Source organism: Gracilinanus agilis, chromosome 2 (assembly GCF_016433145.1).
Source record: "Gracilinanus agilis isolate LMUSP501 chromosome 2, AgileGrace, whole genome shotgun sequence".
NCBI lineage: Eukaryota > Metazoa > Chordata > Mammalia > Didelphimorphia > Didelphidae > Gracilinanus > Gracilinanus agilis.
In genome coordinates, this window is record NC_058131.1 from 349,267,481 (window position 1) to 349,339,569 (window position 72,089).

At 42.8% G+C, this 72,089-nt stretch overlaps 1 protein-coding gene across 1 annotated transcript; it reads right to left on the reverse strand.

Moving 5' to 3' along the window:
* Positions 1–5,568: 5,568 nt before the first annotated feature.
* Positions 5,569–43,081, reverse strand: CBFA2T2 (CBFA2/RUNX1 partner transcriptional co-repressor 2). Its single transcript, XM_044661603.1, has 10 exons — positions 42,952–43,081; positions 38,307–38,548; positions 35,012–35,101; positions 25,999–26,177; positions 22,624–22,883; positions 21,946–22,031; positions 17,522–17,717; positions 14,900–14,968; positions 10,290–10,480; positions 5,569–5,859 (listed from the first exon to the last, which is right to left on the reverse strand). Exons 1-10 carry the CDS (start codon positions 43,064–43,066, stop codon positions 5,569–5,571), a joined length of 1,719 nt encoding a protein of 572 aa, XP_044517538.1. The 5' UTR covers positions 43,067–43,081.
* Positions 43,082–72,089: the final 29,008 nt, after the last annotated feature.

Sequence of the window (72,089 nt, forward strand, 5' to 3'; positions counted from 1 at the left end):
GCCCGAGCGCTCTGCTCTCCTCCAGCTCTGCTGCCTGTGAGCACCTTACCCCCTGTGTGTTCCTATTAGCTGCTGGGCAGAGGGGCAGGGATGTGAAAAAATGTCATCAGGCACAATGGAGAGAGGAAGGGGGAGCAGCTCTGCTGGAGTTCTGCCTTTCTAGAAACTGGGGTGGGGGAGGATAGGGAGGGAAGGTGGCCAAGTGCCCATAGAGAAAACTGTGTGCCATCTTTGGCACCCATGCCATAGATTTGCTATTAGTGTCCTAGATGCAAATTTGGATTAATATACTTCCCAGGCTGTGTGACCCTGGGCAAGTCATTGACCCCCATTGCCTAGCCCTTATTGCTCTTCTGCCTTGGAACCAATAGTATTGATTCTAAGGCTGAAGGTAAGGGTTAAAAAAAATGAAAGCTTGTAGCCTACACTGAGACTTTGGGGACACCTGTATTATGGTGACCTGCATTGTAGCTTGCTGTACCCACCTCACTCGACTATAAGCTCCAGAAAGTCAGGGACCGGACCATGTACTACCTAAAAACTTCGTGGCGAGTATCGTGTTCTTCTCAACAGTGGTAACAACTGTGGCGATCATATGGTGCTTTAAAAATTATGGGACTTTGATCTCATTTGAGACTCATAACAACCCCACGAGGCAGAAGATATCTTCATTTTGAAAAAGTTATCCCCATCTTATAGAGGAGGAAACAGGTTCAGAGAGAGATGAAGTCACCAAGCCATGGACATAAGGCTATTAAAGCATAGAAGAGGGATCTGAATGGAGGCCTGACTCCAGGTTCATGCCAGGCCCTTTTGTGTGTGGGATGAGAGCCGGTCAAGAGAAAAAAAAAGTTGCTGCCCTGTTTCTGGGCTGCGGGGGGAGGGAAGAGTTTCTGTATGAGGCTGTTTGTACCTCTGCCATGTGCCAGAGCCTGGCACCGTGTCCTTGGCATCTCCCTCTGGAGAATGACACACTGCTCTGGCCCTCCAGGGTTCTCCTCAGGCCAGACTGGAGAGGGAGGGCTTTAGAGGGGTGAGGGGTGGATGGCTGGTGCCAATGAGCTTCTCCCGCTTCCCTTCACAAAGCCGCTTGAAGCCAGAAAAGGAATATAGCCTTTTTATTGACTACTCGAAGTAGAACAAACTAAATAACATATTTAACAATTTTGGTTCCTTTATACAAGACATTAAATAAGTTATGCATGGAATTAAGTAACAACAAAATTTTTGCTATTTAGGTTAAATGGCAAAAAAGATAGAAAACAATCCACTGTCCTCTCCTCAGCCTTGTGGTTTCAGCTCAATTACCCCCTTTTTCAAACCACCCCGGGGGCTGTTAGTGCACCCCTTATTTACATTCTTGTCATGCCTAAGACATGGAATCACTTTTGTTGCTTCCCCAGAAACGTGGAATGCCAACATGTAGACACTCCCCTGTCTGTCCTGGGGCCCTCTTTGTTCTTGGAGCCCGAGGGCACCCCTTTGCAGACAACACCACTTTCTGCCTTTTCTCGGCCACCGCCAATACCAATGCTGCCTTACCCTTTCCTTCTTTCCCACAGCTGGGATGAATTTTCACCCATAGAGAGGGACAGTCAGACAACAAACACACACAAGCACACCTATTTGGTTTCAGAAATACATTGCAATGCAACAGGGCACATGGGGCAAATGTGGGTCTAGCAATGGCCTCCTGGAGCAACCGGAGTGCCATCTACAGGGAACACACTAGCACCTGTTCAACCTCCCTGACTCCTCCCACCGTAGCAGTTTCATCATCTTTGGAAATGGGCATTAGGGTTAAAGTCTTTGTTTTCACTCAATCACAGCCAGAAGAGACCTAAGAGGTTATCCCCTCCCGGGGCAGGAACCCCATCCTCCACTGTCCCCAACGGATGGTCGTCTAGCCTACTCGAACACTTCCAGTGACTGAAAGCTCACTACCCAAAACAGGGCAACATGTTCCATTCTTGGACAGCTACTCATTCTTTTCTCAGTGACCCCAAATTCTTTCCCTGCCTCTAACCTCCACCTCTCCTTCCTCATTCAGGCCTCTGGGGCCAAACAGAACAAGTCTTGACTTCTCTTCTTCCTGCTAGCTCTTCAGCTGCATGAAGGCATCAATCATTTTCTTTTTCCCCAGGATAAACATCCCTCATTCTTTCAAAAGAATTCAATTTCAGGTCCTCTCACCATCTGATTTGCTTAGTTCTTGACACCATCTACCTTGAAACGTGGCCCACAAAAGGAACAATATTCCCAATAGGGTCTGAATGAGGATGGAAGAGAGCAGGGCTGATCTCGCCCTCGCCCTCATTCTACACACTGAACCTCTGAACATGGAGCTCAAGATTGTGTTGGCTGCTTTGGCCAGCCATAACACACTGCTGGTTCATCCTAAAGCTTCCGGGACTTTACTACCTGACCAGCTGTTGGTTTGGACATCCCCAATTTGGTATTTATGTAATGGATTTCCTGAACCTAAACAGCCAACATTTTTCACTGGTCCTGGGTTAAATTTCAACTATTAGCCTGTCTATTGAAAAATCTTTGTATTGGACTTTGTTACCCCCCTCCACCCCCCGCCCCCCCATTGGCCACCTCTCCCCTTTTCCTGGGTTTCGAGGCTGAGAAACAAGGCCTTCACCAAAGCCACTGATCAAAAAGGCAATGAGGACAGAGCCTTGTGGCCATCACTAGGGTACCCTTCCTTCTCCACTTGATATAATCCATTAATTTCTGCTCTTTGGGTCCAACTGTTCAACCAATTCTGAGCTCTCTTTGTCATTATTTCCTAGCCCCTACTTCTCCATCATGTCCCCAGGGATACCCTGTGATGGTTTTGCCGAAATCCAGATGAAGCCATGTTGGCATTGAGAGGGACAAAACTCTCTTCTAGATGGGAAGGGGCACTTGCTATGGACTAAGCTGCCCTGGATTCACCATAAAATGCAGAGATTGAGAGGGGAAGTAATTTCGTTACTCTACGATGTACGTTTTGCCTCATTATCCTTTCTCTAATAAGTATATCTTGTTTTACCCAATCTAACCTGCCCTTTGAATTCACAGGTGTCAAATCTCTAGTGACTCCTTGAAGGGAGTGAACGGTGATTTTGTTTTCTAAATCTGGTTCCACACTTGCTTGGCTTCCTTAAAGCGAGGTCTACCTGATTCAATGGCGCTTCAGATGGGCACCATTTTTTCACCTCTCCTCTCCTGTCAATTCCTCTTTGGGGTTTAAGTATCACTTGCCTCTTCTCTGCAGAGATGTCAGTCCAGGCTTGGGCTTCTGGCTGCGATGTGGAGTAAATCTTTGGAACCTTTCGGTAAATCTTTTGGATAAGAGACCCTTCTGATCTACTGGCTGCCTCCCACGGCTTGTGCTGATCCTGTCCAGCAGACAAGATGCGCACGGCCGTGGGCCCTCTTGGGTTCCTATAACACTGCTCACACGTCCCAAAGTGTGGGTCTGAACATGGGCGAGAATGTTGGTGGAAGTTCCACCAAGCCCACCAAGGATCAAGGCTTCGTAAATGGCGAGAGGCTCGTCGAACCAAGGATGTTTCCCTAGGGAGCTCGGTGCTTCCCTGCTGCCCTCCAAACTTCAACAAGGCAGCCTCTTAGCATTGTGCTTCTCTCTATTTTCCATGAGATTTTCCTCAAACCTCCCAGGGCTGGAGGAGCTCAGAAGAAATGTCATTTCATTTCTTACAACAACAGGGCAGCTGCAGGGGGAAGGGAGGAAGGAGGGAGGGAACGCTTTGAAATAACAGCATGTAAACCCCTCCTTGAGGGCCAGTACTATGTTTTCATTTAAGTCCGTGTAGGCTTATGCTCTAGCACGGTGCCTGGCACCTAGGAGACAACTAGTAAATACTCACTGGATTGAATTGACTATTCAATAAAGCACCATGTATATAGCTTGTGGATGGTTTACAAGACAGATGATGGATGTTTTAGTATCTGAAAGCACAGAAGCTGAAGAAATCTTTCTGACATGGCACATGCTTCCTTTATAGAAACAAAAAACGACAACGACAAAACAAAACCCAAAAAAAAAAACCCAAACCTTGGGCCTCACACGACTGGTTGGGCAGGTCCCAAAGCTACCCTGTAAAAGGCTGCAAGCAGCCAGCCCAGCCCGGTTCTTTCACATCCTGAACGAGGTGACACAACAGCTGGAGTCACAGGGACGTCAGGAAGAAACCGAGGGGCTTGGACAAGTATAACCTGGGACGCACCGTTAATATTCCAGTCTACGGAGCCCTGAGCACTGGGCTCGGCAATTTTTAAACTTGATAGTCAAGAGTTTGGCCAACAAGCCCAGAGAGAGGAGACCAACAATAAATTCAATGTCTCTCTCTCTCTCTTTCTTTCATGTTCACTCTTAAAGAGAAAAAAAACCCTCCCGCCATTTTCTATAGCAATAGAAATGGGATTCTCCTCCATGAGGTGGATCAGACGTTCTCTGCATCGGTCAAGACAAATGCAAGAACGATCAAAACACATTCTCCTCATGGTCCCAAACTGCACTGCGGCAGCTTATCAAGAGGGAGGCTCCTGCTCACAGTGGGCAGGGATGACTGTTAAGTCCATTCATAGAAATCACAATTAATGCATTTAGTGACACATTCAGATCCTCCCCCTCTCCCTCCAGGGTCTCAAGTGACCCTACATTGGGGCTCTGGGAGCCTGCGAGAAGGGGAGGGTGCAAGGAGTTGGTGGCTTTTCTCCTTGTAAAAGGTCTCGTCAGGCTAGGATTCCTGGATTCCAGCCGGACCAGGTGGCTCAGTGAGCGAAGTAGCTTCTGGGGTTGAATCCTTCCCCAGTTGTTCAAAATGGGCACCTTGGTGCCTGCCAGGGCCTAGGCATTTGGGCAAGAACGCCGTGCTCTAGACTGGCAGTATATAGCAGGTTTTATCATTGAATGTTTGTAAAGTAAAGGCTGTCAAGTTCACTGGTCAGGGACCCCAGCGAGGGGCTTCCTGTTGAGCTACAGGCCGGGGCAGCCGGCCTGTGAGGCTCCTTCCAGATCGGCACTGTTGTGGTCCGCTGACCTAATATTTACAGGCTTAAAGGGGAAAGCAATCTGGGGAGCTCAAGGGGTCAGGTAAGGCGGAGAAGGGGTCTAAACCGTAAAAAGCATGGAACAGAGGCGTTCAGGAGCAAGGCAAGGAAAGGGGAAGTTGGAGCCAAAGGCTGCTTGAGCTAGCGATTTGCAATGAAGAAGGCGATGCGATGATTACCACCTCCATGCATGGCGGCGGGATAGCCTGGCATGGGAGGAAAGTGAGTGTAAGCCGTAGGAAAGCCAAGGTTGGCCAGCAAGACTTAGGAAAAGCCCCCAGTCATCGCTGGAGATGCTGCTGGTCATCTTGTCCCCTGGGGAACACGACAGATAATGAAAGTAGCTGTCCCTGTTCCCCGCCGTCTGCATGGATGAGATGGTGTGTGCCAATGGTTTGCAGGTGCATGTATCAACGGAAACTTCCGCCTTCTCAAGGGACCACAAGGGGTTGGCTGTGGTGGTAAGGAAATGACCACAAAGGAGCCGGCGACCGGCTCTGCTCAAAGGCCATTGGTGTCAATGGCCGACATCGAGGCAGGGGTCGAGGACCGCGAGGTGGCCCCCGAGGTCTTGTCCAGGGCTGGGCTCAGCCCTCCCTCGGCGGCCTTGGCCATGGACATTCGGCCGGTGGGGGGAAGGAGCGGTTTGCTCTGGCAGTGGGGGTGGGGCCCCTGGCCGCAGATGCGGTGGTGGCGCTCCCAGTCCTTGTGCTGGCAGAAGGAGCCGCAGTAGCGGGCGGCGTTGCAGCCGCTGCACGTCTCGCTGGCTTTGCGCCCGCAGTTCCAGCAGCTCTGAAAGACACAAGCTTGTTTCTGTCAGTCGAGGTGGGCAGACCAAGGAAATACGGCCTGCCTCTGCCCCCCTTCTCTCCTCTCCTCTTTTCCTCCCTCCTTCTACCTTCTGTCTTAGAATTGATAAAAGTATCCGTTTCCAAGGCAGAAGAGCGGTAAGGGCTACGCGATGGGAGTGAAGCGACTTTCCTAGGGTCACCCAGCTAGGAAGCCTTCGTCCGAGGCCAGATTGGAACCCAGGACCTCCCTTCTCTAGGTCTGGTTCTCTAGCCACTAAGTCACCTCGCTGCCCCAATATGGCCTTTCACAAGGCCAAAGGCTAAGACAAAGAAGGCATCTTGTTCTCCTAAAGAAAAAAGAGACCAGAGGGCTGCCCCACTTCTGCATGACCTTGCCGGGGCTGCAGTCAGTGAAAAAACACCAACATGCTGACTGTTGTTATAAGGAAGAGTTAAGTTAGAAATGATAGTTTGCAGAGGATGGAGGCATGAGACCAACAAGGAAAGAATTCTGGAATGTTGGAAAAGAGGGCTGAGTGGAAAAACTCAGAAGCAGTGAGTCTCTCTGGGGTTTGTGGATGACAAGCATCTTAGGCCAGTGATGGGCAACCTTCTGAGCTTGGTGTGTCAAATGATTTGCCAAAAATCCGAGCTAACTCGGGTGGTGAGTCACTTCGAAAAAAAAACACCATGATTTCGTGATATTCGTAGTTTAACAAAAACGTATAATTGTAATATGTAACTGTAGTTAATAAACCAAAATAGGTAAATTAATATAGGTAGAATTGTCATCTATAGGGCACAGAGTGTCTACACTACCCCACAGCAAATGTTTCATGAGGCCTCGGCATGTGGCCCCAAACTTCTCTGTATTCACTGAAAATGGCTATGCGTGTCAGTGGTTTGCCATCACCGATCTAGGAGGCTTTTGTTGTCAGCCTATCTTGTGGATTACCTTTATCCTTCTTTCTCATTAATTCCTGTGTTTCCTGAGAAGATCCTTGAACTGAAGCCAGCCTGACTCAACATCTTGTCAACAACAGCTGTCAGTGAGTGGGAGATCTGAGTCCATTCGGACTTGGGATCTTTCCCCAGGCCCTGCCAAGCTTACCACAGACCAGTACCTTAATACCAACTAAGGGGGCGGGGTTAGTGCAGCTTAGCAAGAGCAGGGACTGGGGATTTTCTAGAAAGTCAGGAGAGGATTAGTGTAGACCCACAACTCTGAGAAGACTCTCCTTGAGGAGACATTAGATCCTTGGGACTTTTAGTTAGAGAAAATTAGCCTTAGGGTTCTCCAAATCCCTTTTAACCTTTCCCTTTTAAATTAAATATTTAATTTTAATTTAAATTAAAATATTAAAATAAAATTTGATTCCTGCTTCTCACACATCCTGGCGAGGTGATGACCAGCCAAGTCATCCTCTTGGTATCCCCAGTTACCTTCCAAGGCTCTAAGATAGACATAAGCCACGAACAGGAAGTTTTCAGAAAGACCTATGTGAACCGATGCAGAATGAAATGAGCAGAACCAGGACATCGTTATACACAGTAACTGCAATATTGTGGAATGATCAACTGTGAAAGACTGAGCTACTCTCAGCAATGCAATGATCCAGGACAATTCTGAGGGACTTGGGACAAAGAATGCTAGCCATCTCCAGAGAAAGCACTGTCGGGTTGGAATGCAGATGAGTAAAGCATATTATTTTTTCCTTTAGTCTGATTGGATGTATGTTGTGGGATTTTGGTTTTATAAAATCATTCACTTATGAACATGAACAATGTGGAAATTAAAAAAAAAAAAGACGGACATAAGCCACCCATCTTCCTCCCTGGAAGAGGCCTTCCACAGCAGGAGCTCCCCACCCATGTCTAGACCCTGTGATGGAAGAGAAAAAACTTTCTGAAGACCCAGTGAAGAGACGCACGGTCTGTCTCCCCTTCGGCCCCCACAGCGCTCCTCTGCAAGTTTCTGTGAGGGACGTCTGGGACTGTCACACATGCTCCAAGCCTAGCCTCAAAGCCAACAAAGCAGATGAAGCTGTTCTCACGCTCCCCGTTCTGCGTCCACTGAACTCCCCTCCCCAGCTCCCTGGGCCTGGCCCCCCCTGAGAAGCGCCTCAGCTGGTGAACCTGCCAACAAGACGGCTGGCGGGGAATAACCCGGGGCACGGAGCCAAAGTCAGGGCTCCACAGGGCGATGCTGGCGAAGTTTGCTAAGGGAGGGAGGACGCTGTTTCCAAGCAGAGCCAGCAGGCCTGCTCGTGAGTGCACGAGCCCAGGAGCAGCAGGGAGGAGTGCTCAGGCACCGTCTCCGAGAGTCGCCGGTGCCTTCCAAAGGGCAGGGCTTGGGGCTGATGGAGAGGCCTGAAGGCTGTGAAATCTGGTCACACTTTACTCCTGGGCGGCTGAGGAGGGCAGGGCCACCCCACGTTCTATCCCCTGGCCAGCTTGCACCCCATGGGGTCTCAGGTCCAGGGCGGATAGATTTGGACTTCAAAAGGCTTTTGAGCCAGCAGGTCCAAGGCCCTGCACATCTCCTCCATCCAGCTAAGGGAGGCCTGAGAATGGAGCCCTGGCCCTTTAGCCTAAACTGTTATGACTACTATCATCATCATTGTTTATTATTCATAGTAATAACATAGCTAGCATTTGTATAGGGATTTATGGTCTGCAGAGTGTTTTACATGCACTATCTCATTTGATCCTTATAATAATCCTAAGAGGAAGATGTTATTATTATTATTCCCATTTTACAATGAGGAAACTGAGTCTTAGACAGGCTAAGTGACTTGCCTGGCTGGCATCACCCACCTAGTAAGTATATGGGGGAGGATTTGAACTCGGGTGTACCCAATGCCAAGTCCATCATTTCATCAACAATGCCAATTAATTTTAGCTTGTCTTTTGAAAACATTAAAAAAAATCAATCATAAAATAAAAAAATCTACATCATAAATAGTTAGGAACATGGATTTTACAGTCAGCCAGGGCCTTAGGCATTATCTAATCCTATCCCTTACACTTTACAAAGGAAAAAACTGAGGCCCAGCACATTGAAGTGGCACTTCTCTAAAGTTGTCCAGGGAATGGAGTGGAAGAGCTGGGATTGGAATCCAGGCTTACTGACTCCCTATTCAGTCTACCTTTTTTCTTTTTTTTAAACCTTTACCATCTGGTCTTAGAATGTATTGATTCTAAGGCAAAAAAGTGGTAAGAGCTAGGCAGTAGGGGTTAAGTGACTTGTCCAGGGTCACACAGCTAGGAAGTGTCTGAGGTCAGATTTGAACCTAGGACCTCCCGTCTCTAGGCCTGGCTCTCCACCTACTGAACCACCTAGCTGCTCCTCTCAGTGCACTTTGTGTTACTTGATTAAAAACCCCTACTGCCTAGCTCGTACCACTTTTTTGCCTTAGACTCAATACATTCTAAGACCAGGTGGTAAAGGTCCCCCGACACTGCCACGAGGACATCCCGGATCCCGCCAGAAGCCCAGCCTGGCCAGGCCAGCTTTGCACACTGCCTGCCCCTTCTAGGAACACGACATTCCCATAGAACTTTGCTGGGCTGTCTTTCTCCATCAGAGGTGAGCAGAGACTGTCTTGCTTTTTCTATTTTTACATTCAGTGTTAGGCACCCAGATACTGACATATCCTCATTCATCTACTCCCATCCTCTGAACTTAGCACGTGCATGGCACACAGGAGGGCTTTCAAAAATTCATTTGCTCATTCATAGACAATTACACACTTTGATTCATCTCCCATTTAATATGCTTTCCTAGCATATTTTCTTTTCCTTTTTTTTTTAAACTCTTACTTTCTGTCTTAGAATTGATACTAAGAATTGGTTTTAAGGAGAAGAGTGGTAAGGGCTAGGCAATTGGGGATAAGAGACTTGCCCAGGGTCACTCAGCTAGAGGTGTCTTGAGGCCAGATTTGAACCCAGGCCCTTCCAACTCCAGGTCTGGAGTTCTATGTATTGAGCCACCTAGCTGCCCCTATGAGCATATTTTCTAAATTTTAACCTGGTCCTGTAATGGGAGAGGTGACCATCACTGCCATCCTTGCATGCCTAACCCCTGCCCCACTGCTGTATCAGGGCAGGCATGAACCCCAGCACCGGACAAGGTTCCTTGCTTGAGGACAGTTCTCTGCCTACCATGCCACGGAGCATCCCTTATTTGAAAACGGCCTGTCCTCTCTAAATGGATGCCAGCATCCCCACAGATTCCCTTCCTTCTGTTTTGCCAAGGAGATCTACTTTAACACCAGTTTCTTTGACTATTACAAATTTAAGCTAAAAATTTGCTATTTAAAAACAAAATTCTGGGTGAGGAAAAAAAAAAGATATAATATCAACATCTACACCCCAGGCTCCAATTGGAACCCTCTTACGCCCTTGCCCGCTAGCCCAGAAAGTTCTTACCTCAGAGGACTCCTCCTGCTCATTTATAACCATGAAGGCATCTTCAGTGGCCTGGCGCTTGGCATCTGCGATGGTCTGCTCCATGCGAGCTCTTTCTGAGGCGATCATCTCAAAGGCCTTCTGCTCAGCCTCTGCCACGGCCTTCTGCACTTCCGACATGGCCTGGCGCTTCACTTCATTCACAGCTTCTTCTAGGGGAACACGACAGGATCATTAACTGGCCGGGGAACCCCACAAAGGCACGTTCACCCCATGGCATGACAAGATGGAGCACAAGCAAAGGGCCTCAGGGATTTTGGTGTTTTATTTTTCTAATTTTAAATTTTAGGTTTTTTTCCCTGGGTTATATATGTATTATCACATATTTCCATATTATTTCTTTTTTTTGTAAGTAAATAATTTTATAAAACCAAAACCCCAAATCCTATACCCATATAAACAAGTGATAAATTGTATGTTTTCTTTCGCGTTTCTGCTCCACCAATTCTTTCACTGGAGGTTCGGTGTTTTAACATGGGTGGTCAGTCCCACTTTGGACAGATGTCGTATTTTATACTTATATTTAAAATGAGAGCAGGTCATCCTAGGAATTCATAGGATGGAATAAGATATTTGTAATGTGCTTATTAGTGCAAGGCTATCCACACAAGATGCTTAAGAAAGACTTATTCCTGGGGGCCACTAGGTGGCTCAGTGGATAGAGAGCCAGGTCTGGAGACAAGAGGTCCTGGATTCAAATCTGGGTTCAGACACCTCCTAGCTGTGTGACTCTGGGCAAGTCACTTAACCCCCACTGTCTAGCCCTTACCGCTCTTCTGCCTTGGAACCAATACATGGTATATTGATTCTAAGTCAGAAAGGAAGGGTTAAAAAAAAAAAGAAATACTTATTATTTGTAGAGCACTTAAAGGAAAAGGGCAAAATTACAGGCAATGTATGGAGATATTGAGGAGAAGCTAGAAAACCTTGGTTTTCCCAACTGAAGACATCCACCAAGGACTCCTACACTAACCATCGTAGGCCCTAGCTAGGGGAGGATTAACCTGGCCTCTGCTGAGACAGCATGCTCTGCCCAAGGACACCTCCGTCTGAGGACTTGCTTTGGGATAAGTAGAAAAAGTAATGTTTTTGTTCCAAAGTCTACTCCCTCTGTGTGTGTGTGTGTGTGTGTGTGTGTGAGATGTAGGATGAACGTAGGTTCTTACTTTTTTAATAATTTTTTTAATTAAAAAAAATTATGTGTGACCCTGGGCAAGTCACTTGACCCCCATTGCCCACCCTTACCACTCTTCCACCTATGAGACAATACACTGAAGTTAAGGGTTTAAAAAAAAAAATTAAAACCCTTACCTTCTATCTTAAATCAATACTATGTATTGGTTCCAAGGCAGAAGAGCAGTCAGCTGGGAAGTGTCTGAGACCACATTTGAACTCAGGACCTCCCATCTTGAGGCCTGGCTCTCAATCCACTGAGCTACCCGGCTGCCCCCAAGTTCTTATATTTTACTCATCATTCAAGGCCACATTCCTTCTTCCCTTCTCCCATTCCTGCTGGGCTCCTCCTTTTTTAGAATTTTACCCTACTCAGTCCTTCACAGCTTAGCATTGCATTTTAATTCTTCTTTCAGATGTGTTAGTGTAAGCTCTCTGAGTAGAGGGAGGGAAGGAGGGACCCAAACTGCAGAGGGAACCAGACCCAGCCAAGGAGACACAGAAAATCCACATACAGACTCTTCCCTAGTGGGGCGGATCTCAAACAGAAACGGAGCCACTCCAGCACACATAAAGACTCTTGCCAAGCCTATGACTGACTTAGAGAACTACAAGTTAACACGATCTGTGTTCTATCGTGTTTTTTATTTATTTGGTCAAGAGTTTCTCAGGGACATTTGCTGGAGGGTGTCCTGGCTGCAGAGTTTGACGCTCTGAGTGGGAAGCAGAAAGGAACACGAGGGGGCCGGCCACAGCGGCCAGCTAGCTCTGAGCTTGGGCTGTACAGCCTGGCTTAGGCTGCCCTTTATTCACGCTCTGTGCTCGGAGATCGCTGAGCTTTGAGGGAAACACAGGCTTTACGCAAGCCTCAAACGTCTCCCCAGAAACCATTTCGGAAGCGCCAGGGGCACTCTCCGGCCTGTGGGTTTGGCCGCGGTTCGTGTCCCTTAAGACGAGGAAGACAAATACGCTGTGGCCATCATCAGCCACGGCTGGTTCCAGGAAGAAGATATTCATGCAAACGCCAGGGCTGAAGGGAGCCAGCTCGGGGCTTTCCAAGGCCAGCCCAGTGCCCGACACGTATCGGGTATCTAATAAATGTGGCTTGGTTGCTAGGGGATGCTGGGAGGTGCTCTGAAGGAAAGCGGACAGAGAGAGGAGCTTAAATGCCACCTGACACAGCAGAAAAAGGCCTGGAGCCAGGCAGAAGGTCTCTGTGATGAGCTGAGGGAGGACCTGACTGGCAGACAGAGTTCTAGACTTGGAGTCAGGAAGACCCAAATTCAAATCCTGCCTGGGCTCACTTGTACACTCCCCTGTAAAGCGAAGGGGCTGGACTGGACAGGCTCTAGGCTCTTCTGCCACTCTATGATGCTCTGAATGTCTATCCATCAGGCAATCCCAAAGTTATTGTCTACTAGGGACAGAGAGCTTGGAATTTGGCAAGTGAAAGAATTGGAGAAACAATGATAAAGTGCACGGTGCTGGGTAGGACACAATTTTTTTTTTTAAACCCTTAGCTTCTGTGTATTGGCTCCTTGGTGGAAGAGTGGTAAGGGTGGGCAATGGGGGTCAAGTGACTTGCCCAGGGTCACACAGCTGGGAAGTGTCTGAGACCAGATTTGAACCCAGGACCTTCTGTCTCTAGGCCTGACTCTCAATTCACTGAGCTACCCGACTGCCTCTGGTAGGACATAATTTCAGAAGACAGGAGGGATGGACTCAAACAGCTGGGAGCTGAACGTGGCCTTGAACAATGGGCAAGTAATGGACTGTTTCTATGGCCATCTCCCTGGTACAATTCAGATTACTGCCAGAATAATTCTTTTTGTGTTTGGATCTGGCCGCATCATTTCTCCAATCAGAAATCTTGAGTGGCTCCCTATACGCTCCTGAGTAAAGTTCAAAGCCTGCTGCCTGGTTTTCAAGGCCCCAAAATCTGTCCCAGCCCACTTTCCAGCCTCTCTCACACAAGCTACTGCCCTGCATGCTACCTATGTGTGCCCCCTAAATACACCCTGTCCCACTTCCCACCCTCTGCGTCATGTCCACATCTGTTCTCTGTGCGGCTAGAATTGCCTCCTGCTTCTTTTTCCTCTGTTAAACTCCTTATAAAACTGCTTCCTCCAGGAAGACCTCCCTAAACCTCCTGGTTAAGAACAAGCTTCCTCTAAAGATCTCATATAGACTCCTGCTTTGTATGCCTGTCCATACAGGACTGATCAAATAACATTGTACATATCAGTTCTCTTTATTTGTGCCTTTAATCTTATTTTCTGGGCCATGAGCATGAACAGGGACATGGCTTATCTAAACTTTGTATATCCCAGGGCATGGAGGAGAGAGAATGTTTGTGATTATACATGCTCAAATACACACACACACACACACACACACACACACACATAATATATATACACATAGGTGTTTAGTGGATGTTTGTTGGGTAAATGAATGTAATGCAGTATGGTTGGGAGACAGAACTTTGGGCAGAGAAAAGCAGATTATGAGCAAAGGCAGAAAGACAAGAATGAGCAGGCTTTGTGTGTGTATGTTTGAATGAATGAGAATTAAGAGATCACGATCCTGTCTAGAGAGGAGGTAAATAGGGAGCCAATCTAGGTTCTTGAGCAGGGCAGTAATGTGATAAAAGGGTTGTTTTAGAGGGATTAATAAGGCTGAATGAAGTAGTCAGAAATAGGAGGCTAAGACAGAAGTTTTGTGAAGATGTTTTCAGGGTATATTAGAGCTCTGTAAATAAGAGAAAGAAGATAAAGAATCAGGTGTCAGGGTTTTTATGGAAGGATATGGTTGGGGTTATGGGTTATGGCTGGTGACCAAGATAGCAGATGAATAGAAGACAGAAACAGAGGGAGCGATATGGGTCACTAAAGATGGAAAGGTGGAGGGGCCTACGAAACTGGACTCTGCTAGAAGGAGGAGGCTCAGGAAACTTTTCTTTGTAGTCCGTTTGGCCAAAGGGAATGAACTGAGTTACTCCCAGGAGGCTGTGGTTAGGGAGAGGTGATGGGGCCGTGTCAGGAAAAGATAATCAGGGTTTAGGAATGACAAGGTAAAGCAGGAGGAGGCTGGGATGGGAGAAAAAGGAAAAAAAGAAGAGGTAGCACTTGGTCAGTGGAAAGAACCCTGGCTACTATCCCTCTGCTGCTGACTTGAGGAATGACCTTGGGGCAAGTTCCTTCCCCTCTCTGGGTCTGTTTCCCCTCTATGATTGGCCAACCAAAAACCAGGATCAAAGAATACAGAATAAAACCCACAGGACAGCAGATGGCCAAGACTGGTCTACATTTGCAGACAAGGTCAAATGCTTTCTTCCAAGTAGAATCACTCAAGTTGCAGGGAATTGCTATAATGCCCAGGCAGACACACACGCTTACCAGCTTTCTTCCAGATATCTTCAGTGACATAGCCTGCGCCTGACCTGTTGTTGAACTCACGCTGGGAATCTGCAGAGAGAGGGGGAAATAGAGTGGCATCATCAGAGGGGCCCAAATCCCACCCCATGCACTGAGACTCAGTCTTCTCTTATCTGTTCTCTCTTGGAAGGGGATGTTGGAAACAAAGACAAGAGAAATGGAAGAGAGAGAGAGAAAAAGAGGGAGAGAGAAACAAAGAGAGCAAGGGAGAGGGAGGCAGAGAGAAAGGGAGAAAGAGAATATCTAAATGCTTAGAGATTCAAGTCACATTTTAAGAAATAGGTTACTACTATAAATCTAAAATAATAAAGCTTTCCAAATGGATGAAAGAATTAGGTAAGTGACAAGAAAACACATTTTTTACTAAGGCAGCATAATAGAGTAGTGGAAAGAGGTCTGGATGTGGAACGGGGAATATCTGGGTTTCACTCCCACCTTGGGTTATTTTCTAGCTAAGTGACCATAGTGGCACTTTCAAGCCATCTCATGGATTTTCCTAGACGAGATAAGAAAGAACCACCAACCCCACCAGGGGCTTTCCTGAATGCTCCCAGTACGATATGCTCCAAAGCACCAGGACCCATGCAAAGATGATGGCTACAGAGGTCATGACATTCATTGTGGTCAGTCAGGCTATCATGGATTTGTGCTTAAATAACCAAGGAGAGAACAGCTGGGCTGAGTAAGTTGTAGGCACTTAAGTGTTTGGTGAATTAAACTGAACTGGCTCATTCTTTAAAAAAAAAAAAAAAAAAAAAAAAAAAGAGTCTATGAGGATTTATTTTGACTGAAACTGGCTCAAGTAAGGAGGAACTAAGGAATTATTTCCAGAATTCTTGCAAAACTGTGTATTGCTGGTTTGCCAGACATGTATGACAAGAGTTTAGAAATCAAGTGTTAACCGAAAACCTGTAGGTGTTCCCTATAGGAGCAGAAGTGATGCTATCTCTGCAAGGTATAGTAGAAAGAACTCTAGCTTTGGGGGTGCAGCTGGGTGGTTCAGTGGATTGAGAGCCAGGCCTAGAGAGGGGAAGTCTTGGGTTCAAATTTAGCCTCAGATACTTCTTAGCTTATGAGTCACTTAACTTCCATTGCCTACCCCTTATTGCTCTTTTGTCTTAGAATCAATGCATAGTATTAATTCTGATGGAAGGTAAAGGGTATATTAAAAAGAAAAGACAAATATATTCACAGCCCCGGATGAAGGAAGAAAAGGGGGGGCTGGTACCTTTAGCTTCTAAAGGGGGCCCATAAACCAGATAGACCAGCTTCCCCCAGATCTCTCTTCCTTCTACAAGTCTGTGAGCACTTGTCAGAAAGGAATAAAAAAGTCTAACAAGGGTAAGGTATTTCCTTTTTTTTTTTTTTTTTAATCATTACTTTCTATCTTAGTATCAGTTCTAAGACAGAAGAATGACAAAGTCTAGGCAACCAGGTTTAAGTGACTTGCCCAGGGTGACACAGCTAGGAAGTATCTGAAGCCAGATTCAAGGTGCTTCCTAAACCTGAGGTTCAGGGCCAGCCTTCATAACTGGAGACAAATATTAAAGGAGACTACAGAAAGCAGGCAAAGGCCCATGGGTCCGGGGACTGGAGGGAAAACCACTGAGGTGGCTGAGATCTTTTTCTCTTTGCTGTTATTCTTAGAGCAGTGACCCCAACCACAAGCACTTTCTCAGAACAGTGGGTTCTAGGTAATATTAAATTGAAATGATTTCTCCCTCAGCCCTGGGAAAGCCATCAAAGTCATTCTGTTGTTTCTAAGGTTGGTTCTTAAAACATCATTTGAACTGGATGCCCACAGAAACAGGTACACGTCATCTCCACCTTATAAATACTGCACCTTCCCAAAGTGGGTGGATAAGTCCCTCTCTTTTATGGTGATGAGGAAGGAAGAGAAGTGCAAGGGATGAAGGGGGGGGGGCAGTCTGAATATATTTTCCCTGATTGAGAAAAATGTTATAAAATGATGAGTAGAAAATCTCTTCAGGCTTTCTTTTGAAGCCCATTCAACTCTGGAAGTAGCTGAACAAAAAAACTAAGAACACTAGTCTTGAGTTTGGAGGTCTGGGCAGGGACCATAAGATAAAGAAGAAAGTCAGAGGTTAGGTGGCTCAATGAAGGGAGAGTCAGGCCTAAAGATTGGAGGTCCTAGGTTCAAAATTGGCCTCAGACACTTTCTAGCTGTGTGACCCTGGGCAAGTCACTTAATCCCCATTGACTAACCTTTACCACTCTTCTGCCTTGGAACTGATAGACAGTAGTGATTCTAAGATGGAAGGTGAGGGTTAAAAAAAAAAAAAGCTCAAATTTGCAATTAGGTAAGCCTTTACAGTTTTCTCTAAGGATAATTGGAAGCATATTCCAGGGTCTAAGCACCAAAAAATAGAGAAATATTTTACAGATCACTTACCCAAATTCTCTACAAAACAAAATAAAACAAACAACCAAAAAACCCAACACAAAAACAAACAATCCACCACCAAAACAAAACAAACAAAAAAACCACCAAAAGAACCTTCCCAGCCCTGTTAAGTGGGAGCCACAGAAGGATATGAATGTGTATCTGGTTACTTTACTTACCATTGCTGAGCGAGTCCGAGCTTCCTGGGCTGTGCTGCCTGGGGATCAGATCACCACCAGGTTTCCTGGTCTCTGTGTTCTCATTGCATCGCCTCTTCCAAAAGTTGAGCTCTTCCCGATCGGCTTCCTGGCAGCGGCGCAGGACAGCCATGGAACGGCGGGTTTTCTCCACCATCTCCATGATGCAATTCAGAGCCTGGGAATAAGAGCATACCAAACCCAGGATAAATGGGTGGTAATTAAAAGAAGGAAGAAACTAGAATTAAGGAGGATTGGGAAAGACTTCTTGAAGAAGGTGGAATTTTGGTCTAGACTCAAGACTCCTTCAAAGGGAGCTAGTGGAGAGGTGAGGAGGAAGAGCATTCCAGGCACTAAGGGCAGCTAGGCAAAGTGTCCAGCGAGGAGAGTCTGACCTGGGTGGTCAGTGTCAGACGAAAGAAGGAGGTTGGTTGTGAAGGTAAAACTGACAGGACTTGGCAACAGATGGAAATTGGGAGGGCTACGAGGTGTGTGTGTGAGAGACAGTATAGGTAGGAGGTGAACCAGAAGAGAGTAATGTCAATAAAACCTAGAGGAGATAGTGTATTAAGGAGAAGAGGATAACTGAGTGTCAAAGGGCTGCAGAATGGTCAAGAAGGCTGAGAAGAGAGAAAAAGCCACTAGACTTGGCAATGAAGAGACCATTAGTAACTTTGGAGCCAGCATTTTACAGTTGAATGATTATGTTGGAAGCTGGACTGTAGAGTCAAGAAGACAGTGAGGAAAGTTAGTGGGGAAGCACTCATTGTAGACACATTTTAAGGAGGTCAGCAAAAAATAAATTAAAAAAAAAAAAAGGCTAGCCAGATATGGGGTGATAGATAGAGGGATCAGAGAGGCATTTTGTAGAGATAAGTAGCCAGGAAACAGAAAGAGATTGAAAATAAGAGAGTTGAGGATTAGAGGGGTAAAGATGGGAAGGAATTAGCATTGTCGAGAAGGACCACCTTTCTTATTTTTCTAAAACATTTTAATTTATGATTCATTTTTAGCATTCTTTTCTTTTTAAATTTTGAGTTCCAAATTCTCTCCCTTCCTCTGATATCCACTGAGAAGGCAAGCAGTATGATATGATATCAATTATACATGAGAATTCACTTTTCTTTGTTTTTATCATTTTTTTCTTTTTTTTTTATCATTACATGAAATAATAAAAGTATTATTACTAGTAAAAAATTATACATGTGAAATCATGCAAAACCTATTTCCATATTTTTAAGAAAAACTAAAAAAAATAAAGAAAGTGAGAAAATTATACTTCAATTAGCACTCAGACTCATCAGTTATCTCTCTGGAGATGAAGAACATCTTTCCTCACGGGTCCTTTGGAATTGTCTTAGATCATTATGTTGATCAGAGCAGCCAAGTCTTTCATAGTCTATCATCAATTACTCTTCACATTGAGATAGGGTGAAGGAGATCATGGCAGAAGAGCATTTGGGTGATGTGAGATGAGGAGGAGAGAAGAGGGAACTCTGGGTGTATGGCTTTAATTTTCCAATAAAGTACGAGGCAAGATTTTTACAGCTGAGAGGTGAATGGCAGTTGAAAAGGTTTGGAAGAGCTGCTTCGTTGAGTGGGACAGTGAGCTAATTAGGGAGGTGTAAAAGGATTGCCTAGCAGTGGTGAGGGCCCACTTGAGGTTACGTAACATAAATTTGTAGAGGATGAAGTCAGCATGGTTTCATGATTTTCTCCAGCTTCATTTAGCAGCAAGTGTGTAGAAGGGTTGGGCAGCAGATGGTGGGAGTGATACAGAGCTAAGGTTTGGCAGGGGAAAACTGGCAACACGTTAAGGGGCAAGGGGGACAAAAGAAAAGAAGATGGTGTAGAGTTGAACTGGTTCACTAAGGGGTCAAGAAGGGGAAGGGAAAAGAGTGTAGCCAGTGCAGGAGTGAGGGCTTGGGCGAGAACTGAAGGGGCAAGGGGTTGAAAGCCATAGTGTAGATAAAGAAAAGTTTGGGAGTGGGCACTCTTCAGAGTGGGTCCCCACAAAGGAAAAACATTAGGGGCGGCTGGGTGGCTCAGTGGATATTGCCAGGTGTGGAGATGGGAGGTCCTGTGTTCAAATCTGTCCTCAGACACTTCCCAGCTGTGTGACCCTGGTCAAGTCACTCAACCCTCATTGCCTAGTCCTTACTGCACTTCTGCTTTGGAACCGAGACATAGGATTCATTCTAAGATAGAAGGTAAGGATTTAAAAAAAAAAAAGAGATAAACATTAGAGGAATCAGGATTATCAATGAAACCCACCCCAAACTCCTTTAATCTTTCTGAATTAAAACTGGGTTCAAATCCAACCTTTGTCAGATCACTTGAGTGGGAGAGTAGACCTGGGCTTGTAGCAGGGAGGCTTAGGTCCAAATCTGGCCTCAGACATTTACTAGCTGTGTGACCTGTGGCAAGTCACTTAACTTCTGTCTGCCTCAATTTCCTCAACTGTGAAATGGGGCCAATAAAAGAACCTGCTTCCCAGGGTTGTTGTGAGGATCAAATGACATCTGATTTGTAAAGTGCTTAGCCCAGTGTCTGATACATAGTAGGCACTTAATTAATAAAGCCATCCATCCATCCATCCATCCATCCATCCATCCATCCATCCATCTTTCTTTCTTTCTTTCTTTCTTTCTTTCTTTCTTTCTTTCTTTCTTTCTTTCTTTCTTTCTTTCTTTCTTTCTTTCTTTCTTTCTTTCTTTCCTTCCTTCCTTCCTTCCTTCCTTCCTTCNGTCAGAACAACTTGAGCTCAAGTCTTGCCTCTGGCATAATGGATGTGTGACCCTGGAAAAATTACTTAACCTTTCTTTCTTTCTTTCTTTCTTTCTTTCTTTCTTTCTTTCTTTCTTTCTTTCTTTCTTTCTTTCGTGTATAACTTCCTTCCTTCCTTCCTTCCTTCCTTCCTTCCTTCTCCCAAGGGCCTCCGTTTCTTTATCTGTAAAATGAGGGGGTTAGCCTAGATAAGCTCTAAATCTATGATTCAATGTCCTCAATATATGCTTCAACAATGTATAAGCTTGGGTTTTTATTCTTCCAGATGAATTTTGTTATTATTTTTTCCTAGTTCTATAAAATAGTTTTTTGGTAGTTTGCTTGGTATGGCACTGAATAAGTAAATTGATTTAGATGTGATTGTCATTTTTATAATATTAGTTCATTCTACCCATGAGTAATTCATGTTTTTCCAGTTTTTTAAATCTAATTTTAAGCAGAACCAGGAGAACATTGTACACAGAGACTGATACACTGTGGTACAATTGAACATAACGGACTTCTCTACTAGCAGCAATGCAAGAATCCAGAGCAAGGTTGAGGGACTTAACTAGCCACATTCAGAGGAAGAACTGTGGGAGGAGAAACACAGAGGAAAAGCAACTGCTTGAACACATGGGCTTATGGGGATATTATTGGGGATGAAGACACTAAACAAGAACTCTAGTCCAACTATCAATAATATGGAATTAGGTCTTGATCAATGATACATATAAAACCCAGTGGAATTGTGCATTGGCTAAGAGGGGTTAGGGGGTTTGGGGGAGAGGGAAAGAACATGAAACATGTAACTATGGGAAAAGATTCAAAATAAAAATAAAAAAATAAATCTAATTTTATTTGTGGGAATGAGTTTGGGTTTTTAAAAGGATAAGATTAATTAAAAAATTTCTACTTTTGAATTTTTTTCCATTCCTTTTAACCCAATTGCCACTAACTCACTGTGTGATACAGGGTAGGTTCTTTCCCTTCAATGGCCTTCATTTTACCACCTGTGATACAAAGGGGCTGGAATGGATGATCTCCCAGGTCTTTTCTGGTCCTAGTGCTCCTTGATTCTAATTTTTCTGCCCCATGTCTTTGTGAATTCAAATCCCTGCCTTCTAAGGTGAGATAAGGGAACTATGGTGACTCACTGCATTAACTCCCAATTTCTCCATCTTTACCCTCTGCTTCACTATGTACCTGTATATTCCATTTAGCTGATGCTAAAACAGGAAAGCAGGGAGTGGTCCAAAAGCTCTGTGTTGCTGGATAGAGCCTCTAGGCCAGTGATGGCAAACCTTTTAGAGAATGTGTGCTGTGCCGTGACCCCCCCACCCCCAGTCCAAGTGCTGTTACCCGCTTCTGCCCACTACCTCCACTTTACCCCAGACAGGGCAAGGAGTAAGCACTTCTATTGATTGGGCTGTTGGGCAAAGGGGTGGGGAGGTGTGGTGAGGGAGGGGAGCAGCTCTACCTGAGACCCCTGCCTTTCTAGTAACCAACTATGGGAGGAGACAGCATGGATGCCCAGAGAAAGGTCTCTCTGCGTGCCGCCTCTGGCATGTGTGCCTTAGGTCCGCCACCACCAACCCTAGCACTCTGGGAAATGAGATATCTTTGTCCTGGATTCTTACATGATCAAGATGTTTCCATTCATCAGCCCATTCTCTCTCTGTCAAACGGTGGTCCACCAGTTCCTCCTGGTATCCTCCATTTAGAGCTGTGCAGAATGAGAGGTTTTCTGTCATTAGGAGGAAAATGCTGGGAAAGGCCTTCAGTTTTTAAAAAATATATTTAAAAAAACAACTCTTAGAGTAACAACTTTAAGACAAAAGGGCAAGGGCTAGGCAAAAGGGATTAAGTGACTCGCCCAGGGTCACACAGTTGGGAAATGTCTAAGGCAAGTTGAACTCAGGTCTTCTTGACTTTAGGCCCATCATTCTATCTGCTGAGCCACTTAATTTCCTCCTGGGGGTTCGGAAGACCAGAGTTCATGTCTTGCTTCTGATATCTACCGTGTGACCGCGGACAAATGACAGTTCCTCAGGGTCACTCGGAGTTAGGGCTAAATTCTAGATGGGCGCCTGATTTTCACTTCTCATGCAGATGAAATCACAAGCCTGCCCTCCCCCCGGCTCCCCTCCTTCTATTCCTCATTCTACTCCTTGGCGATCTCTCTGGAGGATGGCCAATGACAGAGCCTTCCTGTACGAGTCACTGCTTAGAATGGCCTTGGGTGGGAAGTGGGACGGGCTCAGGCCCCCGACTGCTCGAAGGAGGGCTCTAGAGAGGGAAAGGAACGCGTGGCTTACCCAGCCCTTGTCGGTGCTCTCGCACTTCCCGAGGTTCCGGCGGCTTGGGAGCGGCGGCGGCCTCTCTGCTGTACAGTTGGGAAGTGGTGAAATCTTCCAAGGTATAATGCTGGAGAGGGGGCGGGGTGGGATGGAACTGAGCAGGGGTAATGATGGGCATGGAGAGAGCAGGGCTGTGGCGGGGAGCAGGGCTGATGGTGCATACTCTCTTGGCGGGAGGCTCGGGGAGAACCGGCTCTCTCTCAAAGCTGTCTTCTCTTCTGGGGAAAAACCAGACAAGGCTGCTGACTGTGCAAAAATAAGAGGCCATCCCACCCCACTTCCATGAAGAATGACTCAGGCTGGGGGCAGCTGGAGGGCCCAGGGCATTGAGAGCCAGGTCTAGAGACGGGAGGTCCTGGATTCGAATGTGGCCTCAGACACTTCTAGCTGCGTGACCCTGGGCAAGTCACTTAACCCCCATTGCCTAGCTTACTGCTCTTCTGCCTTGGAACCAATACATAGTATTGATTCTAAAATGGAAGGTAAATTAAAAAAAAAATGACTCTCATTGGGACACACTTTCCACCTTTTCAAAGGGTAGAGAGTGGAGCAACCAAACTCCTCCAAAAGCTCTCTTTTATAGAAGACTCATCACCTTCCTCCATGCCACAGAACAACATGCCCTCGTGGCAGAGAAACCTGCTGCGCCACCCCCCAACCTAAACCACCGCCACTCTCCGCTTCCTTTGGGGTATATCTTCCCCCACTAGTTTGCAAGCCCTTTGAGGACAGGCACTGTCTCTTTTTCTTATTTGTATCCTCAGTTTAGCACCGGGCCCAGGGGGTAGAAGGAACTTAATAAATGTTTATTGAATTGAATTATGAAGGCATCAAGCCCAAATCTTACCTGTAACAGGGAATGATTTTATCAGTTAAGTAAACATATCTAAAGCCAAGCAGAAACAAAGCTAGAGAAATGTCAATAACCAAACAACACCACATAAATAACCTAGGCAAATGGTACAGAAGATACAATACTGGATTTGGAGTTGGGAAAACTCAAGTTAAAATCCCGTCTCAGGTACTTAATAGCTCTGTGACTAAGCAAGTCATTCTTTGTCTTAGTTTCCCCCATCTGAAAACTGGGGATAATAAGCGACAAAGGCTGTTAACAAGACCAAATGAGACAATTTATGTAAAAATGCTTTGCGAAATCTTAGAATGCTATATAAGTACTAATACCCTTTGACTCAGTGACTGGGAGGAGGGAGAGCGTATTCCTTTAAGTTAAAGATAAAAGGGAAGGACCCAAGGACATAAAAATATTTGTAACGGCTCCTTTTGTTCTGGCAAAGAACTTGACATTGAGGGGTGATGCCCTACTGTAGGGCAAATGGCTGAACAAATAATGTATATGAATGGAACTTAACATATATGCCAGTGATGGTGAACTTTAGAGACCAAGTGCCCACACACGACCTTTACGCCGCATATGAGACCCCTGCCTTACCCTAGACAGGGGAGGGAGGAAGTGCTCCCCTTGGGCTGCTGGGCAGGGGGGTGCCATGAGAGAAATGTCCTCAGGTGCATGTGGAGAGGGGGAAGGGAGCAGCCCCCTCTGGCAAGGGTGCCATTGGTTTGCCAACATGGATCTATGCTTTCAAAGATAGGCAATTTCACTGAAAACTCAGAAAAGCTCTATGAACTGATGAGAGAACGGAATGTTAAGGAAATAATAATTATTAATAATAACAACAACATTGCTAAAAACCAAGAAGGAAAATGCCACAACTCTGATAATTACAAGGACCATCCACTGTTCCAGAGGAGTGACACAGAAGATCTAGGTAACCTGTCTCCTAACCAAAAGGGGATGGATTGTCAATATTTAACAAAAATTACATTTGGAAACATAGACAAGGTAGGAATTGATTTGGCTTGCTTATGCTTTTGTTTCCAACTTTTGTTGTTTTCTTTCTCAAAAAAAATTTTTTTGTGGGGATATTTGCCATTTGGATAGAAACTAGGAATAGGATTGTCCTTCCCTCCTCCCACACACACAAAAAGAGAATGGAAGGAAATAGTTGGATAGTTTTAATATTCACACAATAGAATAGGAGGAAGGCCAGAAAGAGGATAAATTTGAAAATGCCATGTTGAATTTTGTAATATCTCAAAAAGAAAATCAAGCAATAAATAATAGAAATGATTTTACTTGGAATCCTAAATATATATATGTACATATATATATATATATGAATAATCTCATTTCCTAGGCTTTGAATTTTAAAATAAATCAAATGTTGATAGTTTTTGGAAAAAGAAGTTCTGTATAAATAAAATTAGAAAATCACTGCCAATTTAAAACTTTGGCCTTAAACTCTGAGCCTCAGGCAACTCTCTAACATTCTAAGTTATCGGTGGATGAACTGTGGGTGATGGAGGCAGTTTCCACAGGCTTTAACATTTTGGTGGGATTACCACACGCCATAACAATGCTTTCAAAGGTCATGAGTGTTAATTTTTTTTAATCCTTTCTTTCTGTCTTAGTATCAATTCTAAGACAGAAGTACAAAGGCTAGGCAAATGTGGTTAAGTGACTCACCCAGGTTAGGTCTAGGCAAACAGGGTTAAATGACTCCACACTGAATGGCTGAGGCCAGATTTGAACCCTGCTCCTCCTAATTCTTGGCCTGGCTTTCAATATGTCACTTTGCTGCCTCAAGCACTGACTCTATGAATACTTCAAAGAATTCTTGAACAAAGAGAGGAGGAAGGTGTTGAAAGTGGCAACTGAGTACTTGGGTTCAAATCTTGTCTACACCACTATGTGAGTCACAGAACTTCTGCAGGCCTATTTCCTCATTTGCAGAATTAAGGGTGGACAAGATGACCTTTTGCAGTCCCTTCCAGCTGGCTATCAAAATGCTACTTCCCCAACTATTATCTTTGAAATGTAAGTTTCGGAAACTTCAGATCACAACCTCTAGACTTATAATCTTAGAGAGCTGCTTGATGCTCAGTCAATAAATATTTACTCGGTGGCTACTATTGTCAGCCACTGTGCTAAATAAGTACAGGAAGTTACAAAGAAAGGTAAAGAGTCTCTGCCCTTAATAAATTCATAGTCTAATAGGGGAGGCAACAAACAAACAGTATTTAAGGTAAATTAGAGATAATTAACAAAGAGAAAGCGCTGGAATTAAGGGGAATCAGGGAAGGTATCCTGTAGAAGGGGAGATTTTAGTGGGGGCTTGAAGGAAGCCAGGAAGCAGAGATTGAGGAGGGAGAGCAATCCAGGCGTGGGGCGAAGAGAATCTGCTGAAAATAAAATAGGAGATAAAGGAGGAGAAAAGAGAAAAGAGAGTCTGGGAAACCCTGGATCACATTTACCTGTCAGGGCTGTGCCTCTTGCCATTTCCGTGGACCTCCATGAGTAACTCTGCAGAGTCAACTGGGGAGGTGTTAGTGTTCAGCAGAAGGTGTTCGTGCTGGGCCAGGTACTGGGAAGGCGTCTGCTTGGCTGCCCGAGCACAATGCAGTAGTTCTCTCTGTAACAGGGGCAGATTGGCCTGAAACAGAAGAAACAAGGAGATGATGGTTCCCCGAGACTGTGCCACTGGCTTCCTGGCACCTGTGGCTTCCTCTTGGAAATGAAGGAAAAGACCTCTTTCTTCCCTTCAGATCTTTAACTCCTCATATGACAGAGAAAATGTCTTGCTACCAGCTCAAAGCATCATCACATCCATCATTTTACTTTTAAGCCACTCCTGGGAAACAAGGGTAATTGGAGGGTGGAGGGAGCTAGAATAGCCTCAGGGTGGCCCAGATGTCTTGGGAAGATGGGTTCCTAACTCAGCAAGGGCCTCCAAGCATGAGAAAGGTTAGTTTTGGTGCTAACCACTGAACCCCCTGTTTTTCCTAATGAAGGTGATCATCTGTAAAGTTAGCAGCTTTCTTCTCTTTTTGGTGGGATGCTCTATTTTAATCAGAATTTGAAAATGTAATCTTTTAACATTAAAATAATGGAAAGACGTGATCAAGCACTTAAAAAAAGACCAAAGCCATGTGATACTAAAAGAGACAGTTTCTTCATCCCCTGGCACTGACCTCTGTGTTTCTTATACATTGAGGGAAATACTAGGATCTTTGATTTGTTAGAAAATGCTAGCTTTAAGCCCTTGGGAATCAGGAATCTTGGTGGGCAGCAAGAACTGAGATCTGATGGGAATCAGGTATCTGCTTCTTGAGTAATTAAAACTGCTGACCTTGGGGGCTGCTGGGTGGCTCAGTGGATTGAGAGCCAGGCCTAGAGACAGGAGATCCTAGGTTCAAATTTGACCTCAGACACTTCCCAGCTGTGTGACCCTGGGCAAGTCACTTGACCCCCATTGCCTACTCTTACCACTCTTCTGCCCTGGAGCCAATATACAGTATTGACTCCAAAACAGAAGGTAAGGGTTTTTATTTAAAAAAAAATTGTTGACCTTTATCATCTAGAGCTTTATGGTTGCCAAAGCCCTTTAAAAATTATCTCATTAGATCCTCACAATAATTCTAGGCAAGTGACATTATTATCCTTTTTTTAGTCATGTCCTAGTCTTTGTGATCTTGTAGGGGATTTTCTTCTTTTTAAATCCTTACCTTTTGTCTTAGAATCAATACCATGTATTGGTTCCAAGGCAGAAGAGCAGTAAGGGCTAGGCATGGGGGTTAAGTGACATGTATAGGGTCACAGAGCTAGAAGTGTCTGAAGCCAGATTGGAACCCAGGACCTCCTGTCTCTAGGCCTGACTCTCTACCTGCCCCTCTATTTGGGATTTTCTTGGCAAATATTCTGGAGTGGTTTGCCATTTCCTTCTCTGGCTTATTTTATATAATGAAACAGAGGCAAATAGAGTTAAATGACTTGTCCAGGGTCAAACAGTGAATGTCTGAGGTCAGATTTGAATTTGAATTTGAATTCAGGAAAAGAAGTCTTCCTGCCTCCAAGTCCTGTATTCTATCCACTGTACCAGCAGCCTCTCTCCCTATTATACCTTTTATCTAAGAGGAAACAGAGACTGTGGAAAGTTCCCTAAGTGACAAGCCCACAGTAATACAACTAGGTAGGCAAAAAGGGGCATTTTCCGACCTGTCTCTCTTAAATCCAAGCTCAGCACTGTGACACCAGCACAGCAGAGGCTGAGCCAGGGAAGAAGTAATGGTAGTGATTCTAACCTGAGAAGAAACCATTTCTCGGGCACTGGCCCTTCTACCTTGATTCCTCCAAAAGCAAACTCACACTGTCAAGATGAGAGATGGTAGCTCTCCCGTTTGAGAGTTAGGAGGAACTTAGAGATCATCTGGTCTGATTCCTTCCCTCTTCTTTCCCCACCAAAGTCAAAAGGGAGGAAGTGACTTACCCAGGGCCACACAATAAGTTTTAGAGCTGAGTTTAGAACCCAGATACCCTAGCTCCCAGTCTGGTGATCTTTCTCCTATTATTTATAACCGCTGGAGCTTTTTAAAACAAAAGCATTTAAGGGAATATATTATAGGATGCTAGTATTTCTCTCTGGGGACTTTCTCTGGTCAGGAGCTAGGCTTATGGCTAGCTGAGACTACAGAGCCTAATAACATCCAACAAAGGGCTTTGCTAGGAGCTAAGAACTCAGTCCAAACAATTATTCTTAAGGAGTTCAGGTCCTTTATAACACATGAAAGCTATCTTAAAGTCAACAAGCATTCATTAAGTGCTTACAATGTGCCAGGCACTGTATTAAGCACTAAGAATGCAAATAAGAGCAGAAAGAGTTCCTGCTGCCCTCAAAGAGCTTATATTCTAATGGGAGAAGAGCACTCCAAAAAGAAAGGTGGGTGAATGACTGGAAAGAGTCTTTTTCTGGCTGTGAAGGATGTAGGAGGAACTAATCAATCAAAGGAAGGGACCACCAGGGGGAAGGGCACTTCTAGAGTGTGGAGGCTGCTAGGGCATGCCAAAAGTGGAGCCCAGAGAGGAATGAAGCCCCAGCCGGCCCGGGAACTTTCCTGAAGATGGTGGCTCTGTCCTGCTGTCCATGTGCATTTCCCCATGAGCCAAGGAGTAGCATAGAAGAGAATTAGAGCACTGCAGTGTTAGAGGGGGACAGGACATGTGCCCAGAGGTACGCTCCCTGCCTACTTTGCACCTCAGAAAAGTCGGCATACCCTGAAATCTGGAGGTGAGTAAAGCGACAGCATGAGCCTTTGGGCCCCGATTCCCGTGTGCTGCTCACTGCCTGATGGAGGCTGTGCTGCCCCCCACAGTGTGCAGCATATGGGGGAGGAAAGACAGGAAGCCAGTTCTCACACTTGACTATGGAGACCTTCAGTTTTTAAATGTCAAAACCCTATAGCGATGACACGTGATTTCAGATTTCCCACTCTCCACGCTGGATAGCTTTCAATTCTGCAAACGAAGCTATTCCGGGTGGCTAGCGCAGCCCCTTGTCTGATACGGCTCATTTCCCCAAACTCTGCATGGGCAGGTTGAGAAAGATGGGAAATGCGCCTACACAGCAGGACCACTATTGCTAGGGATGAAATGGAGTAGGATTCTAGTCCTGACCTGCCAGCCCTCCGCCAGAACCCCCTCTTCAGGTTCCTTATCTAAAAGATAACACAATAATAATAGACATAATAATATATAAAATGTGTCCCTCCCGTGAACAAGCCTCTCACAGGAAGGGCTGCAATCTACTTCACTGGAGAGAACATCCAAATAGAGGAGAGCAAGGATATAGTTGAGGACTTAAATGTCTGAGAGGTAAAACACGCTCCCTTTCCCTTTTCTCTCAAGCTTCGAGCGCTCCAAGTTCTGGCATTCTGGGATTCGGTCCACCTTTGCCATGCTTTCATTACTGTACAACAGGACCCAAGGAGTTTTGATTACTCAGAGTTAAATGACTGGGATCAACTCAGAGGGAGTCCCTAGTGGTGACTGTGAGTGTCTGTCCTTGGCCCTGTTCCATTCAGCATTTTTATCAATGGCTTGGGGGGAAGCACAGATGGCTTATCCTGTGTGTGGAGATGATGGATGACAGAACCAAGATTCGAGTGACCTCAGCGGCTGGAGTGATGGAGAGGAAAACAGTGAGACGAAAGCAGAACAGCGAATTTCAATGTGATGTCCTGCACTGACAACACCACACGCGTGAATATAGGATGGGGGGGGGGAACCCGAGGTTTGAGAACAGCTTGAGATGGGGGGATGGAGTGGGGAGGGGAGGAAGAGGAGCGAAACACAGTCTGCAGAGAAACAGAAAAACTGAGGCGGAAGCTAAAAAATTCTTTCTGACTTCTCAAATGAGGGTAATTTCCAGAGTAAAAGATGGGAATGGTCCTGCCAAGCTTCTGCTGAACTTAATTTAGGAGGAACACTCATAAGCTAGAGAATATCTAGGAAGGTCAGAGAGGAAAGGGGAATGGAAACCATATTCTTCTGTGAGGGAATGCTAGTGGTTGAAGGAACTGGGAATGTTCAGCCTGGAGAACAGTGAGAGAATGAAAGAGAGAGACAAGGGACAAAGAATGTGAGAGTAAGAAAGACAGAGAGAGAGTATGTGTGTAAAGAAAACAGTCAAGTGAAACCATCTGACATGATTACCATACTGTTTGTCATTTTTTTAGTTCTTTATCTTCTTCCTTAGAATTAATTTAATTTCATTATATTAATGTATCGGTTCCAAGGCAGAAGAGCAGTAAGGGCTAAGCATTTGGGGTTTTTAAATGACTTGCCTAAGATCACATAGCTAGACAGTCTCTGAGGCCATATTTGAACCCAGGATCTATCTCTAGGCTTGATTCTTCATTGATCCACCTATGATAACCATACTAGATAATGCACACAACGTTCTACACCCCAGGCTGCCACTTCCTTCCCGAGAAGAGGTGGGGAAGTATTTCATCATCTGTTCTCTGGAATCTAGGTTGGTCTTTGCCTGAATCCTGATGTGTACTGTATCATTCAAATGGGCCATTTTTACACTGAAAAACAAGTAGACACCATCTGTTTTTGCCACAGAAAAACAGAACTGGGATCAGCAGGCAGAAATACAAAGAATATGAATTCCAGCTTGATAGCATAATGGAATGGTGGAAAAAGCACTGAACTGGAGTTAGAAGTTCTAGTTTTGGCCTCTAGCTCTGTTAATATTTGTTTAGGTTACTTTGGGCAAGACATTAACTAAGTTCTTCTCTCATTTCTAAAATGTCAGTTGAAACATTAGGAGATATAGTTTTCTAAAGGAGTTATTAGAGTGGGGAAAAAAAAAAAACATTTGGAAGGAAGAAACCAAGGAGTCTAATGAGATTAGATTTACAGAGTAAGAAAGAAATGGGTGTCCCAAACTTTCTGGCTTGAGGGTCAGAAAGGACAGGGGGGCCACTAACAGGAAGTGGGTGGAGGAGGAGTGTGGGTAAGTCTCAGACATCTAATTTGCACCTTGTCCTCCTGATTAGAAAGAGAAGTCCTAGAAGTATTGGTAATGATGGCACCCTAGTTAAAGTTTCAAAAGGAAAAGCTTGGTGGCACAGTAGATAGAGTACTGGACCTGCAGTCAGGAAGACCTTGATTCAAATCTGGCCTCAGATATTTCCTAGCACTGTGACCATGGGCAAGTCACTGAACCTCTGTTTGCCTTAGTTTCCTTAACTGTAATATGGGGATAATAATAGCACCAACCTGTTGGGCTTTTGAAGATCAGAGATACCTGTAAAGTGTCTGGCACATCCTAAACGTTAAATAAATGTTAGCTATTATCATCACCTATAAAATGGGATAAGAGTAATTAACATTTACCTTCCAGGGATGTGGTGAGAACAAGAGATTTTATGTACTTAGCACAATGCCTGGATCATAGTAGATTATATAAATGCTTATTCTTTTTCCCCTTCCCCTTTCTTCCAAATTTGACTAAATTTGTTTCTGAAGACTATTTCTAGCTAGCACTCTAATAACCTGAATTTAAAACATTAACTTGCGCATGAAAAGCAGTTTGCTGTTGTTTAAAAAACCCTCATCTAAGGGGGTAGAGGAGAGGTGGTGTGTGTTTTAATGCATGTCTAAACTCAGACTGAGTCTGAAAAAAAGAATCATTGGCAGCTGGGGAGGGGGGGGGGAGTAGCACAGTGGATGGAGTGGCAGGTCCGGAGTTTGGAGGACCTGGGTTCAACTGTGGGTTCGGACACTTCCTAGCTGTGTGACTCTAGACTAATCACTTAATCCAAATTGCTTAGTCCTAACTGCTCTTCTGCCTTAGTATCAGTTCTAAGATGTTAAAAAAAGAAAAGAAAAGAACCAAAGCTGAATTTCATCCTAAAAAGAAATGATCAATTTTTTTTTTTTGAGAAGTCGGGGTAGTCAAGACTGGCACAAACTCATTGGTGTGGAAAGGCCCTTCTGAAGCAGTTGGGCGATCTGTTTGTTTTTTGTTTTTGTTTTTTTTTTTTTTTTTTACACCCTTGTACTTCGGTGTATTGTCTCATAGGTGGAAGATTGGTAAGGGTGGGCTATGGGGGTCAAGTGACTTGCCCAGGGTCACACAGCTGGGAAGTGGCTGAGGCCGGGTTTGAACCTAGGACCTCCTGTCTCTAGGCCTGGCTCTCACTCCACTGAGCTACCCAGCTGCCCCTGGGCGATCTGTTTGTAATCCAGCCTGAAAGAGCAGCCGAGCTTGGTGAGAGGTGAAGAGATGGCTCAGATTGGGCACTTGAGGTCCGTCTTCCTTCCTTGGGGCCACTCTCAGTCCTGCTACCTCTCTGCTGTGCCATGGGCTCAGGAGAGGGCCAGAATGAACACGTGTAGCCAGCTCTGCACGAAGGGTTAATACCCCAGCACCCTCATTAGTGTCTGGAATTGAAAGAAACTGACAGCAGCCCCAATGCCAAAAAGCTGCCACCATGTCCGTACCTCCTGCTGTGTGCCCAAACAGCAGAATGGAGGAGGGAGGAGGGCCTGACCAGGCAGAGCAGTTACAGAGACAGGCTCACTGTTCTAGGGACAAGAACAGCAGGCATTGGGGATTAACAATTTTTTTTTTTTTTGAAAGAGCTAGCCTGATCTTTGCATTTTGTCAGGGGAGTAGGGGAGGGCTCTGTCTGTATTCAACTTTGATGGATAAAAACCTACTGTAATTATTTCTTAGGATAATAAGTCTGTGAATATTTTTGTGATTCTGGAGTCTCTTGGAACATCTCTTTCTAGGAAATCACAAGATCCAGACAGAATAACTACAGTTGTTTGGGGTGGGGATGACAACGGCAATAAAGTAATCCATACCCGATAATTTTTTTTTAAATCTTACCCTCCCCTTCTTTGGAATTGGTACTAAGTATTGGTTTCAAGGCAGGAAAACACTAAGGATGAGGCAGTTGGGGTCAAGTGACTTGCTCAGGGTCACACAGCTAGGATTGCACACCATACTTGAACTCACGATCTTCCATCTCAAGACCTTATTCTCATTCCATTGATCCAACTAGCTGCCCAAAATTTTACGGTTAATCAATTAAAACTACCACTCCCTTAGGAGCCAGGCCCTTCTCACTTGAAATACTGTCTCCCTCAGTGAGCTAAATTGAAAAGTGAGTACTTTTAAATTCTTCCTATACCTTACTATTTCCCACTTTTTTTAGCTAGGAGGAAAAAGTCTTCTGAAATGGTACATTAAGTAGCAAAGACAATCAACATTTCACTTAACCAGAAGTCACAGACCAAATAATCTCATTTATCTACTAGATTTCCACCCCCTCATTCCTATAAGAGTTGGGGGGGGGGGGGAAGCCCTTTAAGTAATTAAAAATAACATAAAATCCATGTACTTTACCCCACAGGAGCTCTAACTCACCCCTAGATACTTGGGCTCAGAACCTACCTTGCTCATAATTCTAACAAGCTTTGGTGATCTTAATAGCTCACCCAGATCAGATCAGAACCAGAAAAATCAAGGGTTAGGCCAAGGGTGAGTTGCTGCAGGTAGGTATATTTATAGGAGCAAGAAGCAACCAATCATTGTGAAGGAGGAGTAGGAGAAACTACAAAATATAATAAACTCCTTTAGCCCAGCAGTGAAGGCCACATTGGTGTACGGCATCCACCCGAGGCCTTCAAAGCCAAAGCTGAGATCTGACAGTCGCCTTCCCTTCCGAAAGCTGGCCACTGCCAATGTCTCCTTCCTCACCCTCCATCCCCAGCTGCTCCTGGGGCGGGTCCCTCAAGCACTTTGGAAAGAACAAAAGGGAAGGGGAACAGATGGCATCTCCCAAATCATTCAAGTAAACGTGGTTGTTGCAGCCACAAGAGATCAGGAGGGGCTCACCTCTTTTTTTCCTTCTGGAAGTGGGAATCTCAGCAGAGACCTCCTAAGAGCCCAGAGGAAGGAGCTGGGGGCAGCTGGTCTATGTGCCTGAGCCAACTTGGAATTCCCAATGGAGGTGGAGGGCTAAAGATGAGGTCCAAGTCAAAGTATCACATCTAAAATCTGGAGCTGGGTCATGTCCTGGCTCATTTAGAGCAAAGGTCCCCTTCTCCTTGTTCCTAGCATCGCCTGGGGCAGGGCTATCAGGACTTTGCTTACATCCTTCACTTGCTTTCCCTTTGGAAATAGCCACCATTATTAGATCCTGGGTGGCCTGCCTGCTAACTTCCACCAAGGTGTTACCTGAGAGTTTTAATCATTCCTTCCTCAGATCTTTGCATCTTGCAGAAAAGGGGGTGTGGGAAGGAGGAGGGGAGCTGTGCCAACATCCTTTCTTCTCTATCCCTCTGGCTACCAGGCCTCCCCCCACAAAGGAAAGGGGCACATGTTCCTATGGACCCTGAGTGAACTTGGGCTGAAGGCTTTCCTATGTCTGATCTGGAAGCAGTTGCTACCCCCTAATGTGGTACAGTGGGGAAGAGAGCATCAGACTGGGTCAGAGGATGGGGATTCAAATCCTGGTGGCTTGGATACAAATAACCTGGGGCAAGCCACTTCATCTTTCAATGCCCATTTTCCTCCACTATAAAAAGAAGGGGTTCTGTGATATAACCTTGGAAGTCACTCTCATCCTATAATCTGGGGTGGAATTATACAGTGTGGCCCTCAGTTTGTGTTTAAATGAGGGGGTTGGACCAGGTGACCTCCAAGGTCCCAGAAAGCTCTAAATTGATGGTTTGAAAAGAAGAGTGGCTTCTCCCTCCTCCTCCCTGCAAGGGTGATTAAGAAATCTGAGGCTGGTCTGTCACCTTCCAAAGGCCTGCTGGGCCCTGCTCTGGGAGGATGAACAACTTTTAAAAACTGAGACCTTTGAAGTTGGAAATCAATGCATAGGGGCTGGAGGTGGGCCGCTTGGAGGATCACAAAGCACTGGCCTTGGTTCCTGGGGTATCCAGGGTTTGTCTGATTACCTTCAAGAACGGAATCACAAAGGGACGAAGAGGAAAGTTGGTGGCCTCTTGCAGCTTACAATGGAATTCTTCAATGGTCACCGTGGAGTTCTGAAAAGAGGAAGGAAAGAGTTGGAAGGGGACACTCAGAACCCCCCACCCCCAAACCAAACAAGCTCCTTTTGTCCATTCTCCTTTGTCCACTGCTGCTGGGCCACATCGCAGGATTCTAAGACCACGCAGCTGCCTCAAAGGTCCTGTCAGACAGTGCTGCCCCTTGACACTTTAGGAGGCAAGAATTCCATGCCTGAACAGAGACTTGTCACTGCAGGATCATCTCTACTGCCAGAGGGGATGAGCGGATACCAGAGTCGCTGACAACTCACCACCCTCCACCCCCGCCCCTTGCCCCAGAGGCAGTCCCCAAACAAGGCCACCGGGACACTTGGGTGGCCAGTGCTAAGCAGTATTCTCACGGTGGATTTCAAAATGGGCTTTTCCCAGACACTCAGAGGAAAAGAGAGGGGGTGAAGAGGAGGAGGAGGAGGAGGAGGAGGAGGAAGAGGAGGAGGAAGAGGAGGAGGAGGAGGAAGAGGAGAGGAGGCAAAGGGAAAAACATAGCAAAGCATTCCTTCTCATACCACAGGTTTGAATGAAACACTCGGAAGGCCAATCTTATTTCCTTCATTTCTCGAGCATACAATTCAGCCCAAAGGATAGAGAAGCAAGAGAAACATATTGTCTCCTCCCTTTTTTTCTGAATGTCAGGCAAAAGGTTTGACTTCAAAGCTTTCCAATAACAAAGTGGGGAAAGGCCTATCCATTTCAGTAGGGTTACATCTTCCTATTTTCCTTGCTTTCCCTTGGGAAAGGGAATGCTCTCCCCAAATCTAACTTCACTCTTTAGATAACTGGTTGATTGCAGAAGGCACTCAAGTTGCAGGGAGAATCAGAGATAAACATTTGTTTAAATTCAAGATGGACAGGGAAGGTGAGTAAAATCAGTGGCTGCTGATCCCAAATGTGAGTCTTTTGCTACTGGAAAACGGAAGAGAAAAGATTGTTCATTCACTTACTTCAGCAGCATGAAGGAAAAGGATTAATTAAGAGTACTGAGAATCAAGAAAACTCCTGGCTCTGAGCTTGCTAGCTTGAAGGACCTTGGGCAAGTTTCCTCATTTGTAAAATGAAGGGATTAGACTAGATGGCCTTTAAGATCCCATCCAGCCTAAATTTAGGATTCTATGATCCTAAGCCATAGTATGTGCCTCCCAGGACAGGGCAAGTACTTGGCCAATTGTAAATCATAAAAAAATCTGTCCAGCTGAGCAACATCTGGATATGCTAAGTGAGAGAGATGCCCGATTCATTAGCCTGAAGTCTGAGGTTCAAGCCTCTTCCTAGGTTATCTGAGAAACTTTAGGTAAAAAGGATAATATCACACTCACATAATACTTAAAACTTTCCAAGGAGCTTTAAGCACATTAGCTCATCACATTCTTCTTCACTCAGGATTTCTCATTGCTATCTTCTAAGCCTCCAATGTACTCTTTCCTCACTCCTGCCTCTGAGAACTCCAAGTTTCCATCAATACTTTACCCTTCGTACTACAGTCTAATCCCCTTTTCGCTTGCTAGCGTCTTCATCCCCCTCAAATTATCTTTTCTCTATTTGGCCAATGCAAAACATGACAAAATACACATATACACGTATGTGAATGTTCTGTCTCCCCCGATGGAATGTAAACTTCTGGAAGGTGTGACACTGGGCATTTTTTTGGTAAAGCATCATTTTTACTACTCTTTTGCCTTGGAACCTATACACAGCATTGATTCTAAGATGGAAGGTAATTTAAAAAAATTTATTTTTTAAATAAAAATGCTTATTGATTGAAATCAGTTGGTTTTCATATAACCCCAAGGCAGGAAATGAAAGTATCATCATCCTCATTTTATAGATGAGGAAAAAGAGGTTCAGAGAGATTAAGTGACTCTCCCCTCACTAGCAGCTGTCATCACACAGCTAGGAAATGTCAGAGGATGGATTGGAGCTCTCCCTCTGCTGTTCTTTCTGCAGTATTGTGCTGCATCTCTAAGAATCCATTTGAAAAGGAAGAGATTTTTTTTTTCCCCCTGGTGCTCTGGATAGAGGTGTGTAGTCTCCCATCTCAGAGACTTAGAACCATACTTTGCAAGCATTTATGAGGAAAATGTTTAAGTGGGGAGGGCTAGCACCAAAAGGATGTGTGACATCAAAGCCCTTCTCCCACCAGGGTCAGCACTAGCACCTCATCAGCTTTTGTGGAACAGTCGATGACTTATGAATGCTGGGAAACCAGTACTGACTCATCTGAAAGCAATAGCAGCAAAATGGAGGGCTAACTGATCAGTGGATACTAGGAACTCCATTGTGCTCTGAAAGGACCCAAATATGAACGTGGCAGCTACAGAAATAATGTGTGCCGGGTAGCTAAGTAAGCACTGTGGATAGGGCGGCAGGCCTGGAGTTGAGAAGACCTCGCCTCAAATCCAGCCAAAGTACTTCCTAGCTGTGTTACCCTTGGCAGGTCACTTAACTCCAACTGCCTAGTCTTTACCACTCTTCTACCTTAGAACTGATATTTAATATCAATTCCAAGATGGAAGGTAAGGGTTAAAAAAAAAAAACCCAAAAAACTGTGTGCTCGCTGATTCTGAGGGAATTGCCTCCTGAGGGGTGCTGAGTGGTAGGAGCCCCTTGGAGCTGTTCACTGATACTAAGAAGCTTGTAATTTGGAAAATTAGTGTTTTGAAAATTAAACCTGCTGCTCCGTTTTCTCCTCTCTTGTTTGGAAACAATGTCATAGGCATATGACCTAGGAAATAAAAACCTTGGCCTGATTCTGCCGAATGTCAGTCTATTGGGACACAGTAAAGGAGGCAGAAGAAAAGAGCCCTCAGCAGGTTCATCAAAACTGAAAGAATGCCTGACAAGAAAAATACAATTTGAGGAAAGAGCCTAGTAATTCTTTGATTAGCACTCTCACCATGAATTCAATCCAAACCAGCAAGCATTTAATAATGTACCATCAGTCAGTCATCATGTGAGTTCTGGGGATAGGAAGAGGAAACTGAATAGTCCTTGCCCTCAAGGAGTTTACATTCCATACGAGTGTTAGAGAATGGGGCACACACGTACTAAGAGAACCCAATGACCCCCGTCTATTGGCACTCTCAAGTTTCTGTCATTCTGGGGCAGAAAAAAAGGGAGTTTCAGACAAAGGGATGGAGAGGCAGGCACCGTGGCTGCTGAGGATGGGGATGATTGTTAGACTTACAACCAAAGCCAGGACGAGGGTCCGAACTTTCTCTCCAATCTCAGGGGAAATGTCGTTACCAAATTGCTGGAGGGTCGTTAGAAAGCGTTTCAGTTTACTGAGCTGTCGGGCCCCGCAAGTGGCAGGAAGCTGCTGGTTGGTGAGCGTCGAGGACGAGGATGGTGCTGGACCATTGCTGAACCTCTGTGGTGGGGATGGGGCACCATTCAAGGTGGGCGGCGAATGGTTAAGCCCATTGGATACTGAACAGGGACAAAAACAGAGAACCTTCCATAAGGGACTGGCCCACAGGATTCGAGAACTCCAAGGCCAATCAGGCTACTAACACCTTCTGCCTTTGAGGCCCGGGATGCTGCTGCTCCAAAGAGCCGACCCCTCGGATGAGGAGAGTCAAGATTCCTCCCCCGGCCCCTGCTCCAAATCTTGGCAGACTTGAAGGATGGACCCATTCTAAGGAAATGTGAGATTTAATAGAGATAAACGCGAAACCCTACATTCAAAGCCAAGAAATTAACCTCCAAAGATGTGGGAGGCTTGCCTAGATAAGAGTTCATGTGAAAAAGATATTAATTTAACGAATCAACAAAGTGACACAGCAGAATCAACAACAACAAAAGAAGGAGAGAGAGAGAGAGAGAGAGAGAGAGAGAGAGAGAGAGTGTGTGTGTGTGTGTGTGTGTGTGTGTGTGTGTGTGTGTACATATACACATCATCTATAATACTGTGAAGGCAAGAAGATCCAGGTTTAAGCTCTGCCTCTGACAAATACTGGCTGTAGGCACCTCACCCAAACACCGTCTCAGGGTTCTAGGAGACTCTCTAAGACTCTAAGTTGAAAAGAAGGCACTGATGTACCCTTGGGAGAGGGAGTCTCCTCTCTGGACAGTTTCCTGTATCAATGAAAAGTCCAGTCTCTATGTCAGTCTGTTTCTAATACTGGGAAACTAGATGTTTGGATATAATTAATTTGCTTCTTACTAATTAAAATTTCAAATCCTGATACCCTTCCCTTATACTACAAGGGGATTCTACATGCCTTTCAGGATAATTTTCCAGTTGAACATACCGCAAAATCAGTTTGATGCTGGAAATGGTCTGAGAGGGAGGCTGGGCCATTGAGAGAGGCAGCCTAAGTCTTTCACTAAAGCAAATGACATCCTCTATGTCGAGAATGCCTTCCCTCCTTTCCCAACCCTTTCCTTTTGTTAACATTCTATTCATCCTTCAAGGCCTTGCTCAAATGCCAACTTCTTCAAGTAGCCTTCTATTATCCCCAACGTCTTTCCACTCTTGTCCCCGAGTTAATAATCTCTCCTCTGCCTTTTTGTTGTTTGGTTGTTTTTGATTCTTCCTGACCCAGTGGACCATAACGCACCAGCACTGTCCATGAGGTTTTCATGGCAAAGATCCTGGAGTGGCTTGTCATTTCCTTCTCTAGTGGATTCAGGCAAATTGAGGTTAAATGACTTGCCCAGGGTCACACACATGGCTAGTGCCTGAGGTCAAATTTTAATTCAGACCATTCTGACTGCATGGTGCTCTAGCCACTGAGCCACCTAGCTATTTCTCTCCCCTCCAACAAGCTCTTATTCCATCTTATTCATAGCTTTCATGTTTAGGTTTTATTATAGTGAAAAGAATAATGGATTTGAAACCAGAGAACACGGGATCAAATCTAGCTGTGTGACTCTGGCATCTCATTTACTCCTCTGGCCTCGTTTCTTCTCCAATAAAATGGGAATTGGTCTAGAGAGCCTCCAAATTGCTTTTCAGCTCCAAATCTGTGATCCTATGTCTGTTGTCCAGGGGTAAGGCTATGGCTCATCAACCAGTAGGTTGTAGGGGGATGATTATTTTGGCCACGACCACTCTCAAAGATCACCTAGTGAGGGACTGACAAGAAGAGCTGAGGTGGACATTGTTTGTTGAATGAAAATGGCCAATGGAAATGAAGCCCAGGCTCATCTAGAAAAGATGTAAGATTTGCAACAAGTGTATTCTATCTAGTTGAATTGAATATTTTTAAATAAAAATTTTAAATGGACATCTTTACATTGAAATGTCTTATCTTATGTAACAAAAATAAAATATTCATGGAAAGAAGAAAGGAAATGAAGCCCTCACTTCTCTCTCCCTTTCTATGTTCTGTTTTTACTGCCTATGTTTCCACTGAAAGGTTGGCTGTCTTTGGAACCCTGCTCTCCACTCAAGGAATCCCATAAACACCCTCCCACCACCATCACCACATCACTGCCCCCTCTTCCCAACTCACTGCTCGTCTTCCCACAGGCCTTAGCTTTAAAGGATGTCTCTTTGGCAGCCAACTTAATAAAAGCTTATTATGGTCCAGTCTTTTCCCAAATAAAACATACCCACCCCCAAGTGGCCAAACATGGAGATAAAAATGGAAGATATTTATGCAGGCATCTGCAGTCTGGCCTGGCCTCTGAAGTCTAAATACCAGGAAATGTTTATCAGGTAATTAAGGTCTGCTTCATTTCAAGATATACAGCCCTGTTTAGACCAGAAGCCACAAGTCAGTGACTGGTTTTGCTCAGCACTCTCCAGTGGCCTCATCCACCTGGGGCCAAAATCAATGGCTATCTGACTTCAAGGGATCAGTATCTGTCAAAGAAAATGGGCCCTCGGGCTAAATGCTGGCACTGAAAACCTCTGGAGCTCTTCCTCACTAATCTTTGCCTCCAAGAGAGCCAACTTGGTGTTCAGTGTGGATGGAACTCTGGATCTGAAGGCCAGCCTGTACATCTTTGGGTCACTCATTTTACCTCTGTTTGCCTCAGTTTCTTCTGTACCACTAACCATAGCTAACATTTAGATATACCAGGCACTGTGCTAAATGTTTTATAATTATTATCTAATTAGAAGTCCATAATAACCCTGTGAGAGAGGTGCTATGATGATGCCCATTAACAAATGAGGAAATTGAGATAAAAGGAGGTTAAGTGACTTGTCCAGGGTCACATAGCAAGTAAGTGTCAGAGGCCCGATTTAAATTCAGATCTTCCTGACTCCAGGACTCGTGCTCTTACCCACTTTGCAACTTAGAGGATTAATTATCCACCCAAGATCCTTCTGGCTCTAAATCTATGATCCTGAGACATTTCTGCCAAGAGAACATGAGTTAGTGGGTTGATGTCCATGTAATTAGCACAGGGTTGCCTTCCTGTTAAAAGCTCTTAGAGTAGGCCCTCCTATTACCAGTGTAGTCCTAGTTATTCTCTGCCAGCAAAGTCCTTTCTGGAATTCCTGCTTAGAGGCCCAGAAATTATAGTAAACCAACCTGGAGTGACATGTAGTATTTTCCCTCTAATACTGGTGACTTTTTTTTCCCCACCCGAAGACACAAAAGTAGCACTCAATAGAATTTAAATGTGATATTTGAGGGATAGAGCTACTGGGTAAGGGAGACTGGAGGGCAGAACAGGGAAGCAAAGGAGGGCAACATCAACGGCATGGAACAGTGTGTGAGGAACTCCCCCAGATGCTACTTTTGGATTTTGGTCATCAGGCAAGCATTCTGTACAAGGAATGGAAATTCCTGGGCTAAAGTAGATGCGTCACCAGTCACTCAATAATCCCCCCCCCCCCCCGCCACCCAACCCTTATCTTCTGTCTTAGAATCAATACAAAATATTGGTTCAAAAGTAGATGGGCAATAAAGGCTAGGTTGGGGCTAAGTGACTTGCCCAGGGTCACATAGCTAAGGAATGTTCGAGGATAGGTTTGAACCCAGAATTTCCCATCTCCAAGCCTGGCTCTCTATTTACTGAACCCCTTAATTACACAACCTATAATTATTTATTAAGCATTGAAGATGTCCCAGGCATTGTGTATTCAGGCTTTCCCATTCCACAAAGAGACGCTTTTTCATATCCTCACATGACAAACAAAGCTAGCTTAACCAGCAATTGGTGAGTCAAAATACTGGTTTTGGAAATCACCCTAAAATTCCAATAACATTAGGAAGGGAATATCTGGAGGCCTAAACATTTTGAAAATCTTAGAGAATCTTTTCAATTGGCCATTTCAGCTCCACTCAAAAGAACCACAAAGTTCCCTAGGCAAAAAAGACCACATGGGAAAACCAAACAGAGCATCCAGTTCAGATATACCCAGGATTATGTAAGGCCTGAGAGACAGCATTATGGATCATGTTAGCCTCTAAATCAAGAAGACGCAAGTTCAAATTACACCTGAGACACCTACCAACTGAGTGACTTGAGAAAAGTCACTGAACATCTCAGTGGTAGGCCTTATGAACTTATTTAAAAAAAATTTCTGACAACCGTATTTCAATGTAATTGGTTTCCTATACATTTAAAAACATTACTCTGAGAAGGAGTCTACTGACTTCATCAGACTCTCAAAGGGCAGTCATAAAAAACTCCTGCCCTAAGAGTATGATGTTCCCCCGCCAAGATGCCAGTGACCCTTATAGCAATGAGAGCAGAGGTCTTGTTCCTGTCCTTCTCTTCTCTCCTGGGTTCAGAAGGAGCCTGACAAGAGGTAAGAAATGGAAATGCCAGGCAGTGAGTGTTCTTGGTGTTGCCCCGCCATCCCTTGGTTCCCAATGTTGCACTCAACCAAGAGAGGCAAGTTCCAAAACCAAGCCAGGCAATCTCACATGCTGTAGGGGTGAAGGTGCCCGGTCGGGGGACACCAGGGTTGATGGGAGGCCGTGGAGGCATGTTAGGAGGTGATCTTGACTGTAATTTCACATCCAAGGGGGATCCAGGCATCGTAAGCAATCTCTTCTCACCAGCAACTGTGAAAAAGAAAGAGAGGTATGGATGTCAACAGGTGGGCTAACAGGTGAAACATTTTCTTAGACGTATTATAGTATAAAGTATAATATACATAATTTACATATTATGCAGAGATATTATACAAACATACAGGTGAGACATATTATACTTATTAGAGACAGCTGTGGGAAAGATGAAAATTTGTCTCAATCAAAGGCTGAGCCATGAGAGGCTAACCAATCCAATACTCTCCTTTTTTTTCCTTTTTTTTTTTTCATGAGAAAACTGAGGCTCCGAGAGGGAAAAGAACTTCCCCAGAGTTTGCAACAGAGGAGGGACTAGAACTCAGGTCTTCTGGATCTCAGACCTACAGTGTTCTCCCTTTGCCAACGATATTGGAACTTGACTGTAATGTTCTCTAGAGGGCTAGCTAGAAAGCTTCATTGATATTTCATTCATTCCTGATAAGCCTTCAACTGATAAAAGGTCTCATTTCTCAAATATGTAAAAAAATTAAGTAAAATTTGTAAAACTATAAGTCATTTCCCAATTTGACAAATGGTCAAAGGACATGAATAGGCAGTTTTCAGATGAAGAAATCAAAACTATCAATAAGCACATGAAAAAGTGTTCTAAATCTCTTATTATTAGAGAAACGCAAATCAAAATAACTCTGCGGTACCACCTCACACCTAGCAGATTGGCCAATATGACAGTAAAGGAAAATAATAAATGTTGGAGGGGATGTGCAAAATTGGGACACTAATGCATTGCTGGTGGAGTTGTGAAGTGATTCATCCATTGTGCAGGGAAATTTGGAAAAGCCACTTGACAAATTTAGACCTCACGGCATCTGCAAATGCTACAAATCAGAGCTTGGTTAATTGTTTTAGCGATAGTTAGACTTAAGAAAGAGATGAGGAAAATATTAAGAATGCAAATTCAACTTAAGAGTATGTTTTGGATAGCAAACATTTCTTCCTGGGTAAAGGGCAGCTGGTGGCACCATTTTATAGGAAAGAAAGCAACTTGAAGTGAGATATGAGTGGGGCCACTTCGAGAAATCCAGCATTCACATAACACACATAAAACTCTCTCTCTCTCTCTCTCTCTCTCTCTCCCCCCTTAGCTCCCCAAATCCATCACACTTACGCACATGTACACACACAGGCACACCCCATAAGCCTCCCAGAATGCAATGAGAATAGGATACCATCGGATTGCTGGAGAATACTCCTTATCTCGGAGCTCATTTATAAACTTAAATGAACTGTCCAGACTAAGCAGAAGTCACATCTCCCTCTGGGGTGATTTATAGCAGCTGCCTGAAACCACCACAGGTCCAGACGTTTGAAGATTGCAGGAGGGAAAGCTGGATAGGCTTAACCTGACTGTGGTGGAATTTGGTCTGAGTGAATATAAACCTGATTTTACAGACTCACAGGAAAGGACAGAGTTTTAAAGCACTGATGTTTTCAAAACTACATTTCTTTCTTATTGAAGAATTAGTAATTTACTGATACGTTGTGGCACGGTCAAATGTAATGGACTTCTAGTAGCAATGCAAGGATCCAGGACAATCTTGAGGGACTTAGGAGAAAGAACGCTATCCACATCCAGAGAAAGAACTGTGGGAGTAGAAACGCAGACAGAAGAAAAACATAGGATTGATCACGTAGTTTGACAGGGATGTGACTGGGGCTTTAAATGATCACTCTACTGCAAATATGAATAATACAGAAATAGGTTTTGAACAATGATATATGTATAACCCAGTGGAGTTGCTCATCAGCTCTGGGAGGGGGAAGGGAAGAGAGGAGGGAAAGAACATGAAAAAACACTCTAAATAAATTAATACATTTAAAAAAAGAATTAGTCATTTACTTTGGTTAATAATAGATCAAATCTCCTAATTCATTCATTCCCTCATTCATTTGTTCTTTCTTAAACCTTAGCCTTACAAAATATTAGTTTTAAGGCAAAAGGGCAATAAGGGCTAGTCAATGTCTGAGTCAGATTTTGAACCCAGGACCTCCCATCTCTGGGCCAATTATCTACTGAGCCACCTAGCCGTTCCTTCCTAATTCTTTCACCACCTGAAAATTAAACCAAGCTTATCTCTGGGAACAAAAAATTCTTCAATTATGTATTGTATCGATCCCTCCATAATTCCATTTATTTGCTACATTGTCCAGCAAAGGTCAGGCTGTCTGTGGCCAGACATGGAAGTTCTCTTCTCCTTAGAGCTGGACCAAAACTTAAAAAACTAAACTGGAACAGAGGACAATAACTACTGATATTTACGCAGGCATTTCAGGATTGCAAAACTGTTTTTATATAATAACAATATCATTTCTGTTTATGGCTAACAATTCTATATAGTAGGCATTTTGGATACATTTAATCCCCATTTTTAAAGATAAGGGAATTGAGGCTGGAAAAGGTTTAGTAATTTGCTGAGTCACACAGGTATTAAGAATCTGAGGAGAGATTCAAATGTAGGGCCTGATTTAAAAAAAAAGCAGAAATTGATCCTACCTTATAAGTGATATTATTCTGTTACCACTGACATTTATGTGACTGCCTAAGTCATGTTTTATTATCTCCATGTTAGTTCAGAAGTTCAACTTTCTTATAAACTACTTATTGTCTCTAAGTGCAGTTTTTCTGTGAAATCAATGGTCTGTTCTTATATCAAGGAAATCTGTTCTCTCTAACTCACTAGTTGTCCTTCAAGCAAGTCTGGTTTATGATCTCTGGCCTTCAAGGAAGTTGGGTTTGTCATCCATGTACCACTAACTAACCTTGCAGGTAAACACAATCAATCAGCAAGGAGGGGTGTTTGCTAGACCACATACTCAATTTTCAACCAATCATGTTGTTTTCTCATCTATGATGCTACTTCTTCCCATGATGCATCTCCTTTTGTTTATACAAATGATCTGTAATGTAAAAACTATATCTGATTACTTATTGTCTCAGGGATAGGGGAGGTTCAGAAGGGGAAGAATTTGGAACTCAAAACAAAATAAATGAATGTTAAAAAATTATTTTCATATGTAATAGGGGAAAAATAAAATATTTTTTAAAGAGATCTGTTAAGTTCCACTTTGGGGCTTTAGCTATCAAAGTTCAAGCTTTGCTAATAAACCCACTGTGCTTGGAATGTTATGCCTCAGTTTACCTTAATTTTAAGAGTGACATCCCCCTTAAGCATTGTGGGCCAACTCTTAATTAATCAACCTTCAATGCTTACTGCCCCTGTGAACTTGGGGAAATCACTTAACTTTCTCTAAAATAACACATTCATCTCTAAAATGAACAGATTGGTTCCTTCTCCTTTTAGTTCAATATCCCTGTGATTCCATCTTCAGTTCTCTCTCTCCTTCTCCTTCCTTTTCTTAGTTTTTAAAAATTCTTATTTTCTGTCTTAGTAACAACTCTAAGATAGAAGGGCATGGGATAGGCAATCACTTAAGTGACTTATCCAGGATCACACAGCTAGGAAGTATCTGAGAGATTTATCTCCCATCCACTGAGTCACTTAGCTTCTCTCATCTCCAGTAATTTCTATCAACTACATTACAATTCCTTTTCTTGAAAGAAACACTATTTAAATTCTGAGTTTTTTCCCTGATCTGTAAAATGGGGGCATTAGTATTCTTAGTATCTTTGTATGTTTTGTTGTGAAGCCCAAATGAAGGGTCATTAAAAGTGCTTTGCAAACTTTAAAGTACTATATAAATGTCAGCTGTTAGCAAAAATGAGAAAATAAAGCTGTCCTGCCTAAGTTCTCAGATTTTTCCCTTCAAAAATGATTATCCTTTAGAGACTCATGCAAGGAATGCCATTAAACATCAAGCCCCCTGGGTTTCTTGGAGAGAAGCCTGAAAGAGCCCAGTCAGACTGAGGAGGGCGATACTGGACAAGCTGCCCAGCTCTCCCAATTCCTCTCCAGCTCACAGGCTGCTTTCTCTGCTGGCCAAACACATGAGCCAAATGATGGAGCTGGTGCCTTTCCCTGGGACTGTGCTCTCACTGTGCCCTTCAGAGAAGGCTTGACACGTTTCCAGCGCATCCATCTGGGGCCCAGCTTTTCTGAGGAGGGGGAGAAGGGAAGGAAGGAACTGACAGTTGTCTCACACTGTTCAGTGTTGTGTGCGCTGTGCAGCAACCTAAAGGGAGTCTTTCCTCAGACCACCTGCCTTCCCCATGCCGGCGCCAAGGGCCTGAGGAGAGCTTAGCAGTTGGACACATTTTCACATTCAGGGCTTGGCAGAAGGAAAAATCCCAAACAGCCCAAATGCAGGGGACTGAAAGCAAGGGCTGCTCTCTCCCCAGTGAAAGCCTCGGTTCCTTTCTGATGTATCTGCCACACCAGCTGCCAGGCCGATGAATCAAAGGCCTGCCACGTGACTCTCCGCTGGCCACAAGCTTTCACCAGCAGATAGAACAGCAAAAAAATTAATCTCCAATACATGCTACGGTGAAAAGAGCAGCAGATTGGGAACAAGGAGGCCTGAGTCCCAGACCTGGCTCTGACACTGGTCTGGCTCTGACCTTGGGGTTAACCTCTTAACCCTACTCAGTTTGCTCATCTGTCTAATGGGGATAATGCCATCTGGCCTGCCTACCTCGACAGGAGCACTATAAGGGACAAAGGAGATACTGAATGTGAAAACACTTAAAAAGAACACAAAACTTAAATTTTTTTTTCTCTTTACAACTTCATTTCTAAATATTTTCCTACCCAGTCAGTCATCCCTTATAAAAAAAGGAGAAAGGAAGGAAGGAAGGGAGGGAGGAAGGAAACAAGGAAACAAGGAAAGAAGGAAAGAGGGGAGAGGGGAAGGATACAGGATAAAACTAGGTGATTAAAAACCAAAAGATAATAATAATATTATTGAAAGAAAAATAAGAGTAAAAGCATCTTTTGGGCTGAAAAGTATTATATTATATTATATTCATCCATGTGGACCAGTGAATGGAGTGACTAGAACTCTAGCTACCAAGAGATTGCTATTTATATGAATGAGGGGAATGGATAGCAGAATCAGATTCTGGATGATCTCCAACATCCTGGCCCTGTGACCCTGAGCAAGGTGGGGCAGAACTAGGAGAGAAATATGCAACAATGTCTACAATAATAAATGTAAAAATACAAAAAGGCAGCTGAACTCAGATTAATTACAGCCACTCATTTTGATTCTGAAGAACAGAGTATAAAACACAGCCCCCTCTTTTTGGAAGGGTGGGGGACCATGGGAGCAGAATGTTGCTTATGCTGTCATTTTGTTAGGGTTAGGGTTGCTTGACTGTTTTTTTTTTTCATTTGAGAGAGAGAGAGAGAGAGAGAGAGAGAGAGAGAGAGAGAGAGAGAGTGTGTGTGTGTGTACAAGTGGGAAATGAATATGTAAAAAAAATAAAAGCATTTTAATAATGAATAATTTTAAAAATCAATGTTAATCATTTTATGAATCAATTTAAACATCAATAATTTAATGCTTATAATGTGCCAGGCATTGTACTAAAAAAAGTAATCAATAAAACTTTTTTTAATGTTGACCACTAAATAAAAAAATTACAAGGCGGGGGGGGGGGGAATTTATTCTATTTGGCTTTAATGCTTTATTACCTCTGGGAAACTAACTAGACACTATCATTTGCCTCTTTATGACCACATGTCATGAGCAAGAACAGGGACAGAGTATCTTCCTCTCTAATCAAGCTACTCAGAAACAGGTAATCTTGGACTATTCCTTCCTTTTTGTTCTTTTGCCCCCCCAAAAGCATTTCATTTTACCAATCTTTAACTGACTTATAAATTAGATAATGCCATTCCTTACAATTTGCCATCCTCCTTCAAAACTGTGAGTAACATGGGGGGCAAGATCTGTACCACTTTCAAACTCTACATATTCCCTAGTGCATAAAAATTTCTAAAATTTGTATCCCCTTCATCTCCCAACATACTCTCCCTCTTTTCTGACCTAGAGAATCTTTTTATATCAAAGAATTTGCTGTTCAGTCGATTTGATTGTGTCCAACTCTTCATGACCCTATTTGAGGTTTTTTGGGCAAAAATTCTAGAGTGGTTTGCCATTTTCTCCTCTAGCTCATTTGACAGATAAAGAAACTGAGGCAACCAGGATGAAGTGACTTGCTCAGGGTCACACACCTAGTAAGTATCTGAGGCCAGATTTGAACTTTGCAAGATGAGTCTTACTGACTACCAGTACTCTAACTGGCCCCAAAATAAAGAACAAACAATTTTAAAAAGCAGTTAACAAGCTAAAGGAGGTTGATTAGGGTTACTCCCTTCAGGAGAGGAAGCCAGAAGCCTTACTGCACCTATCTTCTAATACCTGATGGGTTGTCCTGCTCAGAAGAGGGATTGCACTAGGAATAGTGGATGGAAGTCTCGAGAGGGAGATAGATTTATGGCTGACAGTGGGGAAGCCCTGTCCTAAGGATCAGTGAGGAGTAAAAGTGGGATGTGACTGCCTGGGAAGGTGCTGGGTTCTCTTTCACTCCAAGCCTCCAAGGAAAGAGTCAGCTTGCTGGGAATGAATGTTGTAGACCCTGCAGTGGTGCTAGAGACTGCTCTGCAGTTATGTTGGGAAGATGAGCTCCTGGATGAGCAAACTCTTCATGACAATGTAGGCAGCACCTTCTTTGTAATGGATAGCCTTAGAGTGGCCTAAAGCACAGGGGAGGTCAACTGGTTTGCCCAGGGTCACAGGCCCAGATGCATCAGAGAAGGAAAGAACACTATAGACTCTTAGTAAGTGCTTGCTGACTGATAGAGAATTCTTTTTCCAGTTTGGGTTTGTCCAGAGAGCATTTGTGGTCCCTGACACCTCTTGAGTCTGTGGAAGTGACGTTAGATTATTGCCAATGCCCCTTGAATTCCTATTTAAATGGTCTCCTGTGGGGCAGCTGGGTGGCTCAGTGGGTTGAGAGCCAGACCTGGACAGGGAAAGTCCTGGGATAAAATCTGGCCTCAGATTTCCTAGCTGTGTGACCCTGGGCAAGTCACTTAACCCCTATTGCCTAGCCCATCCTGCTATTCTACCTTGGAGCCAAAATACAGTATTAACTCTAAGACAGAAGGCAAGGGCTTTAAAAAAATTTTTGTCTCCTAGTTTTGTCCCATTGGATCATCTGATATTCTCTACTTGGACCAGGAGTTCCTGGAGGAGGATTTTGAGAAAACCAGTGGATGTGGAGTCAGAAGACCCTGGTTTAGGGTCCTAGTGCCACTACTTCCTAGGGACCCAGGACAAATCATGGCCTTTCAAAGCCTTAATATCCTCATTTGTAAAATGGACTATCTATACTTGTACCTAGGCCCTACTTCATTATAGTCTCAGATCCTACAGGGTACAAGAATAAAAACCAGTAATGAGTTATTAAGAAAGTTTAAATGCTACTTGCTTTCAACAAGTCCAAATGACAAGGACTGAGAATGTGTTTGACTTTGAAGAAAAGAAAGAAAAAGGGGAAAACTTCACTTTGATATTTGATGAACATCTGCGTGGAAGGCCCCTCCTTAACCAGAAGGATCCTCAGTGGGAATGAGGTCCAGACTTGAAGGCTACGGAGACTCCCAAGGCCAGGGCACCATTTAGGAGACCTGTTTAGGCACCTCAAAGCTGGGATTTAACTGGTTATGAAACTGTTGAACTCTGATATCTACTATCTATCTTACCTTTCTGAGACTCAGTTTATTCAGCTGTAAAATGGAGACAAGCAGAAATAATTGCACTACTTACATCACAGGGGTGTTATGAGGAAAGTGGTTTATAAAACTTGAAATGTCAAGGTATCAACTTGACACAAAAACCTAGCTTAAACTTCTTTAAAAAAAAAACACTCATGAAATTTTCTTTACAAGGGATGGGGACAGTGCACTGGAGGGAGAATAGGGTTGGAGGAGGGATATATTTGGAAATCAGTGTAGCAAAACCAAAACGTAAGGGGCAGCTAGGTAGCTCAGTGGATTGAGAGCCAGGCCAAGACGTGGGAGATCCTGGGTTCAAATCTGGTCTCAGACATTTTCTAGCTGTGTGACCCTGGGCAAGTCACTTGACCCCCATTGCCTAGCCCTTACTACTCTTCTGCCTTGGAACCAATACACAGCATTGACTCTAAGACGGAAGGTAAGGGTTAAAAAAAAAAAAAAAAAACAACCCAAAAGGTATCCATAAAAATATCATAAAATTTAAAACAATCATAGCTAGTACCTACATAATTAAAATGTTTTACATACATGATTTAATTTGGCCCTCATAATAACAGTGTGAAGCAGATGTCATTAGCCTCAGTTTACAAATGAGGAAACCGAGGCTGAGCAAAATTGTGACTTGACTAGGATCCAGGATTATGTTGGCAAATGTTTAACAGAATTCTTGGGGGGGGGGGAAGAGAGGAGAGAGATTATTTATATTTATCAATCTATGTGTATACACACACACAAACTTTTAAGTTTAATATGCATTCATATTCTCTTAATGCCTGCCTGTGAGTTGTAAGTGTTCATATTGAAAATTGAAGGGCTAGGGGCAGCTATGTGGCTCAGTGACTCACAATGTGAGCTAGGCTTAGAGATGGGAGATCTTGGGTTCAAATTTGGCCTCAGATACTTAACTGTGTACAAATCATTTAAACCCTATTGCCTAGCCCCTTACTACTCTTCTGCCTTAGGACCAATAGATAGTATTGATTCTAAGATGTAAGGGTTGATTTGAAAAATAAAATAAAAATAAAATTCAAGGAGAGGAGCAACTAGGTAGCGCAGTGGATAAAATGCCAGGAGATGAGAGGTCCTGGGATCAAATCTGGCCTCAGATTCTTCCTAAGTGTGTGATCCTGGCCAAGTCACTTAACCTGTAGCCCTTCCTGCTATTTTTTACTTTAGTACTGATTCTGAAAGAGAAGGTAAGGGTTATAAAAAAAAAGAGAAAGAAAAGAAAATTCAAGAGGTTCTCAGGGTTAGAGCTAGCTCCAAAACAACCCTGCTAGCAAGTCACAGCTAGTAAATAGCAGAATTCAAACTCAGTTCTTCCCAACACTACCTCCTACACTCTAACCACTGCACCACCAACACCCAGCTAGATACTAGGTATGAGATCCCAGACACTGACACCTGGACCCCCTGTGTAACCAGTCACTTAAAATTATAAATATTTTTGCAACTATATTACTTTAAAGGAACTCAGTTATAGCCAAAGGCTATATGGAAAAGGGTCAATCAACAGGTGGCATCTTGGACCTCCCCTGTGCTGCTTTTGCAACTCACCTCCACATTCTATTAATTTCTTCATGTTGTGGGGCCTGGACATGAGTAGAACTGGGGAGTCTTGAGGTAGCTCCTATACTCCCACACCACCAATTGGTGATGGGATGCCCAAAGACTCCATGGAGCAGACCTAGGGGCAGTTTGAGTTAATTCGGAGTTCAGATGGACTAATTAGGACCCAGCTGTGGGTTCTTTGGGCAAGGAAGAAATAAAGTTTAGGATGTTGGGGGATATGGGGCAGTGGGAGGGAGAAATCCTGAGACTTCAGGGAACTTCCTTGCCAGTGGCTTTTAGCTTTCTAATCTGTCCTTTATTATCTTGTGGTTCCTTTTGTTACCTGGAGAATGTTGGTTTGTTTTTATTAAAGAAATTGAATATTTTTAACCCTGAGGCTCTGCGTGATCCATTACCCAAGCAATGAGATAGGGGTGATGGTGGGTGGGAGCTCAGTTCTGAAGGGACCTGGAAAAATGCTCAATCTAAAAACCAAAATATTTAATATTTCAAATATTTATTAAGTGCAGAGACTTGGAATAATCTCGAAAATCTCTAAGGTCTGTCAACAACATTTTCTGTGGAGCCTTTACTAAACACAACTCCAGATGAAGAATGCCCAGAATCACAGTCTCCTCAGGTCAGAATCTGGAGCAGGAACTGAATGGCAAAGCATGCTGGAAACCTCAGCAATGGCCAAGTTTTGCACAAGACTCATCATGATGAGATCGGGAGTGAGGCGACTATGAGGGAGTCCCAGCTCCAGTCCTGACCTGACATGTGACCTTAGGTAAGATGCCTCTCTGTGGACCTCAACTTCTTCCACTGTAAAACAAGAGGGGGAACTAGAGCTGCAGTTCTTAATATGTGATCCAGAGATGAGAAGAAGAGAGAATAAGCATTTATATAGTGCCTACTGTGTGCCAGCCACTTTGCTAAGTGCTTTCCAAATAGTATCTCATTTGATCCTCATAATAACCCTGGGAGCTGGGAGCTATTATTATTTCCAGTTTAAAGTTAAGGAAACTGAGGGAAACAGAAGTTAAATGACATGTTCAGAATCACAAAGCTAGAAAGTGTTTTTTAGTCTGAATTTGAACTCATGTCTCACTAACTCTAACCCCAAGTCTCTATCCACTGTGCCACCTAGGTGAACCTTTCAGATGGGGTCTATGAGGTCAAAACTAAAGCACTCCTTCTCAACCACCTATCTGTGTGACACTGAATTTTCAATTGCCACAGATTGAATGCAGGAGGACATGGGAGAATTAACTATTTTAAACCAGATATTAAAGAGTTGTGCAAAAAAAAAACAACAACAAAAAACAACACAAAACAAAACAATGTCACTCTTCTCACTATATATTTTTTTGTTTTGGAAAATATAGTTTCTTTCTATTTTTAATGTTGATACTTATATTAAAATGTCATGGATTATTATTTTAAATGAATCAAACATTTAAAAATGTTATCCATTTTTGTTTTAAACATGTAAATATCAATAGCTACAAACCATATATATAAAAGTTTTCTGACAGTCTTCAATAATTTTAAGTGTGTCAAGGGGTTGAAAGATTACAGAGTCTGAGAAGTACTGGACCACAGGCTCCTTCCCTAAGGCCCCCCAGCACCAGCAGGTTATAATCCTATGATTCTCAGAGCAGAGAGAGAGAAGCAGAGTCACCCCCTGGGCAAGTCACTTAACCCCTATTGCCTAGTCCTTACTTACCACTCTTTTGCCTTGGAACCAATACACAGTATTGATTCTAAAATGGAAGGCATGGGTTAAAAAATATCACTCTTAAAAAACCCTCAAACCCTTACTTTCTGTCTTGGTATCAATTCTAAGACAGAAGAGAGGCAAGGGCTAGCAGTTGGGGTTAAATGCCTTGCCTAGAAGTCCCATAATTAGAAACTTATCTTGAGGCTAGATTTGAATCCAGGTTCTCTTGATTCCAGGCCTGGCATACTGTGCTACCCTAGCTGAACCAAGAATAATAATACTCTTTGACCCAATGATTCCAGCTTGGGGACTATACACTGAAAATATTATCAATTCCCTTGCCCCCAAAACAAAAACCATAACTGAGTTCTCAGGGGTAAGAATTTCAAAGTAGCATTATATGTAAATTTTTTTAAACCCTCATCTTCTGTCTTAGAATTGATCCTAAGTATTGGTTCCAAGGCAGAAGAGCAGTAAGAACTAGGCAATGGGTGTTAAATGACTTGCCTAGGGTCATACAGCTAGAAAGTATCTGATGCCAGACTTGAACTCAGGACCTCCCATGTCTAGGCCTGGCTCTCTATCCACTGAGTCACCTTGCTACTCCTGTTATATGTAATCATAAAAACCTGGAAATAACCTAAATGCCAAATAGGAAAAGAGTTAAAAAATACCAACATTGGGGTACCATAATTGCAATGAAATACTACAATGCCACCGAAATGGATAAGGATGAGGAACGTAAAAATCTATAAATAACTTAATGAAATTTTGTTTTGTGATTTTATTAGGGTAAGGAGTTCCTAGCTGGGTTCATTCTCTATCAATGTAAATCTATACCTCTTCTGAAGTTTAAGGTCTTTATGGAGCACTGTGAAGGTAGGTTACAAAGCCACACAGTCAGTCTGCATCAGAGGTAGGCTGCAAGCTCTCTACCCTTTTCTGAAATAGTGCTTATTAGCTTTTTTCTGTGTTGTGGACTCCTTTGGCAATCTGGTAACACCTATGGACCCTGACTCAGAATAATGTATATAAATACATAAAAGAAAATATAAGATTTGCAAAAGAAACCAGTTATGTTGGAATAATTATCAAAACATTAGAAAAAAGTTGATAGATCTCAGCTTAAGAATTCCAGGTCTAAAGAGCTAGAAGCTAAGGGGGGGGGTGCCTGTCATTTGGGGTATGACTGAACAAGTTATCGAATATGAGGGTGATGGAATGCTACTGTGTTGTAAGAAATAATTAAGGGGCTGATTTCAGAAAAGCCTGGGAAGACTTAAATCAACTGATGCAGAGTGAAAAATACAGAATCAGGAGAACAATTTCTATATAATAACAATATTATAAAGATAAACAAATCTGAATGATTAAGGCACACTGATGAACACAACAAACAACAGGAGATCCATCTTCGGATAGATGACTGACTCAGAATGCAGACCACTGCATATTTTCTTTTCTTTCTTTTTTAATTTTTTGAACATGGCTAATGTGGAAATTTATTTTACTTGACATATTTATAATGAGTTTTGTTTTTCTTGCCTTCTCAGAGGGTGGGAGAGCAGAAGGGAAGAGAAGGTAAAGAATTTAAAACTGAAAATAAAATTTGATTTTTAAAAAAAGAGCTAACATTTCATAGCATTTTAAGTTTTGCAAAGCATATCACATAAGATTTTTCTCAGTTGATTCTCCTAAGACACTATGAAAGAGCCAACACAGATATATTATTATCCCCATTTTACAGATGAGGAAACAGTTTCAAAGATGTGACTTACACGTTTCTATCCCAGAGGAATTCTGAGGAGGAAATTATGCAAAACTTCAAGCCTAATGCTCTTTGAACTATGCCACTAAGAATGTAGGTTTATAAATTATGAATGTACTTACGATACAAGAAAATAAGCTAGATGGCTCAGTGGGTAGAGAGCCAGGCCTGGAAATGGAAGGTCCTGGGTTCAAATCTGGTCTCAGACACTTCCTAGCTGTGTGACCTCTGAGCAAGTCACTTAACCCCAGTTGCCTAGCCCTTACTACTCCTTTGTCTTAGAATCAATACTTAGTATCAATTCTAAGAAAGAAGGTAAGGGTTAAAAAAAAGATACAAGAAAATAAATTTAATTTAAAAAATAGTAAAGATTTTGCTCTTCTTCCATGCTTCCTCTATGATACATAATACAAAGCAAGGGGCAGTAAATACTCAGTAACTATGACCATGTAAGGAGAAAAATGAACCAGAGTGAATGGCCCAGTACACTGATGAGTGACTGAAGAAGCTGTTCTCTTTCCAGTGTTGGAATTAATTAAAATGTAAACAGTTACTACGCAGGTTTAGTTGGCTACGCTGACATTCAATCTCAAGGTTTTAAAGAGAAGTGAGGGAGCAGCCAGAGCAAATAATCTAGACATTTAGGAAGTCCAGCAGCCTTTGGGAAGTTGTTTAAACCTTTCTTGAGTTCACTTTTATCATGGGTAAAAGGGAGATGAATGTACAGTCAGTCCCCTCTCTCTGGCTCCCAGCCTCAATGAAGGGTGATTATGGGGCAATGAAAACCAAACTCTAAGCCTCCTGCATACTGAATGATGAGAAGATTGCATAGCTCAATGGTGGAAGGTATTAGGATGCTAGAGCTTCTCTAGCTCTTCATCTCCTCTACCCTGACAAGGCAGGAGATGCTTGTGGTGAGTGGCAAAGGAAGTCATGGGTTATGACGGAGTATTGTGGGAAACCCCTCTCCAAGGGCAAACCACAAAAGACGAGCCCGAGAACACTGAGTGGTCCTCCCCAGGAAAGGCAGAAAGAAAGAGACAGCGTTGGAGCAGTGTGCAAATGGATAGACTAGTGTGTTGGGTGTCCAAATGTGTGACTCTTTTTGCCATTGCTTCTGTAACTAACCACAGTGGTCAAGACACTGGGTGAATCACAGGAAACACATTTATGGCTCCTTATAGCTGAAGAAAAAGAAACTAGTATAAAGCCCTCTCCCACAATGGCTAGCCAAGGGAAGAGGGATACAATGGGAAGAGCCCTTGTCTGTACGGGGAAACTTGGGGTATGGGTTCTTCTTTTTCTTCAAGAGATGTGTGATCTTATAAAATGGTATTTCCTACAAGACTCAGCTTAAGCACTACCTTTTTTACCCAAAACCTATCTTGAGAGTCTTCCCTCACCATTACTAGGTATTTATCTTGTCTTTATTACAGACATTCTTCATTACCTACATGTTCCCTATACTGAGAGAACATAAGCTCTTGAGAACAAGGACTGTTTCATTTTTAAAAAAAATTTACCTTTTGTATTAGTAACAACTCTTAAGAAAGAAGGGCAAGGGCTAGGCAATTGGGATTAAGTGAACTGCCCAAGGTAACACAACTAGGAAGAATGGGAGGGCAAATTTGAGCGTAGGTCCTCCCAATTCCAGACCTGGTGCTCTATCCTCTGTGCTACCTAGCTGCCCTGGCCGTTTCATTTTTTAATCTTTGTAACCAGTAAGAAGTAACAGAGGTTGGCAAATAGTAGGTACTTAATAAATGCTCATTGATGGATGGATGGAGATATTCCCTCTCTTGATGCAGTTCACAACCTGGGCACACCTTGTCCTGTGATCCTTATCCTGGTTCTCCCATTATTTCTCTCCAACGGGCCTGCACAATGTATTGGAGGCTTTCTTGAGTCTTTTTATGTTTCTTGGGCCATTTTATTTTTTTGCCCTTAATAAATGCCTGACCCATTTCATTTTTTCAATTCTATATTTCTTTAACCCGATTCCTTTACTACTTCTTGCATGTGCCTAACATGCTTGACTCTGAATCACGGGACCTTGGTTTGAGCCCCAACTCCACTACTTAATAGCTGGTGATCCTGGGAAACTTCCCCCTAACATCTCTTGGGTGACTTCTTGTTTGAACCTGTTCTTCTATCTGTAAAGTAGCAACAATACTGACAACATGTCCCTTGTAGGGTTGTTGTGAAGAATAAATAAGATGATGGATGTAAAATGCTTTTTTTTTTTTTTGCTATTGCATAAAGAGGGCTATCCACATGATTTTGTGGCAAACCTTTTAAAAAAATTACTTTGTTGATTTTATCATTTCTGTTAACGTCTCCTTCCTAGGCCAGTAGGAAATTAAGACTCGGTGATTGGTTAGAAGCCTTTAAATCCCAAACCTATGATTCTCTCTTCCTTACCCCCAAAATATAGGAAAGTATTATATGAACTGATGCAAAGTGAAGTAGACAGTACCAGAAGGAAGTTTATAATATAATGTTAATATTATAAAGATTAATAATTTGGAGGACTTTCATAAATTGAAGAAAAATGAATTGAATCAGGCATACAATTTATATAACAATGTTGTAAAACCAAATAATTTTGAAGTTGAATTATTTTACTTTGAAGCAAGAACTATCAACAGTATGATGACCATCTGTATACATTTTCAGAGGATTAATGATAAAACAAGCTGTCAATTATGGAGTGGTTGTAGAATGAGACAGAGATGTTTTTGTAAAACAGACATTGAGGGAATTTAGTTTTGCTTGACTATGCATATTTGTTACCAAAAATTGTTTTTCTTTTATGTAGGATGGGAAAGAAAATAGATTTGTTTTTTTTTTAATGGAGAGATGGGGAGGTACTATGGATGTGAAACATTGCATATACTTTCAGACAAAGTCTTTGTGTTATTAGTTTTACTTTAAGAGACTTTTACTTTTAGATTACATAAATGTTATGTAATCTAAAAGCAAACCATATCATTCCAAGGGAAAGAAGATGGAACCTCATAGGCCACCAGTTTGATAAGGAAAGGCAGTTCTTCTAAGAGCTTAAAGATTGAAAGGTGGGGGGGCAGCTGGGTGCCTCAGTGGATTGAGAGCCAGGCCTAGAGATGGGAGGTCCTAGGTTCAAACCTGGCCTCAGACACTTCCTAGCTGTGTGACCCTGGGCAAGACACTTAACCCCTATTGCCTAACCCTTACCACTCTTCTGCCTTGGAGCCAATACCCGGTATTGATTCTAAGACAGAAGGTAAGGATTAAAAAAAAAGATTGAAAGATGATGCTGTTTATCTCCAGTGTGGAATATAAAACAGGTTAGGGGCGGGAGAAGGTAGGAGGGAGGAAGGGAAGGAGATGAATAAGCTAGGAAGCCTTCCAGCTCCTCCTGAGTTGGGTTCTAACAACACTATTTAATAATTTTACTTGAAGTGTTTTCAATTCCAAGATCATCAAACACACTCACATTTAAACCAAGTAACAAGCAAACTCAGCTCATCATTTCAGGGTTATTATTACAAGACTAATCCTGCAGTATGGTTATATCATAGATCAAATCATATAATAACCTCACCATAAAAATATCTTTCTAAACAAAGTTGATGAAACCTAGCTTGTTTTAGAAGCACCACAAAGCAAGACGTGTTGTTCAAAGCAGAGACAGGAGCAGAATAGATTTGTATAAGAAAAACAAGTGGTCTAGAAGATTTGTGTTCTTTACCTTCTCCATCCAGATCTATGGGAATAAAGCCATGGCCCCAGCAATAGACATCTGGAACTTGAATTTTATGTCAAACCTGGTCTTTCTCTAAATCTGCACCACCAAGAGTCAAAGGTTTCTCCACTGGATGAACAGTGAGAAAAAGCTTACTTGCAGTGGGAGGAAAAGCACTGGGTTAACAGGATCATGGCAGCTAGATGGCACGGTAGATAGAGCACCATGCCTGGTACCATGGAGATTCTTTTGAGTTCAAATCTGGCCTTAGACACTTACTAGCTGAGTCCCCCTGTGTAAGGCACTTCACCTTGTTTGCCTCAGTTTCCTCATCTGTCAAATGAGTTGGAGAAGAAATTGGCAAACCACTCCAGTATCTTTGCTGAGAAAATCCCCAAAGTTGGACATGGTTGAAAAATGACTGAACGACAACAGGATCACAAAATTTATAAAGATCTGGAAGGGATGTCAGAGACAACTGAGTCCAACAACCTCATTTTACAGCTGAAAAAAAAATCAAGGCTCAGAGATTTAAGCAATTTGCCACGATCGTATGACTAGTAAGTATCTGAGGCAAGATTTGAATTTGGGTCTTCCTCCAGCACTCTTATCTGCTACACCAAATAACTGTCTGAGAAATCTTCTAATGAATCTGTCATCTTGTCTATGCCTGTGTCCTCCCATAAATTTGTCAGAGTGAAGTTCTCATCCCCATACTTCTTGTGTGATCCTGGGCAAGTAACCTACCTTCCCTAACCTCCCATTTTCTCATCCATAAACAATGGCACTGGATGAAATGGCCTCCGAGGTCGCTTTCAGCATTAGAGCTATGATCCTGGCTCTCATGTGGTTACCATGGGAACCCACGGGCCATCCACTGGTTATGTGTCACCCTAGTTACATGAATAGCCCATCATTTTCTCCTGCGCAAGCTGAATTACATATTCACAAGGAATTTTCTCCTGCGCAAGCTGGATTACATATTCACAAGGAATTTTCTAAGTAGAAGGGCAGCCTAGCAGGAGATCCAGATGTCAGAACCAAGGACCAACTCTCTCTCTATACTAGTTAAGCTCTCCATCAGTTAAGACCAAGAAGACATTTGTCGGTCTGTTGTTAGGATAACTGATTCCTTCCCAGGGACTAAAAGGAGAGGCTGTAAATTGCCCGCCATTGTTGTGAATCTCAATGCAGGCTAAGAGCAGCCCTGGCATAGCCCGACCTGATAAGGTAAATAGGGAGACATGATCTATGGATTCATGCCTCCCAGCTCAGTGAACGTTGATTTTGAATAATAGCATTATCTACTCCAACGGCACACCATCTGTTTTACGTCTCCACCAAGCTAATGTTTTTCACATCAAGAGCTGAGAAATAGGAAGATTTAAAATTAAACTGGATTAACATTTTCTCTTCTTGGGGAGGTCAGACCCACAATAGCTTGAACTTGCTGAGACCCAATGCCCAATTCGACAGAAAGAACCCTGCCTGAGGCTCGGACGACCAGGATTCAAGTCCCGCTGGCAGGCTTTCCTTTTTTTCCGGGCTTCAGTTTCCCTAGCTGTAAAACATGGAAGTGGACTCAATCTCTAAGGTCCATTCCTCATCTGATGAAGTGTTTAGTAACTTATAATGTTTTGGCCTCATTTTAGGCAGATGAGGACTCTCAGGTAAAATGTAGTGAATAAATATTTCCCTAAAAAACGGACCTCTCTTGGGTCAGCTCGGCATGATGTAGTATTTTTATTTTCTCTGTAGCCTAAATGCCCAGCATAAAAGTAAACACTTAATACTTGTGGACTGATTGAATAGTAGCCTTATTGTGTTCTCTGCCCACAAGGCATCAGAGCATGTTCTTTCCTACCTCCCTACCTTTGGCTCAGTGCTATCCCTACTATCATTCAACCTGTCCAAATCCAACTCATTCATTCCTCAAGGGTCAGCTCAAATATTGCCTCTTCCAAGATTTCCTGCCCTGGCTGAGTGAGCTCCTCCTTTCCCTTGAAGTCCAGTGCTCTTGATTGCTTTGTTTTTTTGAGGCAACAAAGTTAACTGACTTGCCAGGGTCAAACGGCAAGTAAGTGTGTAAGGCTGGATTTGAATTGGAATCTTTCCTGATTTCATGTCGCCAGTCTATCCACTTAGCTGCCCTTCTAGATTGGTTTCTGAGAGCTCTGGGCTAGCTCCATACCATGATGAGGCATTGGAGGAGAGCTTCAGGATTCTATTGTATTAGTCAGAACACTTTTTCTATGTAGGCCCAAAAGTTTTAAAGCCTGGGGGAACTTAGAGAGAATTCAAAAGAGTCATAAGCATAATTAAAGAAAATAATACTGAGGGAAAATGTTAAGGAAACTAGGACTAGAGGAAGAGAAGAACAGGGAGTGATTTAATGACTTCAAAGATTGAAGGGGGTGGTCTCCATCTCTATTTAAGACATGAATGAGAAGAAACAGGCAACATTAGAATTAGATTAAATCTAAGGAAGTATTTGCTCACAGTGATGGTGGTTAAGCCTTGGACTACATTGGCAAGGGACACTGAGGAATATCCTTTCCAAAGCATCCTTTTAAATGGGGTAGATTATGATCTATATGAGACAAGTTAGTTTAGGTCAGTCTGGAGGGAGCCAGAGAATAGGCCACCTAGATTCAATTCAATTGAACAAAAATGGGCCTCACTTTCCTCAACTGTAATATGAGAGGTTAGGAGTAGACAAACTCAAAAGTCTCTTCCAACTCTAAATCTATCACCCTATGAATAAGTCCCTACCCTCCATGCAAAGCACAGGGATAATATGTACACACAAAAATAGCCTCTGCCATCAAGAAGCTTTAATTCTATTGACCTTATTTTACTTATGATCGAGATGACCAATAAAAAAAGTTTCATTGTATTTTTTCAGTGAACAAAAAACCACCGTCTCTCTGTCCCATCTCCCCCCACCCATATCCTTTTCTTTTACCTTCCTTTCCACCCACTGAAAAAACAATCTGTCTTATTATATCTTCTGAATTTGCCTCTTCTTTGTGGGTAGCAGGCTTCATTCATCATGAGACCACTGGAGTCATGATTGGCCATTGCTTTGGGTCTTTTAAAGGTTCTTAAGGGTCTTTTAAAGGTCATAGAATACTCATTCACTATTAGCAACACTGAAAAGTAGACTGAGCTGTCTCAAAATAGATTCAATCATCAGAGAGATGTAAGCAGGAGATAGATAGGCATTTATTATGGAGACATTACAGAAGGGGGCTCTGCTTGGTTTCAACTCCATGGAACATTTGTGCTTGCTTTCTCCCTGGATAACCTGATCTCCTGAAATCTTATTACTATGCAGACTGACTCAATTTTTGATACTCACCTTCTTAGTTTTCTCAGTTGTTTTTCCTTTCTGATCAGAGGGCAAAAACTCCTTCCGAAGCCTTCCGTTAGAGAAAGCTCAGAACTTTCTGGGTAACTCCATTTTCCATCAGTGGCTGTGCTTGGTTTCAACTCCAGAGACCAACATGCTCTGTGAGACCAGATACCTGCACCCTTTTACAACTTACATTTGTTTCCATCCATTATAGATTATAAACTCCTTGCCAGAAAGAATCATTTAAAAAATGTTCTCTCGAGCACTTAGCATAGTGCCTAGTATAGAGCATATATCTGTCTGTCTGTCTATCTATCTCTCTATCTCTATCTATCTATCTATCTATCTATCTATCTATCTATCTATCTATCTNTCTCTCTCTCTCTATCTATCTATCTATCTATCTATCTATCTATCTATCTATCTATCTATCTATCTATCTATCTATCTATCTTTCTACACACACTAGTAGAGTAGTTACTTAATCAATGGTTACTGAATTCTTGCTTAGGCAAAGCTGGACTAAAGACCCTAAGGTTCCTCCTAACCCTAGGAATCAATGATTTTATGAGCCAGAGCACTTCTTATCTAGAACTAAAATTTGTACACCTTCACATTATCTCCTGTAGTAGGCTCTTAGCTTTCTTACCAGTCTATAAGCTTTCTGAGGGCAGGGATGAGAAACTGTGATCTGCATCTCAGAAACCTGTGCAAAATGCCCATATGGGGTTGAAATCACATCGGCCCGTTTCTAGTGGTGGAAATACTATTTTCTAGGACTGTCTTCATGTATAAAGGACAGCACAATCTGGGTTACACACATAAACTCTGCTAAAAATGGTTTCCAACAAGGTCAATTGTTTATGTATTTAAATCGCTAGTGAAAATCTCAGATTAAAGGCAGACATCCGCTCTCTTGCTCTTATAATTCACTCACTCCATAGGCCTTTTCCTTCTCAAGGATGCTATATTTATACCCATCTCCCCCCACACACAGCTGTTTTACTTTCAGGCTGCAAATATTAAACTCAGAATGCTGCCATGTTTTGCAAATTCAATGGCATTCTAGTTATTAACAGCAGGCACATACACATTTGACATATTTACATGGACCTCCTTGGTAAAGCCTCCTCTGTTTAGACTGCACCTACTAGATTATAAGTTCCATGACAGCCAAGACCAATTTTTAGTCTTTTAAAGTGGAATAGGGGTTTGAAAACTGAGTGGCAGCTTGAGATTTGTAGTTCAGAGGGAAAATAAGTATTTAGCTTCAAGTTATTCTTGAAAATTGAGTCTGAACTCTAAAGAATATTTTCATAACTACAGTTTAGTATAATTGGTTTTCTTTTGTTGAATCCTTTTAGTCACGTCTTACTCTTAGTGATTCCATTTGGGGTTTTCTTGGCAAAGACACTGGATTGGTTTGTCTTTTCCTTCTCTAGCTCACTTTACAGATGAGGAAACAGAGGCAAATAGGGTTAAGTGACGTGTCTAGTCACAGAGCCAGTAAGTGTCTTGAGGCCAGATTTCAACTCAGGTCTTCCTGGACTCAAGGAAGGCCAGGTGTTCTATCTGCTGTGCCACCTAGCTGCCCTATTTCTTTTATAATCCTTTGCATTTTATTATATTTATTATATTCATTTTTTTCCCAAAATTCTGAAACATTAGATTGCCAGAGAGGTCGAGGACACACAAAAGGCTAAGATCCATTGATTGAAATGAAAGTGGAATTGCGTCATGACCTCCAGAGCTCTTAGAGAGATACACACACTCTGTGAGAGAGACTGAAAGGAATGAGTACCTCCATAGCAGAAGAGCAGCATTAAATATGGTTAGTTTTTCTATCCCAAACCAAGACTTAAGAAGCTGAGCTAGAAGAATAGGGACAACAAACAAAAGGAGAAATTGAAAGGAGAACTTAGCTGCAGCGGAGGCAGAAGAGAAGGGAGAGCTATCAGGTATCACAAGATGCCACAATTTGTACCCACTTCTTCAAAGACTGAGAAAAATTCCAAGAAAAAAGTCTGTTCTTTCTCCAACTTCCCTTGCCTGTGTCTGTTTATTAACACTCACTGTAGCCTGCTCTAATCATTTAATTACTCCAACATTTCAGGTAACCTGAATTTTTGCTTCAATCATAAAGAAGTCAGGGGTTGGCTAGAAATAAACACAAATTTAAATTAGAGAACCAAACCTCTGCCTAATCATTAGGAATTTTTCTTGATTGGGGGGCTCTGAGCTACTGTGATTATAGTTATAATTTTTTGTTCAATATAAATTCTACAAAGCAAGAGAGGAGAGAATCATGTATACACAGGAAAGGTCATCATCCTGCCCTGAGGCTTAAAGTAATGAGCCAACTGTTTTATCAGGTATGGCTGATTAAATATCTAGAGACAAAAGGCATAGGAAGAAGAGGGAAGTGATGAGCATCTTATTGGCCAATTGTACTCTCTATCAGAATACCACAACTACCAAATGTTGCATCAATAAGCACTCAAAGGAAAACCCAGGAAATACTTAGGAAATGTGTGAACTGAATTGAAAGAGAGAACCCATGCTGAACTTTCCTTACTTCTCCCATAATACCTACCTATAATGGGTCTATGGACTCAATAAATCTTATATATTCGACTGGATGATTCCGAGTTATGTTCTCTTCTGATTTAATTCACATTAGCCAAGCATAAATCACCTTATGTGGGAATGGGCTCAATGAATTGACCATTAATTCTGTGCCTATTTGTGTCTTCTCCAATGAGGGAGAAGTCCTACCTCAGTTTAAACACCAATGCTCCCTGTTGCATTTCATTTAGAATGAACTTGAGTTCATTTGTCTTTGGCTTGGCTTAAATCAGAAATTCCCATTTCCATACTTCATCTCAAATAGTCCTACATTTTATAACATTCAGAACCATATACTAAATCTTAACCTTTTTGTATGTCCTAGCCTTCACCTTTGGCAGTGTGTTGAAGCCTCTGGATCCTTTTTCATAGTAATGCATTAGTTAAAAAAATCCATAGTTCAAGGAAATGTTAAGTTTCAGTTAAGAGTCTGATGAAAATAAAGATGGAATGTTTCTCCTATCTAAGTCTGAAATCTATTCCACAGACCTTCAGAGTTTATGGACCTCATATTAAGAATCACTACTCTAAGGCATGAATGTCTTCCAAGTATCTGAAAGCCTTCAGAAGAGATAAAGAATTTCAACAGTTGAAAGGAAGACAATATATATAGCAGGAAGAAGGCCAGTCTTGCAGTCAGAAAGATCTGACTTCAAGTGTTTCCTTTGACCCATGCTGGCTATATGACTGGCCACGGGAAAGTCATTTAAACTTTCAATGCCCAGGAAACCATAATTTACTTTCCATGTTGGACGTTCTCCATAATGAATAAAATCACAACTTCCTTCTTCCCCTGAAGAAAAGTTGAGGGAAAAGAAGATGAGTGAGAAACTATCACAAAGATAGGATATTTAGAAAGAGGTTTACTTAGCCAAGCTGACCTAGGAGCAACTTGTCTGATTAAAAGCTAATTAAATTTCATTCTTGCTTATTAAACTAGTACTGGTAAGAATTCCAAGAGACAGCTGTGGAGTAATGGAGAAAGAGCCAGCCTCACAGTCAGGAAGAGCTTGCTGGGCTCACGGCTTGCCAGTGATACACTATGGTGGTGTGACCCCCCGGGGGGGGGCAGGGTGTGTCATTGAACTGATGAGACTCATAAGCAACACTTTAAAACTATTTGGGGAAAGGCAGTAATTGCAGCCTCAAAGTCAAAGCAGACAAAGCTTCTGGTCTAATATGAGAAAGAGAGAGAGAGAGAAAGGGAGAGAGAGAGAGAGAGAGAGAGAGAGAGAGAGAGAGAGAGAAAGAAAGGGAGAGAGAGAGAGAGAAACAGAGTGAGACAGACAGAGACAGAAAGACAGAGATATTGAGATAGACTGATTGATCTTAAATTTTTATTCATTTCCTCCCCCAATAAGTTGAAGGGCCAATCTCCACTGGCAGATGGAGTTTCCTACTGGAAGTTCTTTATGCTATTTTTGAAATAATGGGTCCACTGTTCTCCTAACTCTATCCCTCCCCACCAAATTAAAAACTAAGATTCAAAACTGTTAAGATCTAGAAGAACTATTTTATAGACAGGGAAAGTGAAACCCAGAATGGTGAAGAAACTTGTCCATGGTCTTCATAAATTGCCTAAAAATTCTTCAATCTTTTCATACACAGCTGAAGATGGTCACTAAATTCATGCATTTATTCAGCAAATACTTTGCTGTGTGTGCCTCCTGGGTGCCAAGCTTTGTCTCTGACATAAAAGAAAATGAAGTCCATTGTATCTACCTTCATGGCTCTTGCAATCTAATGGGTCCAGTCAAATGACAAAACTTTATAGAAAATTGGTGGACCTGTGTACAGTGTTGCTCTTGGATCAACACAGAAAATGCAGTTGAAAGAAAATATAGCGGCTCTCTGAGAGCAGCCCAAAAGTCAAAAAGAAGACAGACCCATAACTGCTTCTGTTTTTACACCAGAGAGATTTAAAAATTTCGTACAATCCCCACCCCATCCCTGCCATAAGAATGGCATTTCAAATGAGCAAAATACTTAAATATGCATATTTGATATGAAAATGTCATCATCTCCTGAAAAACTATGGTCTTCAGAGCAGAGATTCCTCTATTGGGTAGGAGGTGGGCCCAGATTACTTCCTGGGGCTTCTTGCAACAATAAGATCTTATGACTATTGGAATCTGTTAGGTAGTATTAACATCTTTCAACTTCTTTCACTGCTTTCTACCAGGAGTTTCTACTGTAATTAAAACTTTCTGAATGAAATAATGTTTGGAATGAGCATTCCAGATGTGGGTATCCACCTCGTCTGCCTCCGTAAAGAAAGCATGAGTAAGATTAATTTGATCATTCAGCTAACATTTCCTGAGCGCCTGCTATGCTCAGGGCCCTGAGGCTGGCACTTATAGGAGTGCAAAGAGATGGATTAGGCCCAGTCCCAGTCCTAATGAAGCTCAGTGCAATAGGAGGAAGAAGAAACACATACATTTAACTAGAAAAGACAATGTTCATTGTCAGGGCCTGGTAAGAGCTACCAAATCTCTTGAGTTCATTCATTTAATGAGCATTTATTAAGTGCCTACTGTGTACAAAGCACCATGTTGATTATGGGTGAGAAAAAAATAAATCAGACATGGTTCTGGTCCCAACTGAGCTTGTATTCTAGTAGGGGAATGGATAACATCCCCATACAGATAGCTACAACATATATTTTAGATAATAAAGGTTCTAGAGAGGTGAAAGAAATTTGAGGGGGAAGGATCACATATGACAAAAATGAGAAAAGAGACTCCTGGCTGGGGTTAGAGAGCATAAGGAAGATCTTGGAGAAGGGGGTAAGTCTGCCTTAAGTAAGGGTCCATTTGTAAAGAAAAATTTTAAAAAGCACCAAAAAAATTATATAACATTATTTTATCATCATTGGTGTAGGTAAATTTGTGTTTTCTTTCCTTTCTCCACATATTCTCTCCTGAAAACAATTAAAACTTTCTTCCAACAAGGGAAAGAGAAAATTTAACAGTAAATTTAGGCACTGAGGCCACTGTGAGAGACACTTACTAATGAGAATAGATCGGTAACAACTTTATGAGACATTATGAGAGCAAGAGCTCAATTGATAAATCAGTAACAATAACTCAGATTTACATATGGCTTTACAGTTTGTGAAGGACTCTCCCTGTAACAAACTGGTGAGGTAGGACCCTATCATTTATGCCAGTTTCATAGATGAAGAAACTGAGGCTTTAAAAGGATTAGGTGGTTTTCTTATGATCTCACAGCTAGTTGATGTGATTGGCTCCATCACATATCAGAACCTTGGAGAGAACCTCAGGGTAAGCTTTCTCATCAAAGGCAGTTGCTGGACCGATTCGGAAATAAAGGACCCACAATCACCATGATATCATGAGGGTAGTTTGAACCTAGATTTCCTGACTCCAAGTCTAGCACATCATCCATTGTGCTATTCATTGTGGTAGATATAAAAACTATTGCAATCTTCATTCTCTGAAATTATTTAGATTTTTTCCTGGCATGAGGAGTGCCCTTAGTGTATCTAACCTCAAAGTAAGCATGACTTTGGAAGAAATGGCTGTTTTAAGAAAATGCTAAGGGGGATTCAATGAGGCCCAAATGTTGAATCATTTCCCCAGATGTTCCACACACCAATAGGATGCTAAAAGCCCCTTTTCTACTGAAGAAGTGGCTGCTTTAATAATAACAAACCAATTTCTTTCTTCTGAGTCCTCCCTTCTCTATCTGAATGCCAACAAAGAGTTAACATTGCAGAGTTGTTTATTTTCTCTAGGGAATTACTAAATGCTGTCCAGTGAAGAAATGGAGAAGGCAGGATACAGGGGAAAGAATGACAGATTCCATGTCAGAGGACCTTGACTCAAACTCTAAGCCAGATACTGTGACTTTGGGCAGGTCACTTACCTCCTGAGCCTTTAGTTTCCTCATCTGTAATGTGAGTGGTGATATATCCCACTCCTGACACCTTTATTGATGTGTCCCACAATGGGTTGGATTAGTTGACCTCCAAGAGCCTGTCCAGCTGTTAAGCCTATGTTCCAAAAATAAGAAACTAACCCTACTGATCTAATGCTACTGGTTCAATATGTCTCCCTTTTTTAGGGGTGGGGTGGGGGGGAGGAGAGAAGAATATAGGGAATAAAAGCAGTAAAAGAATGTGTAAGTGGCGATTAGAAATAGGTATATTAAAATGAAAGAATTTAAGGTAGAAGAGAACTCAAGACCTCATATAGCCTCACCTCGTCTCAATTTTATAGAGGAAGAAACTGAGACTGAGAGGGAAAATGACTTGCCAAAGGTTATGCAGTTAATAAGTGTCAAAACTAGAGTCTCTTGAAACAAGTTGACAGAGCCATCACTTACGCTGTTTGAGCCAATCATGAAGAATACTACATTTATTTCTTAGTCAATTCTCAGATATTCATAAACACATTTTAATTGCAGCTTTTCTCCAATTAAGCTGGTCCTTGGGGTATTGAGGTTCAGGGAAGAAATTTAAAGTCATCAGTTGTAGGCAAAGCAAAAACAAGCAGGCCAGAGAATCTGTTGCCCAAGTATAAGATTTAGACTCCAATGCAAATAGAGAAGATTTTGGAATAATCAGCTATTTGGATTATCTATCTGGGCACTCCCATAATTAAGAGTTGGGAAGAGAAAGAAGCTTAGTAATTAACTGGCTTCTGAAATGAATACCATTTGATTAATGGCATTTAAGGATGAAACTGGAAGGAGGACAACAAACAGAAGAGAAACTGAAAAAATCTGTAAAGATTTTAAAAACAAACTCTTTCTACCATCACGAATGACATGTGGACTCCAACATCACAGACATTTGTTTGCATTTATGGTTACTTCATCCAGCTTTAGGAAAACCTAATTCTCTACCTCATTGTTTAATTGAGATAAATAAAGACTTCTTGTCTTAACTTATGATCAATAAGATCTGTGGGCTCAACGCTGGACCACAACTTGGTTCAGCCTAAGTGAAACTTCTTACAAGGATCCTTCTTGATCTTTCCAAATGGTTAATGCTTCTCTTGTCCCTCACTATGATAATATGTTTATTTTGGATATATTTCATATGATTTGAGTACATGTTATGTGTGTTGATCCCTGCTCTAACCACCCATGCAAGCTTCTGGAGGATGGAGATTTCCATTTTTGTTTTTGTTCATCTAGTACAGTGCATGGCACACAGTAGGATCTTATTAATGCTCACTGAATAGAAATAAATTTAAAAGCTTTTTACACATAGAGATTAACAAATTACTTTCCCATGTCCCCCAATCAGGAGTTGGTCTCTCAGGGTTTTTGTCTTTCTCCATGCTGACTGGCATCTATCAAGTGAACAAGTCAGTCTTTTCTGAGTGGAATTGACTCTCATTTGAGGAAGAAGTCCACTGAGAATCACTGAATGTTGTAACTGGAACAGTATGTCATGCTTAAGAGCTTTGATTTTATTCTAGCTCTAAAATCTGACACTTCTGTGCTGTGTGACTATAGGCAAGTCACTCAGCCTCTCTAGGCCTCAGTTTCTCTGTCACTAAAAAGTATATAAAAATTCTTGTATAACCTCCCTAACAGTGTTGTTGTGGAGAGAGAGCTTCATAGATCTTAAAGTGCCGTGAAGTTGTGAACTATAGTTATTGTTAAGGGATAGCCATGTTTGATAAACGAACCTCAGCAACTGAGGGAAGGATCCCACTATTCAACAAAAACTGTGGGGAAAATTGGGAAGCAGTCTGGGAGAAATGAGGTATAGATCAACACCTCACTATATACCAAGATAGAAGCTCCAAATGGTGTTAAGACAGAAAGGTTACATTATGAACAAATTGGAATAGCAAAAAAAACCAAACCCTTTTCCATCAGTAGATAGGGAAAAGGTTCATGACAGAAGAAGGGCCAGAGAGGGTCAAAGAGGATAAAATGGACAAATCTGATTATATAAAATTTCAAGTTTCTGTAGAAACCAAGTCAATGTAGTTAAAATTAGAAGGCAAACAGGTAACAGGGGAGAAAATCTTGGCAGCAAGTATCGCTGATAAAGGTCTTTAGCCAAGATACATAAGGCATTGTTTACAATTTATAAAAATTAAAGAAATATAAAGTAAACAATTAAAGAAATGCAAGTTTGAGCAAAACTCTGCTGTACTACTACCTAGGTGCTACTAGGACTCTAGACCTAGGCCTGGAGTTAGAAATCTGAGTTCCTATCTGGCCTCAGACACTTGCTAATGGGCATAAATAGGGTCTAATCTGAGATGGTCAAGTCACATCCCCTGAGAGTGAAATTGTTGTTCAGTCATGAACGATTCTTCATGACCCTATTTGGGGTTTTCTTAGCCAAAGATCCTGGAATGGTTTGCTATTTCCTTCCTCAGTTCATTTGGCAGATGAGGTAGTGGAGGCCAACAGGTCTGAGTGACTTGCTCAGGATCACATAATTAGTATCTGGGGCCTGGATTTGAATTCAGGTCTCCCTCACTCCAAGCCTGGTGCTCTATCCACTGTGCTACTTTGCTGGACTATATCCAGGCACA

Bases quoted from the DNA above. Each gene is read 5' to 3' on its own strand.
- CBFA2T2 (XM_044661603.1), bottom strand. From the start codon at position 43,066: ATGCCTGGATCCCCCTTGGATGTGAAATTACAGTCAAGATCACCTCCT. The intron at 22,032-22,623 runs GTAAGCCACGCG...CATTCTGCACAG, and splicing joins AGAGCACCGACAAGGGCTGG to CTCTAAATGGAGGATACCAG. The intron at 5,860-10,289 runs GTAAGAACTTTC...TGTGTCTTTCAG, and splicing joins AGCAGGAGGAGTCCTCTGAG to AGCTGCTGGAACTGCGGGCG.